General features: G+C 42.3%; 4 protein-coding genes across 5 annotated transcripts in view; 1 reads left to right on the forward strand and 3 right to left on the reverse strand.

Annotated features, from left to right (window-relative positions):
* Positions 1–1322, reverse strand: part of txlnbb (taxilin beta b) — a 20160-nt gene extending 18838 nt beyond the window's left edge. Inside the window, exon 1 of the mRNA XM_061743950.1 lies at positions 1252–1322. The gene's annotated coding sequence lies outside the window, so the exon portion shown is untranslated. The remainder of the gene's footprint in view (positions 1–1251) is intronic.
* A 10073-nt stretch (positions 1323–11395) lies between these two features.
* hivep2b (HIVEP zinc finger 2b) lies at positions 11396–30313 on the reverse strand. Its single transcript, XM_061743870.1, has 7 exons — positions 30090–30313; positions 19680–23521; positions 19011–19168; positions 18692–18867; positions 17576–17674; positions 16730–17490; positions 11396–12335 (listed from the first exon to the last, which is right to left on the reverse strand). The coding sequence occupies exons 2-7, from the start codon at positions 23418–23420 to the stop codon at positions 11973–11975; spliced, it is 5298 nt and encodes a 1765-aa protein (XP_061599854.1). The 5' UTR covers positions 23421–23521; positions 30090–30313; the 3' UTR covers positions 11396–11972.
* Positions 30314–43086: 12773 nt separating this feature from the next.
* Positions 43087–57809, reverse strand: fuca2 (alpha-L-fucosidase 2). The gene is made up of 7 exons (XM_061743871.1): positions 57573–57809; positions 55031–55218; positions 52328–52667; positions 49871–50081; positions 48370–48560; positions 46731–46836; positions 43087–43554 (listed from the first exon to the last, which is right to left on the reverse strand). Exons 1-7 carry the CDS (start codon positions 57758–57760, stop codon positions 43417–43419), a joined length of 1362 nt encoding a protein of 453 aa, XP_061599855.1. The 5' UTR covers positions 57761–57809; the 3' UTR covers positions 43087–43416.
* A 12-nt stretch (positions 57810–57821) lies between these two features.
* On the forward strand, positions 57822–67719 carry LOC133462571 (putative deoxyribonuclease TATDN3). Of its 2 annotated transcripts, none has more exons than XM_061743872.1 (11): positions 57822–57888; positions 58888–59098; positions 59174–59206; positions 59366–59439; positions 61690–61774; positions 63861–63923; positions 64005–64114; positions 65426–65481; positions 65560–65672; positions 67149–67229; positions 67401–67719. In XM_061743872.1, the coding sequence occupies exons 2-11, from the start codon at positions 59018–59020 to the stop codon at positions 67542–67544; spliced, it is 840 nt and encodes a 279-aa protein (XP_061599856.1). In that variant the 5' UTR covers positions 57822–57888; positions 58888–59017; the 3' UTR covers positions 67545–67719. The 2 variants fall into 2 exon arrangements, with proteins under 2 accessions (XP_061599856.1, XP_061599858.1); XM_061743874.1 differs by having other exon boundaries at positions 57826–57888; positions 67152–67229; positions 67401–67716.
* Positions 67720–70983: the final 3264 nt, after the last annotated feature.

Here is a 70983-nt window from a genome sequence, read left to right on the forward strand (position 1 = left end):
TACAGGAGTATTTTTAAACTCTAGTATCTATACTTCTACCTGAGTAATGAATGTGAATACTGAAGACACCTCTGGACAGAAATATCGGTTGTGAGGTTTTAGATCGGAGGAAAGAGATACGGAAAAAAAGCAAGATTTTTCAACCATGTTTTTACAGCTCTGTTCATCCGGAAGTTTGTGCTGCTTCGTAATTCCACCACCGACCACTAGGTGGTGACGTGTGTTCCTTTCTGCACCATTAAAGCTCGCAACGCTTATGTAGCTCAGATATGCAACAACGAAGGAGGAGAAGTAGCGGATAATACGCGTTGATTCGTCGTAACACTTCTAGAGGGACGTGTCTTGGGCAATTGTGAAACTTACGGTGCTGCTACGTTCATACTTCGTAGAAAAAAATAAACTGAGCGTTTAACTGTAGGCCAAATGCAACATGGTCTGAAGGTGGGCGGAGTCAAACATGGTGGATCTGTGATGTCACAACACCCTGTAAATTTGACTCTCAGCGTCAAAGTTTCACAGAAGAGATCCAGATTTTATTTTGAAAATACTCCTGATTATAATTCACTGACGCGGGTTTGTGATGTCACAGAACCTTCTGCATCAGTTCAAACAACATATATGGCACCATTTTCTTTTTCCTGAGATGTAAAGTTAAAGCCCGGCCTGGCTGCGTGGTCGGAGCCTGTTTATGTGCACAGATTTAGCGCAGCCCTCACGCCGCCTGTGCTTTCACAAGCGCAGCATGCAGCACCTGTTCAGGACCAGCTATTTTAAGAACTTCTTAATATGGGCACATTATTTATTTATTTATTTATCCGTCTATAATCCATCCTGGGTGAATGGAGCAAAAGTCCACATTTTCATCACTTAACTGTTCAGACAAATCAGGAAATCAACACAACTGTTACCGACGTTGATTTGGAAAAATGGGAATTAGATAAACAGCATCACATTTTAACGGCAGGCCTGATCCTTCAGAATTAGAGAGGTTTTCTCACTCCGAGCGCTTTTTCTCAACGGGTGACGCGCTCGAGTCTCGCTGCAGTTAACAGCTTCTCATCTTTAGCAGACTTGGCAACCTTGGCAACGCAGCCGTCACATTCAGAGAGGAGCTTGTTAGTATTTAAAGACCCGCAGACGCCTCCAAACTATCCAGGATCAGGAGATCTGGGTCGGTTTGGTTTCTGTTTGTTATTTTCATGTTATTCAAACAAGAGAAGCAGGATTATGACAGAAAAAACAGGGTCTTACCGGGATCGGGGGCCACAGGGGGAAGAGTGTCGAGGGGCTCGAGCAAAAACTGCTGCCACTGATACGACAGCTGAGATAAGACCTCAAAATAAACCCGGGGGGATGTGGGGGGGCCGGGCCGCCACTCTGACCAAAACACTTCACTCTGCTCTGGACTGCACTGCAAAAACTACAAATCTTACCAGGAATGTTTGCCTTATTTCTAGTTAAAATGTCTCATTTTTAGTCAAAAAATCTCATTACACTTAAAACAAGAGTAATTACCAGAAAGATAACTTATTTGACAATTTTCACCTGTTTCAAGTACATTTTCTGCCAGTGGAACAAGGTTTTTTGCTTGTAATGAGAAGATAAATCTTGTCCCACTGGCAGATTTTTCTACTTTTTCTACAACTGAAAATTTACTTGAAACAGGTGAAAATTGTCAAATAAGTTCTTTTTCTGGTAATGACTCTTGTTTTAAGTGTAATGAGATTTTTTGACTAAAAATGAGACATTTTAACTAAAAATAAGACAAATATTCCTGGTAAGATTTTGAGTTTTTGCAGTGTGATCCAGGGACTGATGCCCCGGGCACCCCAAACCCCCCACCTCCGCTACACCTTGTTGATAAACGTCCAAAATGTAATAACTTGAAAATTGTTGATTTTTTCCAGTGATGAATCTTGTTTTAAGTGTAATGAGATTTGACTAAAAATGAGACATTTTAACTAGAAATAAGACAAATATTCTTGTTAAGATTTTGAGTTTTTGCAGTGTAGGCTTGCCACCCGTCCCTTGAATTGTTACGTAATTGGGAATTAAAAGTTGCGTTCCGTATTGAACCAATACCGACATATATTATGCTCTTATTTATTGATGTCATAATATACAGGTGAAGGTTGGAAAATTTGAATATATTGCAAAACGTCATTCGTAGTAAATTTAACTAAAGGTGAAACAAGTATATTATTTCCCACTACATTCAAAGTGAGATATTTCAAGCCTTTATTTGTTATAATGTTGATGATTATGGCTCACAGATTATGAAAACCCCAAGTAAGAAATCTAAAAAATTTGAATATTTTATGAAATCAATAAACAATTAAATCATCACAATTATAACAAATAAAGGCTTAACATATCTTGCTTAGCATGTAATAAGACTAGGTAATATATTAGTTTCACCTTTTAAGTTGAATTATTGAAATAAATTAACTTTTACACCATATTCTAATTTTCTGATCTTCACCTGTATCTATATTCTACGTCTGGGCTGATGTGGACAAACATAGAATAGGAGACTATTTCTGCTGCTATATGGTTGGCTGTCTGTACAGTCATGCAAGTTCAATGCTATTAAAGCACTTTAAACTTTAAAGGGGACCTATTATGGCATCTAATCCCTATTTTAAACAGGCCTTGAATGTCTTAAAAACAAGCTTTTGATTGTTTTTGCTAAATAAATTAGAAATTCAGCCTCTAAACCATGTCTTTATCTTCCCATTCTTTAACCTCATTATCTATGCAGGATTCTGAGTGGGCGGGGCTATGATAATGAGGCACTGTGCTGATTGGCTGCCTGAATGACGCGATACACCGCTACGAAAAAATGGTGGAAGCTCCGGCCGGTGGAGTTATTTACACCGTGTCCTAATAACTGCATGTGATGCAAACGAGCGTCAGCGACAAAATCAATTCCATTGCTTTATTTTCTATTGGACTGTCCTAACTGGCCGTTTTGAGCTGAACATTTGTCGGACGCCCTGCTTCTATTTTCTTCCTGTCACTCGCGTTGAAAGCCGGTTGAAATCGCTGTAGGAAACAGTCATGATGAGGAACGGCTGGTCCATTTATTTGAAATGAGAAGTTATCTCTATGATTCCTCCTCATTTCACTACAAAAACCTCAATAAAGTGGCAGCTGCTGGAGGGAGATGGACAGAGAGACGATGTCACGCAGTGCTACGATAGTCGGACACTCTCATGCAGTTACACGGTGTTTAGTTGTGGCCGTGGTTGGCATTTACGTAACTTTGGGGAGCAGAATCTTATTGGCTCGTAGATCCACATCACACTGGACGGCTCATCCGGGCGGCTGTACAGACACTGCAGAATTTGGTTGCTTTCCTCCTTCTCTGAGTTGGCAGGCTGAGGGGAGACCACTTTATATATGTTAAAGCAAGAAAAAACCTGTTTTTCATAATAGGTCCCCTTTAATGTCGACATTTTGACATTTTTCTCGACATTTTGACTTTTTTCTCGAAATTGTACTTCATTAATTTTGACATTTCAACTTTTTTCTCGACATTTGCACTTTTTTCTCGACATTTCCACTTTTTTCTTCGACATTTCGACCTTTTTTCTCGACATTTCCACTTTTTTTTCTCAAAATTGTACTTCAACATAAATTTCGACATTTCGACTTTTTCCTCAACATTTTGACTTTTTTTTTCTCGACTTTTTTGCTCGACATTTCAACTTTTTTCTTGAAATTTCGACATTTCGACTGGCGGAGTTGTTGTGGTTGTGGAATCTGAACGGCTCGTAGATCCACATCACACTGGACGGCTCATGCCTTCCTGAAACCAAACGCTGAGGAAACGGGCCGGACGAGTCGTCTGAAGTTTGTCTGAACGAGATTAAAAAGGTCTGCAGACCGATAAAAGGCGGTTTCTCACGTTTCACACGTTTCACAAGGTGAGCGCTATTTCTGGAAGCTGGTTGTGACTGCAGTGACCGTCTCTCACCACTAGATGTCGCTGCTCGTGGAACCAGAGGGGCCCGGGGCAGCCAGAGTTATGTAGAAACACAGAAACATACTGCAGAAAAAACTCTTTTGATAGGAACGTTCATTTAAATAATGGTTTTTATTAGGAAATAAAGTAAAACTAACTCAATTTGTTCGTCTCTACTGAGCTCATTCAGCTGTGTGGTTTCAGAAGTAGTAGAAGAAGAAGTAGAAGAAGTACAGTAGAAGTAGAAGTAGAATGAGTAGAAATAGTAGAAGTAGTAGAAGTAGAAGAAGTAGAGGAAGTAGAAATAGAAGTAGAAGAAGAAGTAGAAGTATTAGAAGTAGTAGAAGAAGTAGTAGAAGAAGAAGTAGAATAAGTAGAATAAGTAGAAGTAGTAGAAGTAATTGAAGTACAAATAGTAGAAGAAGAAGTAGAAATAGTAGAAGTAGTAGAAATACAAGTAGTAGTAGAAATAGAAGAAGTGGAGAAATAGTAGAAGAAGAAGTAGTAATAAAATAAGTAGTAGAAGTAGAAGAAGAAGGAGAAAGACAGGACTTCCTGGGGTTCTTTCATCGCTTCGACACGAGCATCAGCCAACCAAGATTCAGGAGCAACCAAGTTTGAAAGAACGTAGCTTTTGATTGGTTGTTTATGGTGTGACGGAGGCCCGTCTGAATCAAAACGAGCCCGTGATGGTGAGGTCGGTCCCAGAACCTGCAGTTCCTTCAACGACCACTAGGTTCCGGCTCCAAAAGGGAGTTGATTTTCTATCGACCACCGCGTTAAAACGTCTAACTCAACCGCTTTAGCTTGTTAGCTCTTTCAGTGAACTTGACATCTGAGATGAGGATGGGGGGGCAGATTGAGTCAGAACAAATGTAAGGTAACATGAGTTAGCATCATAAACTACGTTTACATGCAGTCAAAATTGGGGTTATTGCTAATATTCCGGTTACTGAAACATTCGGAATATTCCGTTTCCATGGTAATTAATCATTTAGGATATCTCGATCAAACCAGCGACGCACGGAGAACGTCATGACGCAATTACCGTCATTTCCACTTCTTCTTCCTGTATCCAAATTCAAAACAAATGCTGCTTCCCGCAATTCTTCACTCACCTTCTTGTAAATCTTCTATCCCGGTACTTTCTACCGTCTACAAATGCAGAAATGTTCATATCCTTCATTACATTTATGAAGTGATTAGTCTCCTCCTGGTCTTGTGTTTCTCTGTGTTTATAAGAACTTCCTGGACTCAAAAGACCAGGATTCCTTGTGAACAGAGCATGTGCAGAAAACAAATTCCTGTTCCGTTTGATGGGGATATTCCGTTTGGCGTTTACATGACCCAATATTCAGGTTTTAAAAGGAGTAACCCAGGGGTCATATTGGGGTTTTTAAAAATCCGAATATGATCAAATTCTGGTTATTCAAAGGAGTTATTGGTGTTTACATGGCCGTGCAAAACTGGATTATTGCTAATATTCAGATTTTAAAAGCAGTCACCGGTTAGCACGAGCTAAGCCAAAGCAGTTAACTTGTGGTGGCTAATTTAAGGTTGGCGTGTCCTAGCCAGCGGCTACTGTGCTACAACACTGGCATCCCCTGCCGGCTTCAGAAACCGGTGTTCTGCCAATTTTTGCTGCTTTGCCAAAAAAAGCTACCTACCCCTTTCTACCTTTGTAGTAGGGGTGGGCAAAAATATCGATATGGCAATATATCGCGATTCTTTTCCAGCTGATTCAATATTGATATTCAAAATTTGAATATCGATTTTTTTTAAATTTATTTATTTTTTTATATATTTTTTATCCCCGATTTTTTTCCCATTATATCACCCATCTCCTACCTAAGTGACAGTCCTGGGCATTGCCACTCTCTACCAACCCTGGGAGGGCCCTGCACTGAGCTCAGGTTTTATTTCACGTTTTATTTCATTTTATAATTTATTTTTTATAAAACACAATTGCCTGTCCTTAAAAAATGAAAAATAATGGACAGAGGTTTATTTATTTATGGATTTATATCTATACTGACTGATCACTGTGCCTGTCCTTGGTTTTAGTACCATCTTTCTTGTGTTTATTATCATTTGCCACATAATTAAAGCAACCTCATAATACATTTAATGTTAATTTCATATGATGTAAATAATATGAAAAACATATACAAATATGTTGTAACTTAAGCTTATATAGTTATAATAAAACATTGTTTTGACTCAGTTTGTCCCATGAATTGTTACTATAATCTGATGAACGTGCAACTCGGATTTTAAGATCCATCACTATCATCTGATGTACATATATACAACTCGGATTTTAAGATCCATAAAGCTTTTTACAGTTTTCAGCAAACTTTATATATTGCAATATCGCAATATATCGCAAAATTTGGATATCGCAATATCGTATCGTATCGTGACTCAGGTATCGTGATGTGTATTGTATCGTAAGGTCCTTGGCAATACCCACCCCTACTTTGTAGAGCTCCAATTTTATTGTTTTACTCCCTAAACCACTTCCTTTCCCCCCAAGTGCTCCTTGTCTCTTGCCAGGCTGTCATTGTAAATAAGAATGTTCTTAATGACCTGCCTGGTTAAATAAAGGCCAATGACTGAATGAATATCAAATAAAGTGCTAGAATTGTTTTTTTTCCCTCTTTATCGTATAATGTTCACAAAGTGTAATGCGATTCATGTCATGAGTAGTGTATTTTTGACGGATCAAATACTCAACATCCCATATTATCAATTTAGCGTGGCAATCAAACTTTAAAAATCGACTGTGCGCATGCGCAGAACCACAAAGTAGCATTTCTCGGCAGGTAGCAGAAATTGTCAGAACACCAGCTTCAAAACGACTCCCCGGAAACCTGTGGATGAAATCACAGAGATGTTGTCCAGCTCTTCTTCAGTCAATCGCAACTTCTTTTTCTTCTTAAATTCAAGAAGTGACAAGTACGCAAGGCACAATACTGAGAAATAAGCGGCAACACAAGAGCTTGGGTTAGAAGTATATTCTTTTAAAACAATTTTGAGTTTAATTTGAAAAAGTAGAGCACCAAACAATAAATTCCTCATAGCATAAAAGAGGCACTCCGTCCTGACTAACCGGTTTTGATGCAAATAGCTCAACAACAGATTGGCTACTGAGGGGCTTTTCCCTCCAAAAAAAAAAAACAACAAAAAATAAACTTATCTAAGAGGTAAAATGATTCGTCCTCTGTGAGTTTTACAGCGAATTTCCATAAACATGAGAGGCACAATGCAGTTCAGCAAATATGAATACACAAATAAAAAAGAAAAGACACAATCTGAGTACGTACCGTACGCAAAAGCGGATAAAAGGCTTCACTTTCCCTTCACATTTTATGAGCGTTCTGCAGCGTTTTCACCACAAGAAAAATGTCACAACCGTGAACTTGAAGTTTAAAACAGTGCACCTTTTTAAAATCTCTTATGTAAACATGAGTGAACGATGTGTTTTTTCTCTTTTTTTCATTTTGAAATCCACTCTCAAACTGATAACCACTTGAAGATGTGAATGCGATTTTTTTTTTTGTTAGTTTTTTTGTTTGTTTTGTTTTAAAGATGAGACACATCAATACTGTGCTATTCGCGCCCTCATCAGACCTCGGCCTTCACATCGACTGCAGACATTTTACCTCTTAAAGAGATAGAAATAATCCACATTAAAAAGTTTTCAGAATTCAACACTGCAAAAATAGTTTAAATCATAAAAATACACATATATTTATATATATATACACAGAAGAAGAAGGAGAAGAAGAAGAAGAAGAAGAAGAAGAAGTGATGCTTTTGGTGAATGGACACTGAAGCGCTGCGACCGTCAACCAACTCATGCACCGTCACTTCAGTGTCACTCGCAGTAAAGTCTCAGCAATTTAGTTCGGTTTAGACATGAAAATGCGCGAATTTTGCCGTCGACTGATCACCGTTTTAGCCCCTTGGATTTGAGAGACGTGAAAAACAACAGGAATGTTTCAAAAAACCACAAGAGAGTAGAACACGTTAAAATCCGTCTTCCCCCCGCTGACCGAGTCGGTCCAAAACATCGAAGGTGAAAGCATGAAAGTGCATCTTTTTTTTTGTTTGTTTTAAACTCATGAAAATGCTTCTGGTCATCTGTATAAGCGAGAAAAAAAGAAAAAAAAAAGCTGTTTTAATCAAAAGCAAAAGACATGAGATCAAAAGCAATGCCGGCGTGGCTCACTGCATAACTGCATTACTGCTGCATAAGTACAGATATACCATATAAATAGTAGTCAAATGTTTACCAGTATCAATAAGTGCTTACGTTCTAATATATAAATACATCTTACAGTATTCATAATTACATAATTACTCCTCTAGTTTTGTGCAAAAGCAAATCCCATGCATTTTTTTTGTTTTTTACCAAGATAAAAACCACAACATTAAGAAAAAAACGCAACGTAAGAAACGTTTTAAGATTCACGTAAATCGAGCTGCATCCGTCCGTCAGCCGAACCGACGGTTCCCAAAACAGAACGAGAGAGAGAAAGAGAAGAAAGAAAGAAACAGAAAAGTGTTTTCCTTTTTGAGTAAAATCTCCGAAAAGCTGAATAAAGATTACCTCGACGACTATTCCCCCTCTTGCTCAACTGCCGATTTTTTTAAAGAAATAAAGCAGGAAAAAATAAAAATAAAAACAAAAAAGGCACAGTACCGCTTGCCGCTTGATCAGAAGCACCAAACAGCACGAGAAGCGTCTACTTAAAATTTGGTCAGACTGTTTTTCATAACACAAACGTACATTTCCCCTTTATAAATAGTCTTTAGTTACCGCACTACTGCATCACACCTCCATAGGATTACAGGAACAACAGTCTACTGTCCAAAGTACACACAGCAAAGTACACTGCTCGTATGCGTCTAAGAAGGAGTATAGGTTTAAGGACATTTTGTACCGGATCCATAAATAGAATTTTATGTGCAATTGTACGCAAACTTACGGAAAAGTATTAATAGGGCCAGGCAGGAGAAAAATAAAAATAATATTTTAGAGGAGGAAGATTTTTTTTTCATTATGCACTTCGAGAAAAAAGTTGAAATGTCGAGAAAAAAGTTGAAATGTCGAGATTAATGTTGAAATACAATTTCGAGAAAAAAGTCGAAATGTATTTCAACTTTATTCACGAAATTTCGACTTTATTCACAAAATTTCGACTTTATTCGCAAAATTTCAACTCTATTCTTGAAATTGTATTTCAACATTAATATCGACATTTTGACTTTTCTCGAAATAGAGGGAATGCACATGACGTCAGAGATGCGACTTCACAGCGGGTTTCGCCCACTGAGTGGTAGAAAGACTGAGAGGAAGCGTAAACTTTCAGTTTGAGCAACTGGAAAACATCTAAAATGGGAAAGAGCTGTTGAGCGATCGACTGTACTCATAGATTTAGCAAGAAATCTGAGTTATCGTTTTACAGACCGCTGAAAAATAAGCTTAAGAGAGACAAATGGATCGCTGCAATTCGCAGAAACAACTGGATTCCAGGCACCGAAACGTGGATTTGCGGTTCCCATTTTGTATCAGGTAATGTTGGATTTTTGGGTAGCTAACGTTAAACGGTCAAATCATAAAGTTCGGTGTCCTCATCACTTTAATTTCTACAACAAATCCTGCCTTGAAGTCGGACCAAGCGTCAAGACTTTTGTATGCCTTCAAGCTTTGCTTCGTGTATTTCCCCGGCGTAGAAATTAAGTACATATAAATATCAGGAAACTGGATTCATGGCCAAATATTAATGTCCATGGACCACTGGTTCTTGGTAACTGTACCAAATATTAATGTCCATGGACCACTGGTTCTTGGTAACTGTACCAAATATTAATGTCCATGGACCACTGGTTCTTGGTAACTGTACCAAATATTAATGTCCATGGACCACTGGTTCTTGGTAACTGTACCAAATATTAATGTCCATGGACCACTGGTTCTTGGTAACTGTACCAAATATTAATGTCCATGGACCACTGGTTCTTGGGGTAACTGTACCAAATATTAATGTCCATGGACCACTGGTTCTTGGTAACTGTACCAAATATTAATGTCCATGGACCACTGGTTCTTGGTAACTGTACCAAATATTAATGTCCATGGACCACTGGTTCTTGGGGTAATTGTACGGGTCACTGTCAAGTCCAACTGACGCTAATTTAAGCTGATAATCGGCTGTTATCCCGTCTTCTCCACTAGTTGCAGACATTTTTACTGATGTTTTGCCACTCAGTGCAGTAAGGGGGCTGGTCCAGTGGGAAAGTGACGTCAATGCATTCCCTCTATTGTATTTCAACATTATTCTCGACATTTCGACTTTTTTCTCTCGACATTTCAACTTTTTTCTCAAAGTGCACAATAAAAAAAAAATCTTCCTCTAAAATATTTTTTCTCCTGCATGGCCTTAATACTCTTCCATAACAACTACTATGTCAGACAAAGGCATATTAGCATAATATCTTCCCATATTGCACCTGCACCCAGTCATGATGCTGCACCTCGGAACACCCTGCTTGTTCCCCCGGGCCGGGCCGGGCCAGGCCGGGCCGGTATCACCTCCAACGGGGCGAGGTGATGGGCCTAAAGGGCCCGGGATGGTTGCAGGTGTGTTGAGCCGCATTTTGTAATAAACGTCCAAAATGTAATAACTTTTTCATTTCATTTTGTAATAAATTGCCGCACTTTGTAATAAACTGCACTAACGCATTTTGTAATAAATTTTACCGCATTATGTAATAAGTTATTACATTTTGAGAAGATTATTACAAAATGCACTTGCAACTTTTTTATTTTCTAGGAAATGTAATAACAATGTTTACGAATGGATTAAATTTTGATACCCAGAGTTTTGTTCTGTATTATAAGAAGCATAATAAGGTTTGTTGGATGTTTATATAACTATTCTTGATGTGGTTTTGGTATGCCTAGCTTTTACATATACTTTAAAATACTTTAAACAAACAAATAAACTATGCTTTATAATTATAATCATAATACACCATGCTATTACATTTTCTAGAGAATAAAAAAGTTGCAAGTGCATTTTGTAATAATCTTCTCCAAATGTAATAACTTATTACATAATGCAGCAAAATTTATTACAAAATGCGTTGGGGTAGTTTATTACACACTGCAAAAACTCAAAATCTTAGAATATTTGTCTTATTTCTAGTTAAAATGTCTCATTTTTAGTAAAAAAAAAAATCTCATTACACTTAAAACAAGACTCATCACTGGAAAAAACTACAATTTTCACCTGTTTCAAGTAGATTTTCACTTAAAATAAGTAGAAAAATCTGCCAGTGGAAAAATATTTTAAGTGTAATCAGATCTTTTGACTAAAAATGACACATTTTAACTAGAAATTAAACAAATATTCCTGGTAAGATTTTGAGTTTTTGCAGTGTGCAAAATGCGGCTTTATTACAAAATGCAATAAAAAAGTTATTACATTTTGGACGTTTATTACAAAATGCACCGTTATTACAAAATGCGGCTCAACAAGGTGTAGCGGAGGTGGGGGGTTTGGGGGGGCCGGGGCATCAGTCCCTGGATCACACTGCAAAAACTCAAAATCTTACCTGGAATATTTGTCTTATTTTTAGATAAAATGTCTCATTTTTAGTCAAAAAATCTCATTACACTTAAAACAAGAGTCATCACCAGATAAATAACTTGTTATTTGACAATTTTTACCAGTTTTAAGTAAATTTTCAGTTGAAATAAGTAGAAAAATCTGCCAGTGGGACAAGATTTATTTTCTCATTACAAGCAAAAAAAACCTATTTTAAGTGAAAATCTACTTGAAACAGGTGAAAATTGTTGTTTTTTTTCCAGTGATGAGTCTTGTTTTAAGTGTAATGAGATTTTTTTCGACTAAAAATTAGACATTTTAACTAGAAATAAGACAAAATTCTGGTTAAGATTTTGAGTTTTTGCAGTGCAGACCGAGGCCTCGTCTCAATGCGGGTCCTCCGTGGTGATCTTCAGCGAGGCGATGGCTTTCAGGCAGGTCTGGACGCTCTCCTCCTGCCCAGTTCCGGGGTCGTGACCCCCAGCGAACCCTCCGCCGTCGTCGGCCCCGAGGACGGAGCCGTCCCGGCTGCTGCTGCTCTGGGCTGGGCTGGGCGGCGGGGGGCTAACGGCGTCGTGCCGGTGGGACGGCGGGGAGGCCGACGGCAGTGCCGGCAGTCCTCCGACGGGGACGACGGGCATCAGACTCACGGCCCGCTGCTGCGAGTGCAGAGGGAGGTGGCTCAGCAGGTTCTGGTGCTGAGAACTGGCCGGACCAACCAGACCCGGCGCCAAGCCGCTCCTTTGATCCTGCAACGACAGAACTGGCAGCGTCAGCGGCAGCTTTCACCTCAGCCAGGAACACATCTCACAGAGAAAATATATTGGTTAGAAATCATGGAGACGTGTCAGAGTTATGTAAAAGAAAGAAGAATTGATGGTGTTAAAGGATTTTAAAGCATCAGGATGTTGATCTCATGAAAGAAAGTGATAGAAAAAGATCTAAAGTGGCAGCCTTTCCATAAAACTTTGGGTTAGATCTGACAAACTGGTCGGTTTTATTTCGACAATACTTCATTTTCGGAGTAAACGGCCAAAAAAAATAACAGATACACTGCAAAAAGTCTTATTTTTTATTGTCTTATTTCTAGTTAAAATGTCTAATTTTTAGTAAAATCTCATTACACTTAAAACAAGAGTCATCACCAGATAAATAATTTGTTATTTGACAATTTTCACCTGTTTTAAGTAAATTTTCACTTGAAATAAGTAGAAAAATCTGCCAGTGGGACAAGATTTATCTTCTCATTACAAGCAAAAAAATCTTGTTCCACTGGCAGATTTTTCTACTTATTTCAAGTGAAAATCTACTTGAAACAGGTGAAAATTGTTGTTTTTCCAGTGATGACTCTTGTTTTAAGTGTAATGAGATTTTTTTTGACTAAAAATGAGACATTTTAACAAGAAGTAAGACAAATATTCTTGTTAAGATTTTGAGTTTTTGCAGTGTGTTAAAGGATTTTAAAGCATCAGGATGTTGATCTCATGAAGAAAGAAAGTGATACAAAAAAAATCTAAAGTGGCAGCCTTTCCATAAAACTTTGGGTTAGATCTGACAAACTGGTCGGTTTTATTTCTGCAATACTTCATTTTCTGAGTAAACGGCCAAAATAATAACAGGTAAGTGTTTTATTCCTTCTTCCAGATGTTTCTGGGCTCTAGAGCTGGGCCTGACTGGGTTCTGGCTTGAGCTTTGACCGAAATGTGTTACAGGTGAGGCCCGGAGGAATCCTTCAGGGTGTCTTTCTCATCTAACCCCATCCTCCTCATCCTCTTCCTTCACACCAACTACCTCCATGGCCTCTTTCACAGGGTCTGGCTATTCAAATGCCCTTGTTGTGCCCCAAGTTAGGGATATTGTGAGAGACTATTTTTATTGTCTAAATTTTTGGGGTAATATTAAACTAATGAAAATGGTGTTTCTTCTCATTCATCATTAGTAATATCAAAGGGAACTTTTACTTATTTCATTAAAATTCAGACCAAATAGGAAAAGCAATCATGTACTGTAAATAATAATATCCCTAACTTATTGTGAGTAGTTTTTTTTATAATAAACTTTATTTAAAGTATTTTCTGATCTGAATTCTGATCTGAATTAACATATCAAAAGTACAAAATTCCTTTGAGGAAACATTTGTTTGCAACTGAAACATACCAAGTTCACAACACACAAGCGAATAAGTATACTTATACATTTTTTCCAAGATAATCTTCTAAGATTAAATAAAAAAAACAAAATAAAATAATCACAAAATAAAATAATCACAGGGGTTTACATTTCAACAAAAGTGTTTAAGCGTAGCAAGATTGTAACTTAGACTGATTTTCTTTTGATAGTACCTTTATAGATGTTATATAATTTTTTATTTCGTTTTTAAAACATATTATGGAGGGTTTGCCTTTTTTTCCATTTATTTTTATATATATAGTTTGTCCAAGTGGTGTTGCCGTATTTTGCTTTCCAAGATGGCCGACGACGTTGGACGCGACTGCGCATGTGTGACTCAAATAGGGTAGGGACTCAAATAAGGTAGTGACAGTCCTTCCTGACGCAAAGCTCTGCGTTCAGGTACCAGCTAGTGTTGTTTCTGTCAGCCTGTTTCAGTTTTAGTTTTAGTCTAGTCTTTGGGTCCAGCTATCATTTTAGTTTTTATTAGTTTTAGTCCCGTTCATTCTCCTTTTAGTCGTGTCAAGTTTCAGTCGACTAAAAGTCTGAGCATTTTAGTCTTATTTTAGTCAGAATTGTCCATTTTAGTCTAGTTTTAGTCAAAGATTGTATTTAGCCAAACCCATTTTACAATTCAAACAAGGTTATCTTATTATTATTATATTGTTACCTTATAGACTCGAGAATACATTCATTCCAGATACAGAAGACTCTAATTTGAGTTTACAACATATTTATTTTTCCTCATTTCTCCCCATCTTTTTCTTTTTCGACGACACTTTGGGTTTTATTTTCCACGTCTATGTAGGAAAGTGGATCCAAAGATTAAACCAGAGGAAACTACTTAAAAAATGGAAATTAAGGATCTTTTTTACAACATTCCATCTCATCTTGTTTTGGTCAACGAAAATGAAAAACGCATTTTAGCAGTTTAGGAGTTTTTATTTTGTAATCTACATTTCCTGTCTGGTATTTATTCCTCTACGATATTGCATTATACAGGACTGTCTCAGAAAATTTGAATATTGTGATAAAGTCCTTTATTTTCTGTAATGCAAAAATGTCATACATTCTGGATTCATTACAAATCAACTGAAATATTGCAAGCATTTTATTATTTTAATATTGCTGATCATGGTTTACAGCTTAAGAAAACTCAAATATCCTATCTCAAAAAATTAGAATATTCTGGGAATCTTAATCTTAAACTGTAAACCATAATCAGCAATATTAAAATAATAAAAGGCTTGCAATATTTCAGTTGATTTGTAATGAATCCAGAATGTATGACATTTTTGTTTTTTTAATTGCATTACAGAAAATAAAGAACTTTATCACAATATTCTAATTTTCTGAGACAGTCCTGTATATTTAATTATCGTCATCGTCACATGACCAGCATTTTCGTTGCGTCTCTTTTTCCTCAGGTGATAAAGGTTCGTTGATGACGATATTTAGTCATAATTTTCGTTGACGAAAGCAACTTTAGTACCAGCTCAAACCCCTAGGCTGCATTTGAGGCCCAAACACCCAATCAAATTGGTTCCTGGTCTAGTTTAGGCAGTCAGACTCAACCTGGGTCAACTTTCTCATTTATCGCCCCTGGATAGCCCAGTGGGTTGAGCGGGCGCCATTTGTAGAGGCTCTAGTCCTCGTGAGGGCAGCGCAGGTTCGAGTCCCGGCCTGTCGCTCTATACTGCAATGTCTCCCCGTTTCCTGTCCTACTTTCTCAATAAAGGCCACTAGTGCCACAAAAACCTTACAACCTTCTCATTTATTGCCAAATTTGAGCAAATTTTGGACTAAACATCCTTTGCAGCTTGTTAGGAAGAATAAAACATCTCTGACATTTTAAAATCCCATATTCTTGATCCTAAAGTCTGGATACTGGGAGATATCAGTTCACTAAATATGACTTATCATAAAAAGTATTTCATTCTGCTTGCAGGCACTGCGGCAAAACATTGTATTCTAAAAAACTGGAAATCAGAAAACCCCCAGCACCCAAACAGTGGATCAATGAACTGGCATCATATAGTACTCCAGAAAAAATACTGTATTCCGTTAGAAAAAAAACTAGAGACTTTGACCTTATTTGGGGACCTTTTTGGGATTTTTTGCCTTTATTGGACTAATGATCTGAATCATCTACTATATTAATGAATGTGTTTACACAGGAATTGATTATTTAATTTATTATTCATTTGTTCCAGTATTGATAGGCATATGTGAAAATAAGTTAAATGATTTTGAATGATGTAATTATTGACCATATGAGGGAGGGAACGGGAGAGGGGTGTGCTGTTGTATTTATTTTTATTTATTTATTTATTTATTTATTTATTTTTTCTCTTATTATTATTATTTATTTATTTTTGTTTGGGGGTGGAAATATTGATAATTATATTGTTATTGTAAATCTTATTTTTTTCTTTTTGTTATTGCCCTCAATAAAGATATCTATACAAAAAAAGGAAGAATAAAATATAAAAATTTGCAGGAAATTGTTCACTGAGTGTAACAGATGCAAGCATTCATTACATGTTAATTTAGTGTTTTCATGCAAAGGGTTTTGATATTTTTATAATGAATTTTATTTGGTTATTTTGTATACTTACCTGTGTTTTAAGCGCAAGCTTTTATTTTGAAACCGGAACATGAGTTGACCCCGCTCTCACTGGCGGGAACGAGCAGCAGCTTCACGAGACGGTTTGGCAAACAAACTCTCGAATTAAGATAATTTATTAAGTATATTCGCAACTTCAAAGACTGTTAAGGACAAGGACTTAAGTCACCAAGGACTTTACTTTCTCTCATTCATGCATGCAGCCAACGAGTTTTCACGGTTTTGGGAGGTTCAAGAAGATGAACCAAAGAATAAACCCGTAAAAGAAAACCTGCGTCTCGTCGTGCTTTGAGAGGAGTAACACTGAGAGTAATTTGCCTTCGACTATTCCCCAAAGGTGCTACGTACCATTTCCATTTCCAAGGCTCCTTGTAGACTCATCTCCAGCTTGGCGTGGTGTCGGCCTTTGTCGCCGCCGCCTTTATGTTGGTGCGACCCCCTGCGCGGCGACACGGCCCTAAGCACCACCCGCTGCCGGCCCCTCACCGACGAGTCCCTCTTCCCCGCCAGCTCCGTCCCCGGAGACAGGGGCCGCTCCATGGAGACCGGGGACGGGTGCTGGATGGATTTGAAGCCGGGCGAGCCGGGCCTCAGCGGCGAGGCGTCCCACCGCGGGTAGGAGCGGCCCCGCGGGGACAGCTCCCTCCTCGGGGACGGGTAGCGCAGGCGCGAGGGCGAGGGCTCCCTGATGGGAGACTCCCAGCCGGGCGACAGCAGGCAGGACGAGTACGGGTCGAACAGAGCGCTGGTCTGCTCCGGAGACAGCATGGTCAGAGAGTCTTCGTCCACGGACTTCTCCCTGTGGTCGGGGACCAGGCGTCTGCTGAGGGACTGCTGCCCGACGTCGGCTTCGGGCAGGGACGCCAGCGAGCAGCTGTGGATGGCGGCCGTGGCCGTGACCGACAGGGACGTCACCCCGACCGCCTGAGGACTCGTGCTTCTCGAACGAAGCTTCGGGGTGGAATCGCCCTCGTATTCGTCGTCCTCGTCGTCGTCTTCGTCGATCTCGTCCGCCTCCTCGTCCATGCCGTCGGAGTCGTCGGCGTCGGAGAACTGGTGCTTGGACGCCGCGGCCGCCCCCGCCTTGGAGTTTCGCTGGATCTCGTCCGCTTTGAACGACAAGCGCACTCGTTTAGTTGGGTTTATTGGACTTCACCACCAAATACGCAGGATGGGAAGTCATCGGCGTCTTACCGTGTTCTTGTATCTCGGCTTCGTCCATCGTCACCGACACTCCCAGCTCAAGACACTTCTTCATGTGCGCCTTTGACTTCATATGTTTCGTCAGGTTTCCTGGAGGCACAAAGAGTCTCAAACGTTAGTAATAGGGCTGGGCGATATATCGAGATTTTAATATATATCGATATATTTTCAATATGGTACGAGATATCGTTTATATCGATTTCATTTTTTTTTAATTTTTTTTTTATAATTTTGATATAGCTTATTTTGTGACAAATTGACTTGAATGTTTTATTTGAGATTTGCACAAATGTTTTGTTATTTGCACAACTGTCAACCTCAGTGGAAAAGTCTGCCTGTTACTGTCTACATTGTATTAATTGCAGTGTATTTTAATTTAATTGTTATGCAGGAAAGGGATATTTGTTTTATTCAAGAAGCATTTTTATTCTATATATGCAAGCAGTTTATTTGTATTTCATTTGTTTTATACATTTTGATATTGTGCAGACCTCTGTTAATAAAGGAACCTGTGTGACATTTGGCACGAGGCTTTGTATTAAAACTGACTGTTTTTTTAAGGGTTTGCCTTGGAAAAAAATGATGCTAACAGAGATGCTAACAGAGATGCTAACAGAGATGCTAACAGAGAAGCTAACAGAGATGCTAACAGAGATGCTATGCTATAATGCTTTGGGGGAAACTCCAATTATGGCACAGAAAAAATATCGATATATATCGAGTATCAACATTCAGCTAGAAAATATCGAGATATGACTTTTGGTCCATATCGCCCAGCCCTAGTTATTAAGTACGTTCACTTGCACTAACAGAAAGTCGAATTGACCCTTTGTCAGCCTTCTGATTGGTCCCTGAATGACCAATCAGAACTGGACTTCTTGTGCATGTATACGAGGGTTTCTGGGAAACTCCAGTTTAATCCTTAGCTGGATTGTTGCCAATAGCTGGATTTAGGGGTGCATGGAACCTCCATGAAATACTAAAAAATAAAAGGAAGAACTTGCTGGTTTTTATTAAACTAGAGGACTTTTGATGGCAGCTGCCAGTTCCATATTACAATTACTATATTAATAATTATAATAATAATAATAATACTACAATTCTCACCTTTAGTTTTGAAAGCGAAGTTGCAAACCCGGCAGATGTACGGTCGCACATCCGTGTGGGTCCGGATGTGTTTCTTCAGCATGCTCGGCTTCTTGCAGCGGATGCCGCACTCCTCACAGATGTACTTCCCCCGGCCTCGACCCCGGACGTACACGTAGTCCTCGTTGGACTTATACCTGCCGGAGAGACGAGGCATTAATCTTGGATAAAAAAAAGCACAGTTTTTACGATGTTAGCAGAGGCTAACGTCTTAAAATACCAGCAGCACTTCCAGTAAGCAGGAATGACGAGTGTTGTGACAGCTCGTGTCTCGACTCACCCTCCCTCGAAGATCTTAATCCGCGTCGGCGCTGCCGGGGTTGCGGAGGCCTCCCGCTCTTTCCACTCCTCCTTGGCAGTTTTCGCTCTGCAGCTGATGTCTTTCACCTTCTTCCCGAAGGTGATGTCCACCTCTTTGGGCTCTGGTTTCCGCTGCAGCTGAATCAGACGAGCATAAGCAGTGTTGACACCTGTTTCTGCAGTGGGCACCACATCGACGCTGTAACGCGATGCGTCCAGTGTTGTGTGTCACACTCAGCCTTACAAGGCATGTTTTGTAAACATGCTTTATGCCGTGCAGCATCCTGGAGTAGAGACTTTATAATCCCTTATTCACCTGAACATATTTCTAGTGTCTGGTATTTTTATCCTTCCTTTTAAATACTCCTTGCAAATGATGAATTAAAGATATATATTTAGCAGCGAGCAATGGCTCTTTGTAGACACTTAACAGAGTTTTCAGTTCGTCAGACTGAAGGTGATAATTTCCTCCATTAAACATATCTTGATGAGATTTTCAGGTGCAACATGAGAACATCATATCTCATCGCTTATACTTCCCCACGAAAAGAGGAAGAGTTATTAAATAAGCCGTGAAATATGCTTTGCACTCAAAAAACCCCAAGTATGTATCTCTCAGCGTCCAAGACAGATGGGCTCGTTTCCTCACCTGTTCCACGGTTTGCCTCCAGAGAATGAGGGACGAGACCAGCTTCCCCGTGCCAGGCTGACACATGGCGGCCATGGTGTAGATAACCTTGTCTCCCCTCTGCCTGGACCGCAGCAGGGCCAGGGCGGTGCTGGTGCTCAGCTCCAGAGGGTTGGGGTTGTGGGAGCTGGCGCCGCGGAGCGCGGCGTACGCCGAGGCGAACGGCGCTCCGCCGCGCGAGCAGCTCGGCTTAGTGTAGTTGAGATAACACCAGCTCACACCTGTCGTCGTGCGAAGGCTTGGAAACTGAGATAAGACCCTCGAATGCTCAGCGTCTGAGATCAGAACGTCTCGACTGGTCACCAGCTGTGCCCCCATATCCATCTGCACTCGCTCCTTCAGTTCGCTGACGGATATCACGGAGCTCGTTTCAAGAGACCCACTTTCCATAGCCATCTCCACGCCGCGCTCGGCCGCCTCCGACGTCTTCTGAAACGCGATGAACGTAGTCCTGTGCAAGTCCCTCTGAGCACAGGGGGTTGATGCTCCGTGCATCTCCAAAGCGAGCACTTTCTTCTCGCTTAAATTGCATTTTCCGAGCTCCACGGCGCTCAGCTCCTCGACGATCTGTCCGAACATCCTCTCTTCCTTCACCCGCTTCTGCTGCCTGACCTCCATGAACAGGTCCAGGCTGCTGGCGGGCGACAGCATCCGCTTGCTCGCACCCCCGCTAGAGGCGTTGGTGGTGGAGATGGTCCTGGAGGTCAGCGATAGAGGGATGCCCGTCTTGAGCTTAGCCGACGACAAATCAAGGGCTTCAGCGTTCAGGGTTTGAGCTGCGGGCGCCTTTGGGTGAGCTAATATGCCGTGGGGCTCGAGATATCCAGACAGGCGGGAAATGTGACTCGGAATAGCGGATGTGGTAGAGCCAACGCCGTCGTAGTCAAAAATCTGCGACACTGAGGTGTAGGTGATGCTGCCGAAGGACGGCACGTTGGTCTGAATCCTGACAGGAACCAACAGGCTGGGGTGCGGCAGCGGGTGAAATGTGTTCCCGGTGGAAAATATTGGCAAAGTCTGCGGCAGGACGGCAGCGAACGGAGGGGAGGTGCTGCCGAGGTACTGTGTAAACGACGGGACGTGTGGCACCTCGGTGTCCATACTCAGCGACTCCTGTCGCACCAGGTTGCCCCTCCTCCTCTCGCTCGCAGCGCTGACGTCCACGTGTCTAACTTTGGAAGTCGGGGAGAGGCTGCCGTAGTCGAATGACACGCTGCGCACCTCTGGGAACTCCTTGCGCAGGTTGCAGGGCGCCTGCTCTGAGGAGGAGCGTCTCATTTCGTGCTGCTGGCGCTGGTTGAGCACGGAGAGGGAGTGCCCGCTCCCTGGCACGGCTAAGAGCTCCAGCGGTTTGCCAAACTCATCTTGCCTTGCTGGAGAGGCCGACTTTATGCTCTCCTCCCTGTCGAAGGAGAAAGTGGAGCTATATGACAGATTGCTGTCCTGGCTCGGGCTGCGGGAGAGACTGGTGCAGGCGGACTCAAAACTAGATTCGCCGGAGGAGTGCTCGATTTCAGCCAAGCGAAGCCGTTTCTTCTTCGGGGGGAGCTTCTCCGGAGGGAATTGTGCTAAAGTTTCACTCCTCTGAGGCCACTGAAACTCGTCCCCGTGCTTCTCCGGCTCCTTCGCCGGCACTTCTGGAGCTTTTTCCGGACTGTCAGGCTCAACGGTGACCCGGATTTCTGGGACTTGTATGTTGGGCTGCCGCACGAGTTTGGGCCCCATTTGAACCGACTGCCTCAGCCTAGCGTCACTTTCCGCCTCGACGGAGTCGCTCATCTCCATCGACTGACAGGAAGATGTATTTTCCAGCCTCTGGCTGTGATATCTGAAAGCGTCTGACTGTTCAGAGTGAGGCCTGTTGATTGAGTTTGTGTGCTGGATAACAGAAATTACATTCCCCATGGTTTTTCGACCCGGTATTTCAGGGCTTACTGACATCTCCATCTCAGACCTGTCCACGTATCCTCTCCCCAAAGCCATGATGCCCATCGCAGCCTGTTTTAAATCGTAGTCCTTGCTCGAGTCAAACATTTCCTCACACTGCTCGCGATGGACTTCGTATTGACCCGGCAAGTCCTCCTCCTCCCTCTTTTCTTTGCGGCGCTTCCGCGTTGCCAGTTCCATCGCATGTTTCTGCTGGCTCATATTTGGAGCCACGGCGGGGTAGCTTTCCATCTCCGGTCCGGAGGGTGAAACGCTACTCTCGCTCATCTTTCCGTGGCTGTCGCTGTCGGTGTGGCCGTCGTGCGCCGATAGTTCGAAGGCAGCCTGCCGCCTGAGTCTCCTCATGCCCCCGGTGCTCGCTCTCTCGTCGAACGAGTGGCTGCCCCGGAGGGACTGAGGCATCGTCAGACACGCTGCCGATGACGTTGGCATGGAGTTGCTTCTCATCAGAGGCCCCAGGTCGCCCCCAGCGTCCAGCAGCAACTCCTTCCCCTCCTCCCTAATTAATGACTTTGTGTTTATTTTGATTGACTCGACTGTGTCTTTTTCTTGGGTGAAAACGCGGGACACGCCCTTCTCCGAGCCTGTGTAGCCGCCCGAGTCGGCGCTGCAAGCCACGAATGCCGTGGCTTGCTTGGGGCTGGGCCGATAGCACTTTCCGAACATGATTTCTTGATAGGATTTGGCGTTGGTGTTCGGAGGACCGACCTGGTGCTCCGAGCTCTCGGAGCGGGAGAAGTAACCGGAGTCCGTGCTGCCCTTGCTCGACTGACTCGGCAGTGACAGGTTGTGCTCGGAGTCGCTGCTTCTCTTTTCGGACAGTCGAAGCGCGAGCCGTTGTTTGATCGTGCAAGATTGGATTGCACGACTGGCCTCGGCCGTGACGGGGGGCGCATTGATTTCCTGGGGTTGGGATGAACCGTCCTGAGCTGTCGTTGTCGTGGCTCCCTTTCTCTGAGCGATGAGATTCAGTACTTTTACAGCAGTGTTATCCGACCCCTCCATCGGAGAGTCGAGCAGCAGCAGCGGGTCGTTAAGAGTGTCCTCGTCTGTGTCCGTGCTCTGCTCGGCGTCGGAGAATAGCTCTCCTTCCCCTTCAAAGGACCCCTGGTCTGCGTTGGTGTTGTAGGAACCCAGATCCATGAATGGCACCGTGCCAGCTTTGACTGAGTGAGCATGGGACTTTCTGTGTTTGTAGAGGTTGCTCTTGGTTTTGAAGGAGAACCCGCAGGGGACGCAGGGATAGGGCCGTTCCCCGGTGTGGGAGCGGATGTGCTTCTTCAGCACGCTCGGCTTGGCGCACGCCCGTCCGCAGTAATCACAAACGTACTTCCCTGGTTTTTGTGCTTTCTGCTCCACCTTGGACGCCTCCGACAGCGGATCCGCTGATCCCGATTGGGAACTCTGTTGCTGGACTTCGGGCAACGTGGGGGCTTTCTGTCTGCCGACGTAAACCGACTTCGCGGACTGCGGTGGATACGAAGACCCTTCGTGCTCCTGATGGCTTGCAGGCGGGACTTGGGGGAGCTGGTCTTCGAGTTGCAGAGATTTCCCTGAGTCAGACATTTCATTGAAACCACACGCGTCTCTGCTCTTCGCCTCCTCGAGTTGTTGGTGCCACGCTTTACTGTCCGGTTCGACCGCTGGTCTCCTCTTAGCCTGTTCGCCCTCAAATGTGCCTTTTTTCTGGGCGGCATTTCCGTCCCGGCCCTCGGTGGAGATGTTCACCTCTGCAGTCGTTTCGAGTGACTCCATGAGTCCGATGTCACTTCCCTTTGCGATTGATTTTCAAAGATGATATCTGCTCCGTTGCTGTGGCGATAGTAACGTGTAGGTGAACTGCGGGGAAGGGTCGTCTGGAAGAAAGAGGGAAAGAAAATGAGAGTTGCAACACGAAACAAACTCCAACCCCAAACATTCACATCGTGGCTGTAAAGATGGAAAAAAATGGCATAAAGTAAAATCTTGAGTCATTCGAAGCTTTTAGCCCAAAAGTTCCCCAAATAAAACTGGTGTGTAAAACTCATAATGAGCTCCATCACAGCAGGAATGGAAAAAAAGTGCAAAGGTAACTCTGGCAGACGCTCCTATGTGTGTGTGTGTTTATTGTGAATATGTGTAAAACTATTTCAGCATTAACTCCTTTATCTAAACCTTTAAAGGATTAACCTTAACATACATTTTTCTTTGCTTGAACGCGTAATATTCAGTCTTTTGAAGCGGCTGTCAGTTCAAAACACTTTTTGTTGGAGGTCAGTTACGTCTTAAAAACAATTCATTCAGAGAGTTGTTGTGTTTCAGCTGGCCACGCCTCCTCACGGAAAAGGGGTGGAGTCGAGTGTCTGGTTCCACCCCCTAAAAACCTCCAGTTTTGATCAGAGTTGTGAAGAAACTAGTGCTGGCCAACGATTAAAATTTTGAATCTTAATTAATCCATGATTTCTGTAATTAACTGCGATTAATCGCATATTAATTGCATATTTATTGCATATTTATTGCATATTTATTCACACATTTTGTGCTGTTCTACATTACCTCAAGGTATTTTTTTTATGTTTTTAAGACCCCGTCCACACGTAGCCGGATATCTGCGGATATCTGCTAAACCGGAGATATTTTCCTACGTTTGGACCTGTCATCCACACGAAAACGCAAATAAACGAAAGTTTAAAAAAACTCCGGGCAAAGTGAAGATTTTTGAATCTTTTCCGTTTATGTAGATGCGTGTAGACACACACAACCGGAGTTTTGCGTTTTCGAACGTCACATTATGCGCCAAAACAACAACAAATCTGCTCTGACGTGCGACTTTTGTTTACTACAGAACTACAGAGGATCCAGCATCTGTTCTCCAAGCTATTTATTAAATAAATGGTCTCTGCTCTTGACACCGTTACACCGACGCAGAGCCTACGCTGTAGGGTACGCGGCGACGCGCACCGTACGGTGTAGCCCCCGCCGAGCCCCCGCCGAGCCCGCAGAGCCGCGCCTCCACGGAGGTGCAGCTTCCCCGGGAGCCGCAGGTGATCTACAGGTTAGAATGCTTATGAATGTGGTCGAAAACGCAGATCTTCGGTTACGTGTGGAAGGGTTTTTTTTAAAAAACGATGTAATGTGGATGCAATTTTTTTTATAAACGGAGGGGGGAAATATTCGTTTTTAAAAATACCCGGCTACGTGTGGACGGGGTCTAATACTGTTAACAACATGAGAAAGGGCAAATATGCTGCTTTATGCCAATGTTTATTCAACTTTCCACAAAAAAAGCTTTTGACCTGAATGTAACATTCCTTCATAAATACAAACACAATGTAGTCCCCAACTTTACACTTGTAAAGACTAACTTAAGATTCCTTGTTTTTTTTTAAGCAGCTCAGTGTAAAACAATGAACCATATGCATCACAAACATTGTACAAGAAGTGCATTGGTCATTAAAATTTTCCCTGTAATTATGTCTAACCTCATATGTAGGAAAATAAAAGGCTCAAAAAATATCCCCTTCTCCTAAGTCTGGGGATACAAAAACTAAATTACAAACAAATAAAGTGCCGTTGTTAACGCGTCAACTTGGACACCCCTAGAAGAAACGGTTAAAAACAGAGCTTTTGAACCGTTTTTGTGTTTTATTTTGACCAAAGCTTGTTGGATATTTCATTAACTTAACTTCAGGAACTTAACAAAATGTCTCTCCTTTAAGGCATTTTATGGTAATCAAGTCCACTACAGAGCCGGTAATACCTATATTTATTCAATGCACAAACTGTTATGAATGTTAAAGTAGAGTTTTTTTGTTGTAAATAGTGACATATTGTATTTTCTATTCAGTTACTCTTCTCTTGTATAAGTTTTTCTGCTTCCTCCTGCGGATCGACGCCCACCAGCTCCTGCTTCCAACAGCTTCATCAGAAACCTCCTCACACACCGATGCTTGGCGTTTAATAATCTAATGGTGTCATATATAATAATACATCAGCGAGACGAGCCAAACCAGTTCTTTTACTATAATTGATTTCAGCTGTGGCGCTTTTACTTAAAAAGATTGGCACACCTTCCCCGGCGCCGTATCGGTATGCCTGCACACATTTTGAGAGATTACTTCAAGCCTTTAACAAGCTATGTTTTGTTTATGTGGGCTTCAAAGGAGACATATTCTGCCCCCTTTTTGCTTTCTTCTCAAAAGCTGATGCTTCCTCTGGCGTTAATGAAGCGTCTTTGATATTCTTTGGTCGAAGCACCACAAGGATAAAGGATGAGAGCTCCGTTTTCAGCCACAACACTAGAGCACGGTTTAAAGCGGACGGTTTTATAGCAGGTGGAGTTACAAGTTGACTGTTTTTGTGTATCGTCGCTCATGCTAAGCTATGATGCTGTCTAAAGCCTGAATTATGGTTCTGCGTTACACCAACGCAGAGCCTACGGCGTTGCCGTGACACCGTCGTCAACCCTTTGGACGTCTTCGTCACTCCATTTCTCCGCGGTGCAAAATCCCCCTAGAGCGCTAGTTGATACTTTGTTTAGCTTCCGGGTTTTTCCGGTCACAGTGAATCGAAGAGATGAGGACAACTATTGTGCAAAAAGTCAAAACACAAAAAAAAAATCACACACACGAAGAAAAGAGCGCTGAAACTTCACTACTGCTTCACAAACCGGAACCGGAAATGCGTTGCTACCAAGCGAACCAATCACAGCCCTCTCGGTCTGCGTTGGGTCTGCGTCGCCTCCACGCGTAGTTAAATTTTTTGGGAGGTGCAGGTCAGGCTACGGCGTAGGTTTAACGCAGAACCATAATTCAGCCTTACGCCCTGAAATAACATCCGAAACTTCTGCGCTAGATTCTTGGACCAATGGTTGTTTGATCAGTTAGCTAGCTCTCGCGGTTTGGACCTCGGTTGGGTCGCCATCATAGTGCAGTTAAGCCTGGATTATCGTTCTGCACTACACCAACGCAGAGCCTACGCCGCTGCCGTGACGCAGCGTGGACCCTCCGGACTTCTCTGTCACTCCATTTCTCCGCGGTGCAATACCCCCCGCGACCGCTAGGGGGTGCGTTCTTTTCCTGAATGGTTTATCCGACTTTTCCGGTCACAGTGAATCAAAGAGATAAGGACAACTATTGTGCAAAAAAACAAACAAAAAAAAAAAAATCACACATACACGAAGAAAAGAGCGCTGAAAGTTCACGACTACTTCAAACCGGAACCGGAAATGCGTTGCTTCCAAGCAAACCAATCACAGCCCTCTCGTCTGCGTTGGTCTGCGACCTCTTGACGCATAGTTATCGTATTTTCCGCACTATAAGGCGCACCTAAAAGCCGGCAGTGCGCCTTATATATGATCATTACGGTAATTTCTGTTACTGTAGTCAGGGGGATTGTGGGTAATGTAGTTGGTGTTGCTGAAGTAACGGTGCTAAAAACGTCAGGAATGGTCACAGACGTTCAAGACAACAGCAGCGACGCTGACTCGCATAATGGAGACTTTGACGAGACGGAGCAAAGCTGGTTTTTATTTTGTTAATAAAGTTTGACATACGGTACTTTTCTCCTTGTTTTTTTGTTGCATTTGCTGTAGGATTTTGTAGCATTTCCTGTAGCGCAGCTCCATCAGGTAGATACGTAACTCAGCCCCAGCCACTATAGTACGGTATTTTACCAGATATTTGGTGCGCCTTATAATGCGGTGCGCCTTATAGTGGGAAAATACGGTACATTTTTTGGGAGGTGCGCGTCTGGCACGGCGTGGCGTGCGCCGTGGGGTGCCGATTGCGGCGCACGCTCGGCGTTGATTTAACGCAGAACCATAATCCAGCCTTTAGTCAACCTGGAAGGGTCTGGACGGGTCTGGATGGCTGCCTACCGACCACGTAGCTGGGCTTAGCTACCAGACCCTTCCAGGCCAACCCAAACCCGGACACATACCCCTTTTCCACCAAACCGGTTCCAGGTCTGGTTCTGGTTCTGGGCCTGAGTTTGGAACCAGGGTTTCTGTTTCCACTGACAAAGAACTGGTTCCGGGCCAGAAAACCCTGTTCCAAGGTAGCAGCATATCTTTGCTGGTCTAGAGGAAAGAACCGCTTACGTAAGCGGAGGGGGGGGAGTTATTAAGACCAACGGCAACAGCAAGACTGGGAGACTGAGACATTTTCAAATAAGAATGAATCTGGATGCAGCAAAGCATCATGGGAGGAGGAGGAGACAACCTGTCTTTTAGAGATGTGTCCACGGAGGAGCTACGTGGACCAAGTCCTGTTAGAGCAGATACCTGGTTGTTGCTGCAACTTTCACACAAAGGCAGAGACGTAACTGACGTTTTTAGCGACGTAATGACGTGGCTCCTCTTAGCACCCGAGCTGTGGAAAAGTAAACCGGTTCTCAGCTGGTTCACAAGTTGTGAACCAGAGCCAGGACTGGAACCGGTTTGGTGGAAAAGGGGACAGGGTGGTCTGTTAGCAAACCTAACAGCATGAACCATTTATCTTTAAATAAATGATTCTGCTCTGTTAGGTCTTTATTCTCGGTGGTTTGACGCTTCGGATCTGTCTCTTAACAAAAAAACTTGTAGCTTTGCATGATTTAGCTTGATATGGTACATAAACCCCCCCGATTCAATTCTAGTCAATACTTTTCTTACCCCATTGGTACTTATTTTTGCTCAAGTTAAGACAGTTTGACTAGATCTAGGAATATTAAGCTTATTTCTATTGCAGTGTAACATTATAACTGATTATTTTGACTGAAACGTGACTCGCGCTTGGACTCGCCCTCTAGTGGTCGTTTGAGGAACTGCTTTTGTGACTTTCGTGGCGGCGGTACTCCTTTTGATCTGGGTCTGTGATGTCAAAATATACAAATCTGAGCAGAAAGACACCTTTCCAAACAGAAAAACAAACCGAGGAGATCATTCTGTATCAGCTTTCGATTTCCCTTCATTCAACTGGACATAAGCGCTCGAGCAAAGACTGTTTCTTAGAATAGATCCTGTTGAAAGGAAAAGCTATCCGTGTAGGAGTTAGCAACATGGGGGCTGTGATGGATTCACAAACACACATTACATTCATAATAATGAAACACCGTTCCTCCTTCCTCTGGAGCTGTTACTCTCATCAGAAACTGGTGTCGTGTCGCGTCCGGCTGGACGACGTTGGCAGCAACCGCATGCCGTCCCGTCTGTAAACACGCCTGACTCGCCTGGCATCATCGCTCCGGCGGTTGGAGTGCAGCGGCTCTCGCCCCGCGCCGACGGGGGATAGGTATCCGAGGACGCGTCGGTGCCATCTTCTCAGTATCAGATGGCCGTGTCCTCCCTAACGAGGTTATGTAAGATTATCTGGTTCAAACCCTCTGAGTTCCCCTTAATTAGGACATCCTCTCGCTCTTCCTCTCTCTACGTCGGCGCAGCTCGCGCCGCTCGCGCTTCGGAGTGGAGGATGAGAGACCAAGGTGACTCTCGAAAGATGCTTTAAAAGCATCGGAGAGGGGGAGTCTTCCACCCCGAACATCCTCTTAGTGACGGCTTTTGTGTGGCTGAGCAGATCTGGAGGAGGATGCAGCAAAAAGATTTTTGAAGGATGTTTTAAGTGGGGATGGAGGATCGAGAGGGGGGGGGGTTGGGGTTGGAGTGATCCACGTTTCAGCGGAGAGGTTGACGGAGGTAAACTCAGTGGGAGGAGTGGAGGAGATGGAGGGGGGGTAATATTCAGAGGCCTGGAAGGGAGCTCCCTTTCAAGGTGACCTCATTGCTTAGTTTCCATCCTCCGAGAGGAGGGAAAGGGGGGGGGGGTGCAGAGTGACAATGAGATAAGACCCTCAGACACAATGCATACCTTTTGAAGTGAGCACGCCGGGGGGAAACGGGGGGTGAGGGGGTAAGGGGGGGGTTAGGGACGGAGTCGACAAGTCAGACTTCTTGTTTTCGCTGCAACAAGCCGCTACAACAATATATGACACAGCAGCGATGACGCGCCGGGAGGCGGGTGGGCGGCGGTAGGTGTGCGCCGGGACGGCCGTGGGCTGACGGAGGTACAGTAGGGGATGGAGGGGACGGCATCTGCCGGGGGATGCTGCTGACGGACCCCACCGACCCCCTGGGGGGGCGACGGGGGACGGGGGGGGGACGGGCAGCATCGTTGCATCGTTACATCATTAGATGTTTCCAAGTTGGCCGTTAAAGGGGAAGCGGGAGTGAGGTCTCACCCCCCAGGCAGCCCGTAAATATCACGAGGAGACGAGCGGCTCTGAGGGAGAAGCCGGACGGCTGGGGGGAAAGCGGCGGCATGCAGAATGAATCAACAGCTCCTCGGCGAGGCGGCCAGGGAGGCGGGAGGACGGACGGACGGACAGAGGGACGGCCGGGCGGGCGGGCGGGCAGGCAGTCGCTCGCGCCGCAGCTGACATTCACATATCAAATATAATCCTCATACAAACCTGACATTTGAATCGTCCCCTGTCCCGTATCCACAGTCACATGTGACATTCCTGCCGCCGCGTACTCCATTCCTCCATTCTCCCCGCGTCCGGACAGAGACAACAATAATGATAATAAAACAAATCAGCGAGTCCCATCAGTCACGGAGCCGCCGGCTCGGCCGGGTGTACATTAGAAGATCTATTGATGCGAGCGAGTCACCAGAGAAAATACCCAACCGTGACGTGCGGACCCAGGCACAAAAATAGCAAAGGGGCCCTGTGAGGGATTACACAACGGCCCACGTTTAAGGGCGCTTTTCCTTCCTCTCCCTCTCTCCCTCTCTCCCTCTCCCTCCCTCTCTCTCGCTGCGTTTGAAAGCTCGGCAGCAGCTGCCTCTCTCTCTGCACACAAAGCAGGGCTGATCCACGCTGCCGGACATCACCGTGCAACCACACATCCCAGCTCATATGCCACTTTTTCCTTTATCTGCTCCACACTGTCACTCCTGTAAAAGCTGTAACAGGAGTCCGCGGCCCGAAGTGTTGGTAGAGTATTCGGACGGCGAGGAAACGCTGCTTCCAGTGATCTTTGTCCGTCCCTGAAGTTAAACAGCCGAGACACCTGGTACCCCAGTTTTCAGAGTGGCTCAAAAGCATTTGGACTAAGTGACGTGAGAATAAATGTGTCCAGGGGGTTTTAACGCCTGGATGAAGTCTGACGTCCACAGAGATCTTCTCCAGACCTCCAGACCTTTCTGCTTTCAGTCTGGTCTTCATTCGTTTACAGAGAAGCAAGCTGAGATCCGTCCGGAGGTTGTGGGGTCGTCCGGTGGGAGTGACGGGCAGAGTTGTGTATCATCTGCATAGCAGTTAATACAATACATGCACTAGGGATGGGCAGTATGGACTAAAACAATTATCACAATCATTTCTGGCATTTATCCCGATAACGATAAAAATGACGATAAAAAAAATACCAATTCAACTCCATCTTTTTAATTATAAATCTATCACCACATTCAGTCTTTGGAGCCAAATCACTGCTCTAAAAGAATATTAAATACTAAACTACACCAATTAAATTGAATTAATAAAAACCAATTAAATGAGTTACACCTGTACTGCAAAACTGTAATGACTCAGATCCGCCATGTTTGTTACACAAAAACCTCATCAACGGGAATTTATCCTTCTTTCTTTCTTTCTTTCTTTCTTTCTTTCTTTCTTTCTTTCTTTCTTTCTTTCTTTCTTTCTTTCTTTCTTTCTTTCTTTCTTTCTTTCTTTCTTTCTTTCTTTCTTTCTTTCTTTCTTTCTTTCTTTCTTTCTTTCTTTTCTTTCCTTCCTTCCTTCCTTCCTTCCTTCCTTCCTTCCTTCCTTCCTTCCTTCCTTCCTTCCTTCCTTCCTTCCTTCCTTCCTTCCTTCCTTCCTTCCTTCCTTCCTTCCTTCCTTCCTTCCTTCCTTCCTTCCCGTACGTTGTGCGTGGATTTAACACAGAACCATAAATCAGTTTTACACAAAAACATCATCAACGGGAATTTATCGTTTTTACCGTGAGATACAAATTCTTACCGTGGGGAATTTTTTTGACGGTTTATCGTGAACGGTAAAATATCGCCCATTCCTAACATGCACTAACAGAAATTCGAATTGTTGCCTTAATCCGACTGATATCGGGTCTGTTTAGACCTTAGCCGGGTTGTCGTCAAACCCAACTGAAGCTCTTGAGATTGAGCTTTTAGTGCCAGATAATCTTTCCTAATTCGAGTTATTCCTGCATGTATACGCAACCAGCGGTTAGCCGCGCTAGGATTGACCCGGCACCCCCCCCCCCCTCCAGAAGTGACAACACTGCGAAAGCCAGAATATCAACACAGTAGGAGAAGAAGAACAACAACAAAGAAGGAACCAAAAGAATGGCAACGCAAAAGTGTGTGTGGCGCCACCTAGCGTCGCAGAGTCGAACGCACCTCACTTAATAATCAATTGTCTTCTCGCACATGTTTACTTGGATTTCTGGGAAACTCCATGATTTAGATGTGCATGGAACCACACTGATACCGCTTTTCCACCAAACCGGTTCCAGAGCTGGTTCTGGTTCACAACTCAATCAACTTGCGAACCAACTGAGAACCGGTTTGCTTCATAGCTCGGGTGCTAAGAGGAGCCACGTCATTACGTCACTGCGTTTGAGTGAAAGTTGCAGCAACAACCAGGTATTTGCTCTAACAGGACTTGGTCCACGTAGCTCCTCCGTGGACACATCTCTAAAAGACAGGTTGTCTCCTCCTCCCTTTGCTGCATCCAGATTCATTCTTATTTGAAAATGTCTCCGTCTCCCAGTCTTGCTGTTGCCGTTGGTCTTAATAACTCCACCCCCTCCGCTTATGTAAGCGGTTCTTTCCTCTAGACCAGCAAAGAGTTGGTGCTACCTTGGAACTGGAGCCAGTTCTTTGTCAGTGGAAACATAAAGACCGGTTTGGTGGAAACCGGGTATGAGTGTCTGAAAAGTGCTTGTTTAGAGTCTTCGTTCCTTTGAAGCTCCGTCCTGCAGGTTTGTGTGAATCTAAGGTTTTAGATGCCTCCACCTTCAGCTTCAACTTCGTACCGCACCGCCGGATCACAGAAGGATTGGGAGATCATTTCCTTCCTTTGGTCTTCCGAGACGCCTCCGCTTGCACCTAGATCTCCTTGGACGTTGTGTTGGTGCCGTCGGCGCGGTAGCTGATATTAATGGATATTAAGCTACGAGGGAGTAGATACGTGAATATTCAGCAGAATTAGGGTCCAAACAGACTTTGGAGACGTTTCCTTGTTGGTGCAGTTCACCTGAACGGGTGCGTACACTCCGTCCTGAACCCTGGTGCACATCAGACCAAAGCCTTGACGTCCACTTCCAAACGGACCGAAGCATCGGTCCAATCACCTTTTTTTCGTTCGGTCCGATGTTTGTGGACCGGCGTGAAGACACTGTTTTCTAGTCTAAGGCCCTGTTTCCATGTAGCAAAAACGTTGGTGTTTTCATGCGTTTTGGCCGTTCGTTTACACGAAAACGAAACTCAAAGTCACCAAAAACCATCATTTCTGAAAGTCCGGCCAAAGTGGAGATTTTTAAAAACCCAGTTTTCACGTTTGCTTGTAAACGGAGGGAAACAGAGATTTAGGCTTCAGAACGTCACATTATGAGACAGAAACGTCACCAGCATCATTTGTGCGACCTGTGTTTACAATTAGTTTGGCCACCGTCAATATTTTCTTGTATTTTACCTGTTTTATTTTCTAAAGTCACACTTAAAAGTAACTCCACTTCTCTGTCACTCCAAATGAAAGGCTCTCGTTCATCTTGGAAGTAACTGGCAGTCAAGGCTGATTTATGGTTCCGCGTTACTACACCAACGCAGAGCCTACGGCGTAGGCTACGCGGCGACGCGCACCGTACGTAGCTACGCCGTCGATTTAACGCGGAACCATAATATTCAGGCTTCACACGTGTCATTTGTTGATGTTTTTTTCAGGATTCTGATTGGCTAGCATGACTTTATCTTCTCGTTACACTGCCCCCTGTAGGTTTGGATGCTCATAGCACCTTAACAGATATTTATGCGGGTTCATGTAAACGAGGGTGTTTTTCAAAACGTAGATGGGGAAATATCCGTTTTTGTAAGTACCCGGCTATGTGGAAACGTGGCCTCAGTTACAATAAATGAAGCAAAGATGCAAAAGCAAAGATAAACCCCGTCCCCTTCGTCCTACGGACTGCTGGGATCGGCTCCAGCAGAACCCCCCGACCCCGGACAGGAAGAAGGATGGACAGATTGGTCCTAGACCACGGTCTCGTAGTCTCGTCTCCTCAAAGACCGGCAGACCGGTAACGATGGCTTGGGGGGGGTTAAAGGTCATATTTATGTATAAAAGTGAGGCTGTTTCAGTACGTTTGTGTCATTTTCTTTTACTTGAACCCTTTGATGTGAGATGTATCACATCTGCCCCCTAAAATAAGGAAATAACTCTAATACAATAAATAGACACATTTAGATATGCAAATAATAAAAGCTTCACATTTAAAATAGGATTTTATGTGTTTTACTTCTCTTTGACATTAGACTTTCTTTTAAAACCAAGATCTACATTTTTTTTTCTTTCGATGCAGACGGCGTGAATCCAGGATATTTCCTGCTTAATCTCGCCATCCCCCCTTTCCATCCCTTATGTCATTTCATCAATGAATGTGGTTTTACTGCTATTTCAACATTTAGAGTCATCACCAGAAAAATAACACCAGAAAAATAACTTATTTGACAATTTTCACCTGTTTCAGGTAAATTTTCACTTGAAATAAGTAGAAAAATCTGCCAGTGGGACAGGATTTATCTTCTCATTACAAGCAAAAAAATCTTGTTCCACTGGCAGATTTCTCTACTTTGTTGTGAAAATTGTTGTTTTTTCCAGTGATGAGTCTTGTTTTAAGTGTAATGAGATTTTTTACTAAAATTAGACATTTTAGCTAGAAATAAGACATATATTCTTGTTAAGATTGTGAGTTTTTGCAGTGATCCATGTTACTTATCCTGTGAAGGACAGAGTCATATTGATAAGTTCAGAAAAGTGTTTTTTATTGTTGTGTTTTGATGTATTTGATGTAAGCCCAGTGGATATTTAAAGCTTACAGAAGGCTGCATTTAACTGCTGCTATGTCATTCCTGCAGTATTTCTGCAGGTGTTTTGGTCACTGCTATTATTTGTAATATATTATATTATTTGTAATCAGCACAAATTATCTGTCCCCATATGATAAAATCCACCATCCCCCCTGATTATTTTTTTACAACTCGAGTACTGCCAACAGGTCCAAGTTGACCTTTTAGCAACAAGTTAAAAAACAAAATAACAACTAATCAACACTTTTACGAGCTTCTTTTACTTGAATCTGAGCTTTTATTTGCTGGTTTGGACCCCGCTCGGCGACGGCCGACTGGTGGGTTCTGGGAAAGGTTTGTGGGAGAATGTGTGATGATGTTAAACTTCACGGGTTCAGGACTCTACAGAAGGCCCGGTCCGTCTGGACCCGGTCCAGACCACCGTGTCTCTTCGATCCGGCCCTGGCGGTGCAACGTTTTTAAGATAAATTAAACCTCTGTGTCATCATTTGTGTGGAAGCTGCTCCAGTTTCCGTCCGTCGTCACGTGAGACGACATCTTCCCTCCGATTTCAGACTAATTTACAATCCTCCGTTCGGCCTCTCGGCACAATGTAATTTACACAACTATAAATAATTCACGCGCTCCGAACCGGCGCTCCTCGGTTTCACTCCCCGGGCCGCCGCTATGAATAGGAGTCCTTGGCGTCTCGGCGTTGGGTTCGCCCCCAGCTCGCCGGCCGCTGCGCTCGCCGTCGCCTCAGACATTTTTAATAGAGAGCGAAATAAAAAACTTATGCAACGTGACTCCCAGCCGAACTCCCCCCTCCACCCCGGAGGTCAACAACCCCCACCCACCCCCCTGCAACGAAAATCTGTAATTTCACCGTTGCGTTTTATCCTCCGGGACGGAAGACAAAGGGAAGGCTGCACGTGCACGGCCGGGGCTATTATTAGACGCAGCTCTGTAACGAGCCGGGGATGAAGTTGGAGCTAACGAACTGCAGTGCAGCTGAGACCCGAGCGCTGCGTTCAGGGCCCACAGCAGCGCCGCTAAAATGGCTGATAGCCGCCGTGCGCTGAAGGTCAAGTCGCTCGCCGCTAAAAATATGATGGTCTGTCCCCCGGGAGGTTCCTCACGCCGCTATCTGACCGCCTGAAACCTGCCACAGTGGAGGGAGGGGGGGGTTATAAGTGGAAGGAATGAGGTCCCCCCCCTGCTGCCTGTGCTGGCAGTCACACGTTTGATTCCCTGGGGGGGGCAGGCCCCCCCTGGAAACATCCAACCTCCTCCTTCATTCAGAAAACAAGCCCCCCTCTCTCTGGATTGATCCTCTCAGCCCCCCCCCCATGGCATCATCGCAGCAGTACCTGAAAATAATCTGAGGAGATGTGTGCGTTTCCGTGGCAACAGTTTCCCGGTTCCTGTCTACATGTATAATTACCGCCGCTGATTGCGGCGCGGAGGAGACGAGAGGCGAGATGAGGCTTCAGCTGCTTCACTCCAACACAGCACTTCCTGTGCCCACGTTTATCAGATAAAATCACAAATGGAAATGTGACTTTTTGTCTTCTTTTGATAGTTGAACACAAAAAATAAAATTTTTCTTTTTCTGTTTTTTTTTAAATAAATCTTAAGGTTATCTTAAACCAGGGGTGTCAAATGTGCGGCCCGAGAGAGGCCCGCAAAGTTTCCAACGCAAAAAACGAAATGTTAATTTACTAAAAAGGAAGGCATAAATAATTGCAGTATATCCGATAATATATTTCTTCTACAAATCCATCGTTATTCCACAAATAGAGCAGTTTTCAAATTTTTTTTTTGTTTTCTAGAATGCATTTGCCGATTTTATTTCTTTGTAGATGGTCGTTTATTTTTATTAACTGACTACTATTATATATTTTCGCAGGAAAAATATCACTGCTAAAAAAGATGATAGAAGATATTTATTCAGAGAATTTCAGTTTTGAATACGAGGATAGTGACAAAGTAAAACAGTTAAAAAATACTTTTTCATCACACTGGCTTAATATCCGCGCCAATTTTTAAAAATAAATACACTTAATTGTACTGGAAAAATCTCTAAATCACAAAGAAACACTCTCGGATGTAATAAAAAAGATTTTGCTTTTAATTAAATTTCCTATAAAAAAGCGAAATATAAAAAAAACACTTGTTTCTGTTTATCTTTGTAAAATGATATCAAAAGTATCTTACATAATTTGAAAAAAAACGAGAAATTTAAAGAAAAGATCCTGAAGAAATATATTTTACATAATTAGAGTGTAAACAAAGTGCATATTTCCTTTAAAATTAACTAAACTGATATTGGATTAGATAACAATAGTAAAAAAAAAAATTGTTCGCACCGTTTTTGTTATTCTGAGCGTGCGGCCCGCGAGAAAAAAATTGGTCAAATCCGGCCCGCCAAGCAAAATGAGTTTGACACCCCTGTCTTAAACCCAGTTTGTGTTGCAGTACCACTCCGGACCACCTGGGGGCAGCACGTTGTGAAAACGTTAAAACTGGTCTCCGGGGGAGGTTTCGGAGCATTAAAGTCAGTTTTATGGCCCGAGTGCGAACAACCCAACGTAATTTTGTTAACGCCACCTCAGGCCCCGTTTACACGTAGCAAAAACATGTGTTTTCATGCGTTTTGGTCGTTCGTTTACACGAAAACAAAGCTCAAAGTCACCAAAAACCATCATTTCTGAAAACCCCGGCCACTCCGGCCATTTTGCTTTGTAAACAGAGGGAAACGGACATTTAGGCCTCAGAACGTCACATTATGCGACAGAAACGTCTCCAGCGTCATGAGTGCGACGTGTGTTTACAATTAGTTTGGCCACCATCAATATTTTCTTGTATTTTACCTGTTTTATATTCTAAAGTCACACTTAAAAGTAACTCCACTTCTCTGTCACTCCAAACGAAAGACTCTCGTTCATCTTGGAAGTAAAGCCTGAATTATGGTCCCGCGTTAAATCAACGCAGACCCTACGCCGTAAGCTCTTCGTTGGTGTAACGCGGAACCATAAATCAGCCTTAACTGGAAGTTACACGTGTCATTTGTTGATGTTTTTTTCCAGGATTCTGATTGGCTAGCATGACTTTATCTTCTCGTTACACTGCCCCCTGTAGGTTTGGCTGCTCATAGCACCTTAACAGCTATTTATGCGGGTTCGTGTAAATGAAGAGATTTTGAAAACGATCTTGTGTAAATGATGGAATTTTTCAAAATGTAGAGGGGGAAATATCCGTTTTTGTAAATACCCGGCTATGTGTAAACGTGGCCTTAACCTCCACCAGAGCTACCACGACTTTTACTCACTAGCCTAGCCTCGGCTCCGCTAGGAGGCTCACGGGGAAAGGGCGACAACAGCGATGTCTGGACTGCGACTGGAACCCGAACCCTTCCGCGTTGGTGTTGAATGGGGCTGAAGCGATGGCCAGCTTTGCCTCGTGCCGCCAACTCTGAACCTGGTCCCAGGCCGGTTGGTCGTCAGCAGTCGGACCTGATTCTGCTCACGCTAGCCGCGACTAGCTCAGTGGCTTTCTCGACCGAAACCCCTCCGAGACCAACCTAGAGTCGATCACAATGGGTACAATTAACAGCATAACGAGGCATATTATCTTTAAAATAAGATTAATTAAACTCTGTTAGATCTTTATTCGCAGTTAAGGAGCCAAATTCACCAAAATTAATGGCTAAAGTTACAAATAGGCATTAAAACCTTGAAATATATTGAGTGTAGCTACGGAAACCAGAACTTTTCTTTAGTCTCTTGTTTACTTTTGCTGTAAAAAAAAAAAAAGCCATTTGAAAAATGAACAAATTGAGGTGAACTAATGCTTTTGAGTCGCCCCCTAGTGGTCATACGATGAACTGCAGTTATCCGTACTTCCACAACGACGGCATCAAATGGACGGCCCCGTCAAAAAAAACAGTGACTGTGTTTCCATGCATCAATAACCTTTTTAAAACCCGAATATTAGCAATAACCCGGTTACACGGCCATGTAAACACCAATAACCCCTTTAATAACCCGAATTTGCTCATATTCCGGTTTTTAAAAACCCCAATATAACCCCTGGGTTACTCCTTTTCTAACCCGAATATTGGGTCATGTAAACACCAAACGGAATATCCCCATCAAACGGAACAGGAATTTGTTTTCTGCGCATGCTCTGTTCACAAGGAATCCTGGTCTTTTGAGTCCAGGAAGTTCTTATAAACACGGAGAAACACAAGACCAGGAGGAGACTAATCACTTCATAAATGTAATGAAGGATATGAACATTTCTGCATTTGTAGACGGTAGAAAGTACCGGGATAGAAGATTTACAAGAAGGTGAGAGAAAAGTTGCGCAAAGCAGCATTTGTTTTGGATTTGGATACAGGAAGAAGAAGCAGAAATGACGGTAATTGCGTCATCACGTTCTCCGTGCGTCGCTTTTTTGATCCAGATATCCAGAATGATTAATTACCATGTAAACAGGGATATCCCTGTTAGCTCACGCATGTCTTTAACAACTTGTGCTTTTTATTATTTTACCTCTTTTCTTATCATTTTATTTCATTTCATTAGGTATTTACTGTTTAATTGTGTCTTGCCGCTTTTAATGTTGATGTAAAGCACTTTGAATTGCCTTGTGTTGAATTGTGCTGCTGTACAAATACACTTGCCTTTCCTTAATCAGGTTATGATGATAAACTCCGAGCTCCAGGGTCTCCAGCTCCGCCGGCTGATGCAGATGTGAAGGTGATCCTGCGTGTCCTGCACGTGACCTGCATCGCTGCAGCAGCACGCCGCGGCGGTGGGGGGGTCTGGTGGGGGGGTCTGGTGGGGGGGTCTGGGGGGCGGGGGGCTAGTGGGGGCTGGGGAAGCCTGGGGGGGGGCAGCATGGACGTGAGAACCCCCCAGAAACCCCCCGTCACCGCGTCATGGAACATTTGCAGAGCAGGGACCTCCCAGCTTAGAGGCAGCGCCGCCGCGCAGACACAACAGTGTGTGTGTGTGTGTGTGTGTGTGTGTGTGTGTGTGTGTGTGTGTGTGTGTGTGTGGCAGACTGCTGCAGAGGTGTCAGATGGACGGCTGCTGCTGCACAGCTGGACGGCATCGATCAGTTTTGACCAGCGGTCGGCAACCCAACATGTTTTAGAGCCGTATTGGACCAAAAACACAAAAAACTAATATGTCTGGAGCCGCAAAAAATTAAGTCTTGTATCAGCCTTAGAATGAAGACAACACATGCTGCATGATTCTATATTAGTTATAACTGGGGGAAGGTTTTCTTTTCATTATGAACTTCGAGAAAAAAGTCGAAATGTCGAGAAAAAAGTCGAAATGTCGAGAAAAAAGTCGAAATGTTGAGAAAAAAGTCGAAATGTCGAGATTAAAAAGGGAAGGAAAAAGGAAGAAAAAAAGAGAAAAAAAGGAAAAAAAGGAAAAAAGAAGGAAAAAAAGAAGAAAAAAAGAGAAAGAAGGGGAAAAAAAGAAGAAAAAACAAAAAAGAAAAAAGAAGAAAAAAAAGAGAAAAAGGAGAAAAAAGAAAAAAGCAAAAAAGAGAAAAAAGGAGAAAAAATAAGAAAAAAACAAAGAAGAAAAAAAAGAGAAAAAAGGAAAAAGAGAAAAAAAGAAGAAAAAAAAACAAAAAAGGAGAAAAAAGGAAAAAAAAGGTCAAACATTTTAGAAAAAGCTCCAGGAGCCACTAGGGCGGCGCTAAAGAGCCGCGGGTTGAGACCCCTGGTTTTGAACAACAAGTTCTGGATCGAAGCCGATGAGGAGGAAAAGCTGCAGTTCCTCATCTGGATCTGGATCCAGGTCCTCTACAGACCACTAGGGTCCAGATCCAGACCTGCAGGTCCTCTACAGACCACTAGGGTCCAGATCCAGACCTGCAGGTCCTCTACAGACCACTAGGGTCCAGATCCAGACCTGCAGGTCCTCTACAGACCACTAGGGTCCAGATCCAGACCTGCAGGTCCTCTACAGACCACTAGGGTCCAGATCCAGACCTGCAGGTCCTCTACAGACCACCAGGGTCCAGATCCAGACCTGCAGGTCCTCTACAGACCACTAGGGTCCAGATCCAGACCTGCAGGTCCTCTACAGACCACTAGGGTCCAGATCCAGACCTGCAGGTCCTCTACAGACCACTAGGGTCCAGATCCAGACCTGCAGGTCCTCTACAGACCACTAGGGTCCAGATCCAGACCTGCAGGTCCTCTACAGACCACTAGGGTCCAGATCCAGACCTGCAGGTCCTCTACAGACCACTAGGGTCCAGATCCAGACCTGCAGGTCCTCTACAGACCACTAGGGTCCAGATCCAGACCTGCAGGTCCTCTACAGACCACTAGGGTCCAGATCCAGACCTGCAGGTCCTCTACAGACCTCTAGGGTCCAGATCCAGACCTGCAGGTCCTCTACAGACCACTAGGGTCCAGATCCAGGTTTTTTGTAGTTTAGTTGGTTATTAATGCTCCGCATCAGGTAAATGTATATAAAGTAATAGATTTATGGATAATTAGTAAGGCTGGGACTTTAGCGCGTTAATTTCGATTAATTAATTACAGAAAAAATAACGCGCTAGAAAAAATAGCGCATTTCAATCGCATTAGTTTTTTCCCCTTGGAACGTTTCTCACGGGACGACTTTCACACGGACGGCGCACCAACCAACGCATACTTCCACCCTAATGATATTTACTGATATTTACTCAAAAGTGTGCAAACTTAAGCATACCTTTTAGTATAGGCCTATACTTTTTAGTATGGCATTTCGGACGCACCGAGAGAATTATGACACTTACGTGGACTCCCATTGTGAGCTCCTTGGCGAGATCAAAGCGTTTTACAACTCTCTCTCTCTCAAGGTTCTGCAACCAACGTGCATTAGTGTTACAGCGAAGTGCGGCCGTCGTCATAACACAAGCTAAGTTGTTTCCACACACGTTCAAGATGAACGAAGTCGGAGACGAAAAGGGTCTCGTTGGTCCCGTAGATGGAAATTTTGTTTTAAAAAATGGATGGATGGAAGCGTGCTCTGTTTTCTAATGTGTTTCCATGTTCTGGAATGAACTTGAAACAGTTGAAAGTATTTTGTTATATTTAAGTGTTTACAGAAGGTCCTTGACTATAGGCTACCTGTCTCATTCAATGTGCATACTGCATATATTTAATTAACTGCACTTTATAGCAAATTGCACTGATTTGTTATTGGTGAAGCACCACCTTGATAAAAATAAATGTTTCATAAATGTTTCATAAATGTTTCATAAATTGAACATATGTTTTCACTAGTCAATCATTCACTCGTATACAAAAATCCATTTGAAACAAACAAAAAACGGAAATCTCATTGTTCTCAGGTCTAAAATTGATATGCGATCAAATTGCGATTCATCAATTACAAAGCCTGTAATTAATTCGATTAATTTTTTTAATCAAGTCCCAGCTCTAATAATTAGTGGTGTGGTTTTTATCGTAGCAACAGGCCCTGTGACCTGGTCCGGGTCGGTCCTGAAGGCTCTGAGAACGGAGCTGCAAACATCAGCTACGTCGCTGCGTTGGCGTGAAAATTGGGCTAACAGGACTTGGTCCACGTAGCTCCTCCGTGGACACATCTCTAAAAGACACGTTGTCTCCTCCTCCCATGATGCTTTGCTGCATCCAGATTCATTCTTATTTGAAAATGTCTCCGTCTCCCAGTCTTGCTATTACCGTTGGTCTTAATAACTCCTCCCCCTCCGCTTACGTAAGTGGTTCTTTCCTCTAGATCAGCAAAGAGTTGGTGCTACCTTGGAACCAGTTCTTCTGCCCGGAGTCAGTTCTTTGTCAGTGGAAACAGAAAACCCAGTTCCAAACTCAGCACTGGCCCAGAACCAGAACCAGAACCAGAACCAGAACCAGAACCAGCCTGGAACCGGTTTGGTGGAAAAGGGATCAGTGACGCTTGAAATTAGGATTTATTTTCTTTTATAGCTTCAATAACAATAATTAAAAGTAAAATTTTAATCTTTCCTTTTGGACCACGGCGAGGTAAAAGGCACCATCTTTTTATCGGGGTGAGGCGGAGATGGTACGAATATCAACACTCTTCTAATTCTACACTAATTCTAAGTGATCTGTTTTTTTATTGGATCTGTTTTTATCTTGGTGTTGAATGCATGCATGAAAAGCGCACTGATGCTGCTGCTTTAACACCTTAATTTCCTGCAATGGATCAATAAAGTATCTTCTCTTACTCTTATTAGAATAGTTAGTTATTGATGATGCTTTAGTCAAACATGTTATAATCTGCTCTTGGCCGCCCCCCGGTGGTCATGCGTGTAGTTTGCTTACAGCTGTGTAAAAAGATCAAAACAGTTTAGATTAATTAATTAATTTAGCTGATTTTATTTAATAATTCACACACAGATCACAGCTGCCTCCATAAAAAACCATAAGTACAAGATAAAAGTGGAAAAAATCTGCACAAAAATGAATATATGAAACTTCTTCTTCATCAAAAAGCCCCACCGATCAGTAAAAAACAAACATGAAAATTACTTTTTATAAAATGCATAATGATTCCCTGAATGATAAATATAAGAAGAAAAAAAAAGCTTTTTCTGTCCTACGAAGTGCAAATCACAGTTATCGCTATATGCTTCCCTTTTTCGTTTTTAAATCCCCAGAAGTTCCCACAGTTCCCCGCCGGCGCCGGTCAGGCGGCGCCCGTCAGCTTCAGCGTCCAGGCCCACTGGCACGGCATCTGGTTGATGGAGAGCTGAGGCAGGAAGACCTGCAGCCCGCCGGGCTTCGCCGGCGTCCACTTCAGAGGCCCGACGCCGAGCAGCTCCACCTTTAACCGGGGAGACAAAGACGTTCATGAAGAAATGGAAATAAAGATCTTAGCAGGAAGATGAACATCAACCCAGTGCTGTAGAACATTGACTACATTTACATGCAGTCAAAATTCGGGTTATTGCTAATATTCCGGTTACTGAAACATTCGGAATATTCAGTTTCCATGCATGAGCAAACAGGGTTATCCCCGTATACATGGTAATTAATCATTCGGGATATCCCGATCAAACCAGCGACGCGCGGAGAACGTGATGACGCAATTCCCGTCATTTCCGCTTCTTCTTCCTGTATCCAAATTCAAAACAAATGCTGCTTCGCGCAACTTTTCTCTCAACTTCATGTAAATCTCGCTATCCCGGTACTTTCTACCGTCTACAAATGCAGAAATGTTCAAAAAGGGCTGGATGGATGAACGGGTGATGATCAGTGGCTGAGGCAGGTGTATGTTTGCGGCGACCCGGTGGTATTTTCCACACATCACCATCGCTGCTGATCTGCGACTCTATGCGCCCATCTCACAGACAGTGTAAAAAAAGAAGTGAAAAATATGAACGCTGTGCTTGCTGTTATTCCGGGAGGTCTGACAAAGGAACTCCAACCGCTGGACGTCGGTGTGAACCGGCCGTTCAAAGTGAAGCCTTATGGTTCCGCGATAAAATAAATCGACGCAGAGCCCACGCCGGAGCCTACGCCGGAGGTTACGTAACCTACGGCATAGGCTCTGCGTCGGTTTAACGCGGGACCATAAATCAGCCTTAAGGCTGCACCGGCGTGGGAGAGATGGATGACTGAGGGGGAACAGTTTCTCCAGGAGTGGAAAGCAGCGCCAGGCAAGTTATGCCACAGTTTGCAGATGGATTGTTGATCCGTGGGCTAAGGTGTCTGCTGGGACTATTTTGCGAGCTTTTGCAAAAGCATTTCGAGGCGCCGCGCGGCACGGAAAGAGACTCTGACAGCGAGGAATCCGGACTGGCACAGCTGATTTAGCGCAGCTCTTTAATGCAGACACAGAGGATGAGACTTCGATGGGGTTGATTAATGTAAAAACTGAAATAAAGTAAATCAAACTAAGTTTTGCTCCGGCTCTATTTTTAAAAACGCACACTTACGTGCTTGTGTGTGTGTTCCGCGGCGCGTGTGTAGACGGCGCGCCGTGTGTGTGTGTTTTAAATACACAAATGACACAAAAATGAGGGTATGCCTTTCCACACAGCACGCCGAATGGTCGTGAAAATACGGTATTTATATATGAAATGTCAGAATAGGTCATTTTTTGACGACACACCAGGGTGCCGCGACACCCCGGTCGAGAAAGGCTGGTTAGAAGAACTTCCTGGACTCAAAAGACCAGGATTCCTTGCGAACTGAGCATGCGCAGAAAACAAATTCCTGTTCCGTTTGGTCGGGATATTCCATTTGGCGTTTATATGACTGAATATTCGGGTTTTAAAAGGAGTAACCCAGGGGTAATATTCGGGTTTTTAAAAACCGGAATATGAGCAAATTCGGGTTATTTAAAGTGTTTACATGGCCGTACAAATTCGGGTTATTGCCAATATTCGGGTTTTAAAAGGGTTAATGAGTGCATGTAAACGTAGTCACTGTCTTCCCCTGGGGGGGCACCTGAGATCTCTGGGGAGGCGCAAAACTTTGTCTGCTTTGAGGATATGCAGTTGTACAAATTATATTTGCGCATGTTAAATAAATAAAAAATCATAATAACACACCTAATGGAATACTGTAATCCAAGTCTGTATACACGCACTTACCGGTAGTATTTTAAAATGACCAAAATATATTTCTAAATTATTTAGCAGGATAAAAACTTAAAAACGTATTATTATATCGTTATTCAACATTTAATCATACTACTGCTACTCCGACAGGTTGTTAAAGGAAAAATGTTAAAAGATTTTTGCTCTCATATTAAGAGACATTTTTCAGAAATTATTTTATGTACTTGCAATTATTTTTTGTGCGTATTTTATACATTGGTGACACAAAATGAAGGTGAGAAAAACAAAGTCATATGTATAGAGGGTAAACCAAAGAGAAGTGTATCAAAAAAACATAATTAATGTTCATTTTTTCAATTTAAGACTATTTTGGTGCTAGTACGTAAGGGTCGGGGGGCCCGGCTGGTCTTAGACACAAGTAGTGGGGGAACAAGGAAAAAAGGTTGGGAACCACTGCTGTAGAAGAAGCCAAAGCTGCATTTTCTTTTCTTATTTGCATTTAAATTATATATTTTTTTTAATTTATTTTATTTTATGATATCTTTTTGACAAAAATCTAAGTTACAAGATTCATCTTTGTAAGTTTTTAACCATTTTCAGGCTCCATTTTGAGTTAGTTTCTGCATAAAAATGCGTTTTGATTACATTTCTAGCGAGAAATATATATTTTACTTTCATAATATTCACTCAGTGAATGTACATAATCACTAGTTTGCCCATTTGCCGAAGATCACGCCAGAATAAAGACTGATTTATGGTTCCGCGTTACACCAACGCAGAGCCTACGGCGTAGGTTACGCGGCGACGCAAGCCGTACGCCGTACCCTACGCCGTAGGGTCTGTGTCGATTTAACGCGGAACCATAAATCAGCTCTGGAGCCGGCAGGCAGAAATCTCGAAATGTTCGGAGCAAATTTCTTAACAGGCGTAGCTAAAACTGTTAGATTTCATCTATTAAACCAACATTTATCTTCCTAAATGATTTATTTCAGCCAGCGGTAATTCTCCACAGAGCTGCAGGTTTCTCCCCGGGACGACGGCGCAGGTTGACCTGGCGATCACGTCTGTACGTGAGATGCTGCTGCTCCGAGCCGGGGGCTCTTCTCCGAAAACATCAGATCAAATTTCGTAACAGGCGTTATTTGGATAAACTGAGCCCAGGTTGGGGATCTTAACGGTTACTTTTACGCCTGAAAAAATATTAAAACTTAATAAAGTGGCATATTAACAGCGCAATGAAATTAAAACAGCTTTTGGCTCTCAGCTTCCTGATTTTAGGGGTGGTGCTGAAAGTAGGAGTAGTGGGAGTATTGGGACAGACCTGGGAAGATTTCAAGTGCCCTAGAATCTGTCCCTTGTTTTTTAGGTGTAGTGAAAGAAAGTAGGGATAATGAAAGAAAGTAGGGGGAGTATTGGGCGTGGGCCTTAGTCTCACCTGGGTCAGTCCTTGCGTGACCGGTTCTCCCAGAATCACCGATCCTTCATCCGGCCACTGCAGCAAGAAGGCAAAGACGGCCTTCTCCTGGGGTTTGGAGGTGAACCTGTGGGGGACAGAGATCGCTGCTGAACCGGGAGGACGCACTCAAATCACACATCAACAAGAGAAACGCAGCCGCTACGTAGTAATACCAGCTCCGGCCACATGGGGGCAGACTGGTCTGCTGAGTGGGGGACAGCCCGGCGTGTGCGGTAGCACTCTGTCCCGATAGACCAGGGGTCGGCAACCCAAAATGTTTTAGAGCCATATTGGACCAAAAACACAAAAAACAAATATGTCTGGAGCCACAGAAAATGAAAAGTCTTGTATCAGCCTTAGAAGGAGGGCAAATGGCGAAAGTCAAAATGTCGAGAAAAAAGTCACAATTTCGAGAAAAAAATCGAAATGTTGAGAAAAAAGTCTAAATGTCGAGAAAAAAGTTGAAATGTCGAGATTAATGTTGAAGTACAATCTCAAGAAAAAAGTCGAAATGTCGAGAAAAAAGTCGAAATGTCGAGAAAAAAGTTGAAATATTGAGATTAATGTTGAAGTACAATTTCGAGAAAAAAGTCGAAATGTTGAGAAAAAAGTCGAAATGTTGAGAAAAAAGTCAAAATGTTGAGAAAAAAGTTGAAATATTGAGATTAATGTTGAAGTACAATTTCGAGAAAAAAGTCGAAATGTTGAGATTAAAAAGGAAAGGAAAAAGGAAGAAAAAAAAGAAAAAAAGGAAAAAAAAGGTCAAACATTTTTGAAAAAGCTCCAGGAGCCACTAGGCTCTAAAGAGCCGCGTGCGGCTCTAGACGCCGGATGTTGACCAAGAGGGAATATCTGGTTCTCGTGAGAACTGCAGTTCCCCCACCGACCACCGGGGGGCCGAGTAAGATTTCCAAATTTGCAGCAGAAAAAACATTAATATCCTGGTTAAGTAGGAAAAACTAAACTTAGCGGTTTCGATCTACATAGCTACTCTTTTGATTGACAGCTTTGTTGTAACATTCTAGCTACTTGGCACCGCCTTGTCCCGACTTCAGACCGTTGCTGGTTGAATAAAATGAACAAGAATCTCCGTCAGAGTCTCTTTCTCTGATTTTCTCCTCCTGACTCAGACGTCTGACTCCAACCCCCCGACCAATCGGTGGACTGGAGTGTGATGATGTCAGATACAGCCGACTCAGCCGCTTAGAACCTTGGCATCTAGTATCTAGTCGGCACATTAGACCCCTAGTGGGAAAGCGCCAAACCAAGTGGAGGCGAGTCGATCTGAGTAGGTACTAGTGGAAAAGTGCCATTATTGAATTTATGGCTTCAATAGCACTCTTACGAAACCTAATCTAATGTTCCTCTAACGGTCTCGTGCGAAAACACACCAACTGCTGTGTGCTATGCTGCCCCCGTGTGGTCAGATATAGTATTACAGCACAGTAACTTCACGTGAAGAAGGCATGAAGTCTACTTTTTCTCTTTGCTCATCAACACACCTTCCTCCCGTCAGACTCCGTAATCAACGGCCTAAATGAGGCCTAAAGGAAAAGCTGAACGGTAAGAGGTCCAGATTCTGCACCAGCTACCGGTTCAGAGTCAGACGAGGACCCACCAGACGTGCGGCGTGACGCTGTCGTTCTGCGCCCGCCACGCTGTCGTGTTGAAGATGCCGTCTCCGTTCACCTTCAGCCACTCGCCCATGTCCCTCAGGCGCTCGGCGAAGATGGGCGAGATGGTCCCGTCGTGGGCGGGGCCGATGTTCATCAGCAGGTTTCCTCCGCAGGACACCGTCTCCACCAGCGTCTGAGCAGAGGAGTCGCATCCTTACAGGCTCGTTTTAACACACAAATACGGTTAATAAACATCTCGGTTTACGTATTTCATCTCGTGTGTCTGTACTAACAAGACGCAGGCTTCTGGGGTCCCCCAAGGCTCCATCCTCGGACCACTTCTTTTCCTGCTGTATTTGCTGCCACTCGGGTCAATTTGCAAGGTACATTATATCTCTTTTCACTGTTATGCTGATGACGTGCAGGTTTATATGCAATCGACACCAAAAGCCGGTGACTTTATAAAGACTTTTATTTGATGAAAGGCTAAAATTTGATCGGCAAGCCAGCGTTTTTATCATTTAAGGATTTTATCAAAAGTAAAAGGATATTTGGAGACTGATATCCAAGCTTTTGTTAACACCAGACTGGATTACTGCAACTCTCTTTATTTTGGTCGGGACCACTAACTAGACCCCATGTCCCCGGTCCTAACTGCGCTGCACTGGCCTCCTGTTGCTTTTAGAATAGATTTAAAAAAAATGTTATTGGTTGTTCTTAGTGGACGAGCCCCCGATTATCTGACTGAACTCCTCAATACCCACAACCCTGCGGTTTTTATATCAGCTTCAATGGCAGATGGAACTAAAAAAAAAACAAGTTGTTTTCAGTAGGAATCATTTTCCGTTGGCACTTTAGCTTCAGCTAACCGATAAAAAAAACAAAAAAAACATTTTTTATGCCAGCAAACGGAGTTATGACCAAAAAACATCAAATGTAAGAGCTGATACAGACCATAATCTGATCATGCAACGTTCGATTTTACAATTATTTTGCTTATTATATTTTTCAATTATTATTGTCCCGCCCACGAGAGAAAAGGGGGAGAGGCTCCACTTCAGATGCTCCAACATGCTGGTCTGGTATCAACTCCAAAAGGTGTTTGGGACTAAATTTAAAGTATTCACAGACTTCAGTTTCAGTCTCCATTTTGGTTGTTTCGGTGACCCATGTGTGCGTGGCGATGTGTCAATAACATCAACGATATTTTGAAGTCGATGTCATCGACGCATCGCTGCAGGTACTCATCTTATTCTATTTCTTTTATCTTTGTAATTTAGCTGTTTTTAAACTGGTTTGGTCAACCTCGGATGTTTTAAACTGCTCTATAAATAAAGTTTGAGTTGAGTTGAGTTAATGAGCAACGCGGCGACGCAGCGAGCGCCTTCAGGTGCATCGAGAACCGGATTGGCCACCAAGTTCTGGACCGTCTATGAGCGGCTTTGAGAATATGTAAAGAAGCCGTCCCCCAACCCCCCCCAAGGTACAAAGGTTCAGACTCACCTCCACCAGGTTCTTGGTGGGGATGTAGTCGCTCAGCGGGGCGTTGCGTCGGTATCCCCAGGAATGTTTGTCGATGGTCATGCAGTTCTCCCACTTGCGTTTGAGCAGGTGTCCCGGCTGGTAGCGGTCGGTGCAGGTGTAGAAGCCGCCGTGTTTGCAGATGCAGCCCTTCCCCCAGCGGTCGTTGGTCACCACCGTGTCCTTCACCGGACTGTCGGGGCGGACGACATCGGTCAGTTCTAGTGATGCACCGGATGTTCGGTAACCGAAATTCTTTGGCCGAAAATAGCAAAAAAAAACACTTTCGGTGTTTGGTGGAATAAGTGGGGAAAGAACCAAACAATTAATAACGGCGTGTTTAGATGACGCAATCAAACAGAGAACAGCGTGGAGTGAGGGGGCGAGTGGTGTTAAATGCAGCAAACATGTCAGCATGTCAGATCATTACTTGGATGTGGGAAAAAGCAGAGGACACGAGAAATGATCCAGAGTTGGATTTGGGAAACCGCTTTGTGATGGGGACGGTTACGGGACACACAGCAGAGAAAAGGTCGTACTACTGATGCGGTGGAGAACCCTCACTGTCTGATATGACGAGATCCTCCAAGAAAATACACAAGTACACAATATGCAAGGCTTCAAATTGCGGAGATCAGCCCCACCACGACCCGATTAACTGGATTTGAACGGGAGAAAATGAAAAAGGATTATGAGAAAAAATACAGTAAGACAAATTGCCAAGGACTCTCTAGGTATGAGCACTGGGTGATGAAATGGGTAAAAAAATCGGGGATAAAAAAATATTAAAAAAAAAAAAAAAAAAAAAAAAAAGACAAATTGTGACTGCCGGGTTTTTCACTGCACATTTATTTGATTTATGCAATGGTGAACAAATTGGCAAAATAAATGAAAAACTGCAAAGAACCATTGTTCGGTATTATTCGGTATCCGGCCAAGTGTTTATTATTATTTTCAGTTTCGGCCACAAATTTTCATTTCGGTGCATCACTAGCAGTGTTGTGCTAGTTACTGAAAAATGTTGTATGGATTTGCATTATGCATCGTGTTCTGCATTCTGATTGGCTGAGAACGGCCAATGAGCTTCAGCAGCAGCTCAGGAACGAGACTCTTTGATGAATCGGTCATTACAGTCTCAGATATAATCCATGGTGACATGTCGGTTTATAAGAATCTTTTTACCCAGAAGAAAAAAGAGCGACAACAACGACCCATAACTATTTTCTTCTCTGGTAAAAACACACCTGCACCGCGGCTTTAGGAGAAAAAGACGCTACAGAGTCGGGATGCAGCGGCATCAGAAGAGCAGTGGAATACGTGCTGTTTTTTAATCAATTCAGAATACTACTTAAAAAATATCTGTCCAAGTAATGGTTTCGGTATGGAATAGTTGTGTATGTAATATGATTGTTTTAGTACATGAGATATAATGGTATTATTGCATAGTAGTGTTATATTATATATATATGTTATATTCTATTATTATAGAATAGATATATATGAGTGTGTGTATACATATGTAGGTATGTATGTGTGGATGTGTATGGGTATATGTGTATATATATATATATATATATATATATATATATATATATGTATATATATATATATATATATATATGTCTGTGTGAATATAATATAGAATTTGACTTGGAATGTTGAATATGATAGAGTATTATATGATGGGTATATGTATGTATGTGTGTGTATGTGTATGTGTGTATGTATATATGTATATATATATGTATATATGAGGTATATATTAGGTATATGTGGGGAGGATATAGTTGACTTGGTTTCTGTTCTTGTCTTGATTCTTAAGATATCTTGATTTTGTATACATATTTTTTTTTTTTTTTTTTCTTCTTGCTCTTTCTGTGTTTTTATTTTTTTAAGTTTTTTTCCATGTTGTTTTCTTTTGTATTGCATTTTCTTGTTAAGACCCCAGGAAGAATAGCTGCAGTTTCTGCTGCAGCTAATGGGGATCTCAATAAATAAACAAATAAACAAATAAACAAATCTCCGCAATTTGAAGCCTTCTATAATAATTGTAAAAAGAATTTCACTCATCACGGGTTTTTTTTTTTTTTTGGAACGTAACCCCTGCGAAAACGAGGGATTACTGTAATGACAATATCTCCACGTTGTGAAACTCTCCTTCTCTTGGCTCATGACCGTCATGTTTTTGAAAGCACACACACATCCACACTACGTTTCCTTTGGCCTCCGCGTGTGGGGAAAAAAAGCTTCACTGTAGCCAGAAATAACGGAGTAATGCACCGTTTGGTAACGGTAATTGCGTTACTGAATTTAAAAAGTAATGCGTTAGAGTATTAGTTACCGCAAAACTAACAGCGTTACTGTAACGCGTTACTAAATAGTCCCAACACTGATCACTAGTCAGGTCTGCCGCTGCTGAACGTCGGAGACGACGCCTACCTGTCGTTGTACAGCCAGGCCAGGAAGCCCGTGCTGTTCCAGTAGGTGTCGGGTGCGTTGCCGTCTCCGTCGGACCACAGCAGCTCCGGCTTGTACCGGGACACCAGCTCGTACAGCTCCGGCAGGGACTTGCTGTTGGGGAAGTATGCGGTGGAGAACTGGTTGGCCTTGTCCTCATCGAAGAGCGGGTTGAACCACTCGAAGAGCGAGTGGTAGAGTCCCAGGCGCAGGTCTGGACGGCCGCGCACCGCCGTCGCCAGCTCTTCCACCAGGTCTCGCTTCGGCCCCACGTCCACCGCGTTCCAGTTCCAGGAGGTTTTGGAGCCCCAGAGCGTGAAACCTGAGACGTAAACGACCAGCTCAGAGCAGCTTCACTCCGGCATACCTTTGTGGTGTTTAGCTTTCTTAGCCCCCGTAGCTACCATAGCTCTCTTTAGCTCCGGTAGCTCCTTTAGCTTCCGTAGCTCCCTTAGTTCCCTTAGCTACCTTAGCTCTCTTAGGCTACATCCGAAATCCCATACTTCCACCCTAATGAGTAGCAAAAACAGTATGTGAGATTTTTTAGTGCGTCCGAAACATTAGTACGTACTCAATAGTATGTACTATCCATACTCATTCCGGAGAAATGTATTAGTGTGGATTGATGGACACTAGCTAAGCAGAAACTTCCCACAATGCAATAGTGTTTTTATGTGAGAGGAGAAGACGAAGACGAACAGGACGGAAAGTGAAAAGGAAGAAATAAGAAGAGCGAGGAATAAGAAAAAAGGAATAAGAAAAACAACTTATTTTCTCGTTCGTTGTTCTTCTTATTCCTCGCTCTTCTTATTTCTTCCTTTTCACTTACGTCCTCTTCGTCTTCTTCTTCTCCTCTCACGTAGAAAACACTGGTGCATCAGCAAAAATAGTCCCCGGTAATTCACTTCCGTTGTGGCTTTTTTATTTGCGTCGTTTCTTTTTTATTTGCAGCAGCGTTTATTTTATTTGCAGCGGGGTTTCTTTATATTTGCAGCGGCGTTTGTTTTTATTTGCAGCGTTTATTTTATATGCAAAGCATTTATTTTATTTGTAGCAGCGTTTCTTTTTATTTGCAGCGTTTCTTTAATTTGCAGCGGCATTTGTTTCTGTTTGGAGCGTTACTTTTATTTTCAGCAATGGCGGGTCTCGGCCACCGTATATATGCCATAAGTATAATATTAAAGGGGACCTATTATGGCATTTAATATCTATTTTAAACAGGCCTTGAATGTCTTCATTCAGCCTCTAAACCATGTCTTTATCTTTACTGTTTCTAACCTCATTATCTATGCAGGATTCTGAGTGGGCGGGGGTATGATGATGAGGCTCTGTGCTGACTGCCTGAATGACGTGTAGCAGGGGAGGGAACAAAGCCTTGCTCCGGGCAGAAGAGCAGCCGGTTGCGTACACTATTAAGGATGATTTATGGTTCCGCGTTACACCAACGCAGAGCCTACGCCGTACCCTGCGGTGTAGGCTCTGCGTTGGTGTAACGCAGAACCATAATTCAGGCTTTAAACCGTGTCCCATGCGATGTGAGCGAGCGTCAGCGACAAAATCAATTACATTGCTTTATTTTCTATTGGACTGTCCTAACTGGCCGCAGCGCGACACGGAAACAGTCATGATGAGGAACGGCTGATCCAGTTAGTTGAAATGAGAAGTTATCTCTATGATTCCAACTCATTTCACAACAAAAACCTCAATAAAGTGGCAGCTGCTGGAGGGTGGTTTGCATTTTGGTTACGTAACCAAAATGCGCCGAATCTGAACGGCTCGTAGATCCACATCACACTGGACGGCTCATCCGGGCGGCTGTACAGACACTGCAGAATTTGGTTGCTTTCCTCTTTCTCTGAGTTGCTGAGGGGAGACCACTTTATATATGTTAAAGCAAGAAAAAACCTGTTTTTCATAATAGGTCTCCTTTAAGTATAATAATATTATTATTATATAATATTAATATTATAATATTCGTATATAATAATATTATATAATGTCTTGTTTGGGCCAGGATAAATGGGAAAGAGCGGAGCGGTGCTGCTACTGCTGCTGTGACAGGAGTTGTTACCATGGTAACAACTCCCCCTCCCAACGGCAGGAAGTGACGTGTGCGCTCTGAGTAGTACGTCCCAATTAATGCACACTATTGATATTTACTCAAAAGTGTGCCGAACTTAAGTATACTTTTTGAGTATACAGGACTGTCTCAGAAAATATTGTGATTTTCTGTAATGCAATTACAAAAACAAAAATGTCATACATTCTGGATTCATTACAAATCAACTGAAATATTGCAAGCCTTTTATTATTTTAATATTGCTGATCATGGCTTACATCTTAAGAAAACTCAAATATCCTATCTCAAAAAATTTGAATATTCTGGGAATCTTAATCTTAAACTGTAAACCATAATCAGCAATATTAAAATAATAAAAGGCTTGCAATATTTCAGTTAATTTGTAATGAATCCAGAATGTATGACATTTTTGTTGTTTTTAATTGCATTACAGAAAATAAAGAACTTTATCACAATATTCTAATTTTCTGAGACAGTCCTGTATACTGTTTAGTATGGCATTTCGGACACACCACTAGTTCCCTTAATCCCCTTAGCTCCCTTAAAACATAAACAACAAAACGACGCCGGTGGAGTCTCGTGTTGCGGCTCCGAGCAGCTTTTACCTTCGTGGTGTTTGGTTGTCAGGACGATGTACTTGGCCCCCGAGGAGGCGAAGATGTCGGTCCACTCTTTGGCGTTGAAGAACTCGGCGGTGAACTGCGGCGCAAAGTCCGAATACTTGAAGTCCGGAGGGTAATTCCTCTGCATGAAGTCGACGTAGGGCTTCAGCTTCTGCCCCCGCCAGTACCACCTGCAACACAAACCAAAAGGTAAGGAAGGTGACGGAGGATGAGGGCCGCGGCGCCTCCACGAGAACTCTGGGAAATCCAAAAAGAGCTGCAGCCAATTAGACTCATACTTTTACTTCCAGGAGGCGGTTCCACGTTCAGGAAAACCAATCCGTGTATCATTCATTCATTCGTATTTCAAAATAAAACCAAAAGTGAGACAACGAAAAAACAACACATTTTTTTTCTTTTACTAATTTATAAAACTTGTACCGAGATCGATTAATTTTAGCAATCGTTTCTGTTTTGGCTGAGTTAACGTAACGTTAAATAATAATAATAAAAAAATAAATAAAGAAAAAAATACCTGGAAAATTACACTTATTTTCTCCTCAGAGTGACTCTTATCAGAGTAGAAAAGCACATAAATATCCATTTTCCACCTTTGCTAAATAATCTCCTGGTAAAGTTTGCTTTTGCGTTAGGCTACTTGCAGCTCACTGAACCTGCTTCAGATCAAAAATGGAAACGGATGGAATGGAACAGGAAATGGTTATCTGTTTTTTTTCTCCTATTTTTCATTTGAGCATAAAATCGAAAAACTGAAAAAAATTAGTCGTTATCTATTTTTTTTCATTTTAGTTAGTTTTCTTTATTTTTGTATTATTATTATTTAACAGAAACGATTGCTAAAATTAATCAATCAAAAAAAAATACAAGTTTTACAAATTAATAAAAGAGAAAAAATATTTTTTTCATTTTAGTTAGGAAACAAATACTGAGAAAATGTGTTGTTTTTTTCGTTTTCGTCCACTTCTCTGTGTTATTGAGCTGCAGTTGAAAACAAGCTCATATGAAAACTAGAACCACGATGATGGAATACAATCACGCAGGATCGGGACATTATTAGGTTTGGTCTCGGTCTGAGCTAGTCTTGGTCTTGATTCTCTCTGGTCCTGATCTCGGTTTTGGTAGTTTTGATTACAAGTTTACTTCTCACAGGTAACCCGAGTCCTTCTGACAGGTGACTCGTAGTTCAGGTTCCACAACCAGGAGGAAGTAGATTTTCTGAACCTTGTGATCTCCCAGGTGTGTTTTGTAACTAACCTGGTTGGACCAGTATTCATCTGTAGTCAGCTGATTTAAATAATAACGCTTTTTCTTCTTTTATCATTCTGCTTTCATACAATTTCCCTTGGGAGATGAACAAAGTTTAACTTTGAACTGCTGATCACCTTGGTGTGAAACGGCATCTCAGTTATAATAGTATAATTACTGTTTACTGAAGCATGCTCCTAAATTAAATACTTAAATACCGTGAATGAGATGTGTACCTGCGGTACTCTACTGCCCTTATTTTTTAAGAACTTGTGCTTTTTATTATTTTACCTCTTTTCTTATCATTTTATTTCATTTTATCATTTTGAGAGTACGCTAATTTCATTTAAGCATACTCTTAAATTAAATACTTTCTGAAAACCGCGAATGAGATGTGTACCTGCTGTTCTCTACTGCCCTTAGTTTTCAGCAACTTGTGCTTTTTATTATTTTACCTTCTTTTCTCATAATTTTATTTCATTTTATTTGTTATTTTCTGTCTAATTATGTCTTGCTGCTTTTAATGTTGATGTAAAGCACTTTGAATTACCTTGTGTTGAATTGTACTGTATAAATAAACTTGCCTTGCCTTTCTCTTGTTCTCCCAGGTGTGTTTTGTAACTCACCTGGTTGGACCAGTATTCATCTGTAGTCCTCAGCTGATTTAAATAATAACGCTTTATCTTCTTTTATAATAATAATAATAATACTAATAATAATAATACATTTATTTCTAGTGCACTTTTCCTTAAAAATAAATCTCAAAGTGCTACAAGTTAAAATCAACCATGAATAAAATCAATAGGAAAAGGCTTTTTTTTTTTAAAGGTGTTTTTAGACCACGTTTAAAAGCGTCCACAGTCTGCAATGCCCTTTTATCATGCTGCTTTCATACAATTTCCCTTCGGAAATGAACAAAGTCAAACTTTATTTTGAATTTATTTGAGTTTACTCTACTATCCGGCACTTTAAAACCTCATATTGTACATTTCTGTTTATACATTTTATTTTATCTCTTATATATTTGTTTGTTTTTATATTTGTATTGTATTGCACCAATCACCACAACAAATTCCTTGTGTGTGTTAACAAACTTGGCAATAAACCCTTTTTCTGATTCTGATTCTGATTCTGAAAGAGCCACATCCTGCATTTGTTGCCATGTTTGTGCAGAAACCTCGTGACTTTCCCGGAAGTCGGCTGAAACAACTGTGTAATAACACAGTTATAATCAATAATAATAACAATCAATACACAGTATTGGAGACTGAATGCTCACCAGAACCACTCGCTGCCGAAGCTCGGCACTGAGAAAACCCCCCAGTGGATGAAGATGCCGAACTTGGCCTGGTCGTACCAGCCGGGCAGCGGCCGGGAGTCCAGGGACGCCCAGGTGGGCTCGTAGCGGGCCGAGCCGGAGCCCAGGCCGGCCAGGAGCAGCACACACGCCGCGGTCAGCGCTGCCATGTCGGGCTGCAGTAAGGGGCTGCAGGAGACTGGAGGATCCGGACGGACCGGTCACGTGATCCCCGCGGTCACGTGATCACCGCGGTCAAACACAATCACGTGGTTCGACTGGAGAGTCAAAACAACAGGTTTGCTTTCCGATTTTAATGCAAAATATAACACTATTTGCTCGATTGTACGGAAGAGTATTAGAGCCAGGCAGGAGAAAAAATATTTGAGAGGGGAAGATTTTTTTTATTATTGTGCACTTCGAGAAAAAAGTCGAAATGTCGAGAAAAAAGTCGACATTTCGCCTTTTTTCTCAACATTTCAACTTTATTCACGAAATTTTGACTTTTTTTTTCCAACATTTCGACTTTTTTCTCGAAATTGAACTTCAACATTTATCTCGACATTTCGACTTTTTTCTTGACATTTCGATTTTTTTCTCGAAATTGTACTTCAACATTAATCTCGACATTTCGATTTTTTTCTCGACATTTTGTCTTTTTTCTCGACCTTTAGACTTTTTTTCTCGAAGTACATAATGAAAAAAAAATCTTCCTCCTCTAAAATATTATTTTTATTTTTCTCCTGCCTCCACCACAATACCATTGAGATCTAGCACCTGTTTTTTTGGATGTGAGATCATTCAAGATCCATGATTTAATATTATCCAGCTTCATCGACATAGATTTCTGCTCTTTTAAAAACATTAAAGTTGGTGTAATTCTTAAGAATAAAAAAAAAAATTTTTAGTGAATAATTTGATCATTCTTACAAAATACTATATTCACAAGTATGAATTCACTTCATTGACTGCTCTTAAAAATGAAATCTCTTTATTTCAACAGTTACTAAAATACATAAATACTCTAATTACAACTGTCAATTTATCCTGAACCCCTTGTACTTGACAATATGATTTTCCTTCCTTATTTATTATTTAACTACTAATTTTTCATTCATTCGCTTATTTATTTATTTTCCCTATTTTTTTTAAATTAATTAATTTATTTATTTTTATATTTATTTATTTTCTTCATTTCCCCTTATGCAATCTTAATTTAATAGGTGTGATTGTTTTCTCAATTTGATGTACTTATGTTTACATCTGAGTTTGTCATTGTTCTTGTTAAAACAAACAGGTGTGCTTTCCTGGATATGATTGATTTATAAACACCGAGGCGCCGCTGGAGTTCAATTCATTCTAACGGAGAAGACACCGCCCCTCCGGGCTGCGCCGTGTTAGCATATGAGCGCGAGTCGTCTTCGCGCATGCGCTGTCCCCCCTACCACGGCAGCATGGGAGGCTACGTGGATTGTCACTGTCACATCTCTGCTCGGGATTTTGACGAAGTAAGAGAGAATTTAACTCAAAGTTGTCGATTTTAACGCTCTGATCTGTGACTTTTTTCTCTCCTCTCTTTCCAGGACATAGAAGAGGTGATTGAGAGGTCAAAAAAGGTGCGAAAGTCTGATTTTAACGTTGTTGTTGTACACTTCATGCATTTCTCATGTTGTTATTTTAAACTTCATGCATTTCTCATGCTGTTGTTTTAAACTTCATGCATTTTTCATGTTGTTGTTTTAAACTTCATGCATGTTTAATGTTTTTGTTTGAAGGCTGGGCTACTGGCTCTGCTGGCTGTGGCTGAACATGCTGGGGAGTTTGACAGGATTATCCAGCTGTCACAGAGGTCAGTTTGCCATCGCTTTGTTTATTTCACTACATTGAGTAGAAAATGTCTTGCTGCAAACACTGGCAGACCTAAACTGATTGATCGGGGTGTTAAAAATATCGATACAGTGATTTATCGCAATACTTTGCCACTAGGGATGGCCGGTATGGACTAAAAAAATTATCACGATAATTTCTGGCATTTATCCAGATAACGATAAAAATGACGATAAAAAAAATACCAATTAAACTCCACCTTTTTAACTATAAATCTATCACCACATTCAGTCTTTGGAGCCCCCAAAACACTGCTGTAAAACAATACTAAATGCTACTAAACTACACCAATTAAATTGAATTGATAAAAACCAATTAAATTAGTCCACTTGTACTGCAAAACTGGAATGACTCAGATCCACCATGTTTGTTACACAAAAACCTCATCAACGGGAATTTATTCTTTCTTTCTTTCTTTCTTTCTTTCTTTCTTTCTTTCTTTCTTTCTTTCTTTCTTTCTTTCTTTCTTTCTTTCTTTCTTTCTTTCTTTCTTTCTTTCTTTCCTTCACGTACATTGTGCGTGGATTTAACACAGAACCATAAATCAGCTTTACACAAAAACGTCAACGGGAATTTATCGTTTTTACCGTGAGATGATATTGATTTGTCATATTCTAATAACTTTATTAGGAAAAACATATTCCACGTTCTTGTGTGTAACAAAGCTCCTTATTTTAGATATCCTGTGTTCAGTGACACATTTGGGAACCAATTCCAGTGTCTACATTCTTTATTTTTCACTTTTATTTTCTCCATATTCTTCACCTCAGTGTGTTCAGCAAGTGCCGTGTCGCACTTATGACATATATTTGCAAATTTTTTTGTTTTTTTTACTTGATCTAAAAACCACTTATGCAATGTACTTAAATAAAATGGTGCAGTTGTTTAAAAACAAAATTTTGACAAAGCTAGTCCTCTGATCAGTTTACTCCGGTATAAATGTACAGCAACCCGTGTTATTGTTAAGTTAAGAAAGTAAAATAGTTTGATGTATCACAATGTTACAATAGATATTGTACTGTCATACATGTATCGTGATATATATCGTAAGGAATGGGTGATATTTTACCGTTCACGATAAACCGTCCCCACGGTAAGTATTTGTATCTCACGGTAAAAATGATAAATTCCGGTTGATGACGTTTTTGTGTAAAGCTGATTTATGGTTCTGTGTTAAATCCATGCACAACGTACGTGAAGGAAGGAAGGAAGGAAGGAAGGAAGGAAGGAAGGAAGGAAGGAAGGAAGGAAGGAAGGAAGGAAGGAAGGAAGGAAGGAAGGAAGGAAGGAAGGAAGGAAGGAAGGAAGGAAGGAAGGAAGGAAGGAAGGAAGGAAGGAAGGAAGGAAGGAGCCTGAAAGAAAGAGAGAGAAAGAAAGAAAGAAAGAAAGAAAGAAAGAAAGAAAGAAATGAGCCAGAAAGAAAGAAAGAAAGAAAGAAAGAAAGAAAGAAAGAAAGAAAGAAAGAAATGAGCCTGAAAGAAAGAAAGAAATGAGCCTGAAAGAAAGAAAGAAAGAAAGAAAGAAAGAAAGAAAGAAAGGAAGAAAGAGAAAAAAGGATAAATTCCCGTTGATACGTTTTTGTGTAACAAACATGGGGGATCTGAGAGCGAGATAGATTTATAGTTAAAAATGTGGAATTGAGAATTATCGTGATAAATTTTTTAGTTCCCTACATATCATATCTGGATACGTATTGTAATACTTTTTTAATGTTTTTCGGGTTATGCAAAAAAAAATAAAAGAATATACGGACTGCACGAGGTCGTGGAAATCACAATGTGCTCATTTATTATGAAAAACAAACAGAAATGGTGACTTCAACTGTTGTCTTCTGTGTCACACATGACAGTAAGCTCCAAACAAACCAAAAAACGGCGTTACTGAAGAAAAAAAAAAAGAGAATAAGGCACAAAAGTAAACCGCTCTCACAAAAATGCTGCTCCGTTGCGCGTGATCCAGATATAAGAGTGGGAGCTACGCGGCAGGCGCTGCCTGATGGCATCACTCAGTTACACACCCCTAAGAATGTTGGGTTTATCGGGTTTAAAAGAGAAAGTGCACACCCAGCCTGTGGTGGCAGTATCATGGTGAGGGGCTGCTGGTTCTTACTCTCCAAAACAAGGTCAGCTGAATACTGGAACAAGCTGAAGCCTTAGCTGACGGCCCAGACTCTCAGGAGTCTCTTTATTCACGACTTTCTCTCTCTTTCCAGGTTTCCAGGTTTCATTTTCCCGTGTTTAGGAGTTCATCCTGTCCAGGAAGTTTCTCCAGAGCAACAGAGAGGTGCTTCTCTCTCGGTAGGAACGCTGCAATTCAATACTCGCTTCCCCCAAAACCAGTTTTATTTAAAAACCACCCCACAAACAATGTTTAATACAGATAAAGAAACAAAAAAGACCACGAGGGTTTAAATCTCAGTTTCTTTCTTCACCGTTTATCTTATTCTGATGATTTAATGATTTAAAAGACTTATTTTGATACTTGATCAAACTTTACTCCTCGTAGCATTACCGCGTCCGACCACATGGGGGCAGCATGTCGGGGGAAAGTGCTCAAATACAGGACGGAGCAGCCCGGGTGCAAGTTCCTGGTTTAATGTTCGTGTGCTGCACCTCTAGTGGGATCAGGTGGTATTACAAGTCACGCTGGACCGACTCATCGCTCAGTACCGACACGGCAGATAGTTAGTTATAGTTAATATTTATTTCGGTCAATCCCAAACATAAAAATCAACAAACAAGATAACACAGGTTTTTCCCTGGTCAACATTGTGATTATTTTGACTGAAAAGGTCTGGGCTTGAAGCATAAAGCTTATCTTACCCACCTTTTAACAGAATAGAATATACAAAAAGAACAAATGAAGTATCATGAGGCTACACAAAATAATAATAGTAATAATAATAATAATCATAATAACAATAATGACGATGATGATAATAATAGTAGTAATAATAATAATAGCTTAAATAACTGTAATAATGGTAATAGTAATAATAATGATGATAATAATAATAATGATAGCATTGAAAACAGAAAGATCTGCACACGTGCAAGCTTTAAACTGACAACATTTATAAATAATATTAAAGTCAGACTTTAGTTTTGAATTCTGGTTCAACAGAATAAAAAAAAATCTAACAAAATATTTAGTTTTACCACATTTTCAGGTGATCGCTTCAATAAATCCATATCTGCACCTGTTGGTGGGACGTGTCCACCTGTAGACAGATGTCCTAGTCCTTTTCAATCACTTTCCTATATTTTGATATATTTTAATTTAAACAACGAGAAACAAACTCTAAATTAAAGGTATTATCCATAATTTTGGAGAGCTAGCAAGATTTGAAAGTGGCACCTCCTCTAAGCCCCGCCCCCTCGTCCCCCCTCCCAGCTTAAATCATGTAAAAACTCTAACCAATCCGTTTCATTCGGTCCGAATGAAACGGATTGGTCCAGGACCAGAGGCTTGGCAGGGGGGGAAAGAACCAATCAGATGCCTTCATGCCGCCCACGCCCCCCAATCCCCCCCCTGTCCCATGCGCGCACTCGCTTCCAGCCCCCGTGTCCACTTCCCACGGATCGTCTTGGGCTCACAGTGTCCCAGTGTAACCCCCCTCCCTCCCCTCTGCCACGGACCCCAGTATGTAGTTATTTATTATGTAGTTATTTCCAGAGCGGCTCGGTCGCCGCTGTGTGTGAGAGCGGGGAGCAGAGCCGTCGGTCCAGGCTGCTGCTGCAGGACTCTCCGCCCAGCAGCAGCAGCCCGCTGGGATAGGTGCAGCCGCAATGAAGTTCCGCAGCAGCTCCGGCTCGGAAGCAGTATGGGGGTCCGTGGGGATGGAGGCGTCTCCATCACGGCGAGAGAGCGGAGAGCGCCGGTGCGGCTGGCGGAGCGCTGCGGTGCTGTGCAGGCTCTGTTGCCGTAGCCTACGCCGTAGCCTACGCCGTAGCCTACGCCGTAGCCTACGCCGTGGCTCTAGAGCCTGCAGCGCAGCGCCAGCCGCTCTCCGCTCTCTGCTCTCCACTCTCGCCGGGATGGAGACACCGGTGGGCAGGTTGCACGTTTGGGTGGGCACACCCCCCCCCCCTGCCCCCCCCCAAAACCGGCCTCGCTTACAGGTGAATGAGACATGGGGTAGTTTAGTTGAAAATGTGCTGTCCAAAATGTCCTGGAAAACTTGACTCCTGCAAGTGCGCGTTCCCCAAAGTTTGTGGGGGCGTGGCTTTGGACGGAGCGCTGACGGGAAGGGGAGGAGGGGGCGGGGCTTAGAGGAGGTGCCACTTTCAAATCTTGCTAGCTCTCAAAAATCATGGATAATACCTTTAACTAATTAAAAGTTTGTGCAGCCGGAGTGAAGACGTGTTTGTGTCTCCCCTGCAGGACCTGGATGCAGCTCTGCCGCTCATAGAGCAGTACAAAGATCACCTGGTGGCCATCGGAGAGGTAAAGGTGTCTGTTCTGAGAGTTAGCTCCGTCCACAGCTCGGACTAACGCCTCTGATTGGTCGTGGTTTTCCGTCCGTAGGTCGGCCTGGACTTCACGCCCCGGTTCGTCCGCGGGGAGACGGATAAGGACGAGCAGAGACGGGTCCTGGTCCGCCAGGCCCAGATCGCCAAGACGCTGGACCTGCCGCTGTGAGTTCACTGGAATTTAAACAACAACATGTACCTTAGTGCTTAAACAAGTAGAATATGACCAACTCTTCTGAATAGTTTGCTATTTAAGGGGTTTTATACCTTTACTGACACACTGCAGATGACATATCAATGATTTAATTTGATTCCTTTACTTAAAGAAAGCTGTTATGGTTCTTGATAGAAAACAGAGGAGGGAGGAGGGGGGGGATCTCTCTGCTGTGATTGGCTGGATTAGTTGGCGTCTGTTACTACACCTGATAATATCTCGGTTAAAGTTAAAAACACTGGCCTGCAGCTCCCTCTGGTGGTGAGAGGCGGTACCACATGCTGGTCCTGCTGCTGAGGATAGAAACACGGCTGTTACAGAATATAACCTATCTTTAATGATTTAAATGTCTTAAATGTCCAAAAGTTTCTTAAAATAAGTCAGTTTTTCTCTGTTTTAAAAAAAAATATTTCACCGAAAGAGAATCTTACAATCTTTATCTCTTATTTGAAGCCCCCCTCCCACCCCCCCTCCCCTCCCACACACACACCCTCACACCTCCCCATCCCAAATGTATCACAGGCACAAAATAACCATATAACAACACGTCATTTAACTTGAGACACTTTATTATTAATAACAAATGTGCTCTAAGTATAGATACAGTAGTTTGACTGTATGAGTCGAATAAAAAAAAAATTCAACCTAAAATAAATAAAAAAATATTAAATAAAAAAACTTCAACCTGAAATAAATAAAAAAATATTAAATTAAAAACTTCAATCTGAAATAAATAAATATTAAATTAAAAAGATTCAACCTGAAATGAATAAAAAAAATATTAAATAAAAAAATTCAACCTGAAATAATAAATAAATATGAAATAAAACACTTACAAATGAAATGAATAAACAAATCCGACCCAAAAATAGCCATCAATTACTCATCAAAAGAAAGTTACTTCTACCACCTTAATCCCCCACAAAAAGGCCTTTTACAGATGCACGTCTCTTTTTTCTATTTTAGTCTCTATTAAGTCATCAATGAGGTCAAAAACTTCAACAACATTGATATAAAACTATAGTCAATATGTTATATATTGGCTAAATTTATCAGCTTGCTGATTTAGAAAAACGCACAATTGTAAATGGTCAAACATCGTCGTTTTATGGTTTGAAGATGAGTTGTGTTTTCTCCCTCGCTGGTTGTCCGTCCTGCGTCGACTCCAGTTTGCTGCGTTCAGCTTCACATCTGGTGGGTTTTCTGGTTGAAGTGAGACGATGTAAGACACATAAGCCGTTATATTTGTGTTTTCCCCTCAGAAATGTCCACTCGAGGTCTGCAGGGAGACCCACCATCCAGCTTCTGAAGGAGCAAGGTGAGAATCCACGTCTCTCTAGTGAGTTTAGTCGGCTGAACGAGTCGCTGACCTGCAGTTCCTCCGTTCTGCCACCAGGTGTCGACAAAGCTCTTCTCCACGCGTTCGACGGGAAACCGTCTGTTGCCATGGAGGGAGTGAAGGCGGGATATTTCTTCTCCATCCCTCCATCCATAATCCGGAGTGAACAGGTACAACCCCCCCTTCACCTCGGGTGTCCTTTGTCAGAGCAAACGTCGGGTTGAGCGAGGTAAAAATGGTTTTAAATGGCCACTGATAATCCTGTATCAATCGTTCGTATTTCAAAATAAAACCAAGAGTAAGAAACCGAAAAAAAAAAAAATTTCCTCAGTATTCGTTACCTAACTAAAATGAAAGAACGGATGATTTTTTTTCCTCATTTATTAATTTGTAAAACTTGTACCGAGATTGATTCATTTTAGCAATCGTTTCTGTTTTGACTGAGTTGTTTTTAATAATAATTATTATTCTAATAATAATAATAATAATTCATTTTATTTAGAGGCGCCTTTCAGGTCACCTTACAGGTGATACAAACACATATTATATAAAATACAACACACATTATATTGTGAAATACAAATACAATTAACGTAACATTAAATTATAATAATCATAATAATAATATAAAAATAAATAGAGAAAAACATACCTGGAAAATGACACTTATTTCTCCTCTGATAAGAGTATTTCTTCTACTCTTATCAGAGTAGAAAAGCACATAAATATCCATTTTCCACCTTTGCTAAATAGTCTTCTGGTAAAGTTAGCTTTTACGCTAGGCGACTTGCGGTTCACTGAACTTGCTTCAGATCAAAAATGGATCAAACGGAAATGGTCGTTATCCGTTTTTTTTCCATTATTCTTTGAACATAAAATTGAAAAACTGAAAAAACGAGCCGTTATCTGTTTCTTCATTTTAGTTAGGAAACAAATACTGAGAAAATGTGTTGTTTTTTTTCGTTTTCAACAAATGATACACGGATTAAAACCGCCTACTTTTTTTTTATTTACAAATGTGCATTTGATATGATACAATAAAGTCCAGATCTCATTGCTATCGAGTACCAGGATGTAACAACGAAGATTGACTCACTTTTCTCAGTGTTTTTCTCCGTCGTCGTTTTTCTCAGTATTCTTTTTCCGACTAAAATGGAAAAAAAAGGATAACGACCATTTACGGTTTTTATCCATTTATGATTGAAAATGAGTTGTTTTTTCCTTTGTTGTTACTTTTGGTTTTATTTTGAAAAACAAATGAATGAATGATACACGGATTAAAACCTCATACTTATTTATTTATATAAGAGCACTTGATGTGGTATAATAAAGTTCAGCCCGGTCCAGATCTCATGGCTGTGGAGAACCAGGATGTAACTGGCGGATGAAGATCGACTCACGTTTCTCAGTATTTTTTCTCAGTCTTCGTTTTTCTCAGTATATATTTTGTCTCAGTCTTCGTTTTTCTCAGTATTCGTTTCCTAACTAACATGGAAAAGAACGATAACAACGGTTTTGCCATTTTATCAATTTTTGATTGAAAATGAGTACCGTAGTTTTTTTTTGTTTTCTTACATTTGGTTTTATTTTGAAAAACAAAAGATACATGGATTCCTGATTTAATATTTTGCTTGTTTTCCACCAAGAAGCAGAAGCTTGTGAAACAGCTGCCGCTGGAGCACATCTGTCTGGAGACCGACTCCCCTGCCCTCGGCCCAGAAAAACAGGTAATAACTGGTTTGCGTCTGTTTAACACAATGCCAAAGAGGAAAGACATCAGCACGATCCGGACCTAAGATGCGTTGCAGTTCCTCTTCCGGCCGCTAGAGGCGCCGGCTCGGACCTCGGACCGAGCCGAAACCCCGAACTAACGTCCGTCCACCTGCTTCTGTCTGCAGGTGAGAAATGAGCCGAGCAACATCCACGTCTCGGCCGAGTTCATCAGCAAGATCAAAGGTGTGTCGCTGGAGACGGTGATGGAGGCGACGACGCTCAACGCCCTGCGACTCTTCCCCAGGCTGAAGTCTGCCGTCCGACCCTGACGTTGATCTGATTGATAAAGGACTGTGATCCGTTATTTTAAATTAACTTAATGCCTCATTGAACCAGAAAAAGTGTAAATAAGTAAAAGTTAATGTATTAAAATCTTAAAAGTGTATTGGATCTATCTGAACTTGACTCATCTCAGATGACGAAGCCTTAAAGGAGGAAAAGTTGAAGCTCTTTAATGTGTTTTTAATTTTTTCGCGCACTAAAAAATCTCACGTACTGTTTTTGCTACTCATTAGGGTGGAAGTATGGAATTTCGGACGCAGCTTATGTGAGATTTTTTAGTGCGTCCGAAACATTAGTACGTACACAATAGTATGCGCTATTCATACTTATTCTGGAGAAATTTATTATGGATTGATGGACACTAGCTAAGCCCAAAACTTCCCACAATGCCATGTAGCGGTGTTTGGTTGCTAAGTGCTGCGCAGATACGTATATGTCATAAGTATAATAATATTATTATATAATATTAATATAATAATATTCGTATATAATAATCTTATATAATGTCATCTTGTTTCGACCAGGATAAACGGTAAAGAGCGGAGCAGTGCGGCTGATGCTGCTGTGACGGCAGGAAGTGCCGTGTGGCTCTGAGTAGCACGTCCGAATTAGAATTAGAATTAGAATTAGAATGTCTGCCTGCTCACTCCTCAGGTTAAGGAGGAGACCTGAGCTCAGTGCAGGGCCCTCCCGGGGTTGGTAGAGAGTGGCAATGCCCAGGACTGTTACTTAGATAGGAGCACTGGGTGATAAAATGGGAAAAACCGGGATAAAAAAAAAAAAAAAAAAGAATTAGAATGTCTTTATTGTCATTTGTACAGGTACAACGAAATTGGAATTAATGCATACTACTGATACTTACTCAAAAGTGTGCCGACCTTAAAGAGCATATTGCAGGTTAGAATTTTTTCAAAAATGATACCTGACCTTATGTGAAAATGACTATGTGAGAAGTTAATGTAGGATTTAATATGTTTTACAAGACATAAGGGCACGTATTCAGAGGAAAAAGTGGCTGATTTTAGCCAAGCTCCTACAAACGCTTTTTTTTTTTTCGAACACCGCGTCATATGACGTAGCACTGGGGAGACGTCTCCACAGCTGCCCCATCTGACTGTGCAGACCTCGTACACACGTAGCCGGGTATCTGCTAAACCGAAGATATTTTCCTACGTTTGGACCTGTCATCCACGTGAAAACGCAAATAAACGAATGTTTAAAAAAAACTCCGGGCAAAGTGAAGATTTTTGAAAACTCTGTTTATGTAGATGTGTGTAGACCTGGTGCAGACAGAGACAACCGGAGTTTTGCGTTTTCGAACGTCACATTATGCTCCAAAACAACAACAAATCTGCTCCGAGTCTGACGTCTAACGTGCGACCCAGAACTACAGATGATCCACCATCTGTCCTCCAAGCTATTTATTAAATAAATGGTCTCTGCTCTGGACACCGTTACACCGACGCGGAGCCTACGCCGTAGGGTACGCAGCGATGCGGAGCAGGGCTGCAGCCCGGCTGCATCGATTTAACGCGGCAGCTAAGTAGCGGGACACGGGGAGACTGGAGCTCGTTATCCGAGGAGGAGACGCCGCTCCCGGGGAAGCGGCGCAGCAGAGGCGGCCCGGAGGCTGGAAGACCAGATGATCTACAGGTTTGGAATGCTTATGAATGTGGTCGAAAACGCATATCTTCGGTTCTGTGGAAGGTTTTTTTTTTTTTTTTAACAACGATGTAATGTGGATACAAAATATTAAATTCGGTTTTAAAAATACTTGGCTATTTCGGATGCATTTAATCAGAAAAAAGAGAAGATAATAAGCCAGTTTTCTGTTTAGAAAGTACAAACGTAGACAGATTACAAGTACTCATCCATTTTTAAGGAGTTTCAGAGTTTTCTTTCAGGAGCACGGGCGGGTGCTGCAGTGAATAAAGGCGGATTTATGGTTCCGCGTAAAATCGACGGCGTAGCCTACGGTGTAGGGTACGCGGCGCACGCAGCGTTCTGTGCGTCGCTGCGTAACCTACGCCGTAGGGCTGCGTTGGTGCAACGCGGACCCATAAATCAGCCTTTTAAAAAGCGAGTTTCAGCTGTCAATCAAAAGAACGTGGGGGGACTAACGGGTTCGTAATTATAAGGCTGTGGCCCGGCATATTGGTGTGAATACACATTCACAACCTCTTCAGTGTCACAACTAACATTAAGATCCATTATTTTTCCTATTGTTGAAATTCACCGCGCTCCCTCCCGCTGCGTCACTTCCGGTTCAACTTTTTCAGATGCGGAAGTAAAATACTCTCACAAAAACAACTCCGGAGGTCACTGTAGTATATATTTATGCGTATTTCAATGAAAATTCAGTTCCTACATTATTTTCCTACACATTGATTCACAGGGGTCTCCAACATGCAATATGCTCTTTAAGTATTGTCTTTGAGTATATACTGTTTAGTATGGCATTTCGGACGCACCGCAGTTTCTGGGGATCAAAACGTTTTTTTTTTTGTTTATTATTCTCGCCCCCTGGTGGTCAGCCGAGGAACTGGCTTGCATTATTTGCAAGACCTGATAGTGCCTTATGTTCCTGGCAGAGCTCTCCGCTCTCAGACTGCAGGTTTACTCGTAGTTCCTAGACTATCCAAATGTAGATTTGGAGGGCGGGCGTTCTGCTATCAGGCACCACTACTATGGAACCAACTTCCAATCTGGGTTATGGAGGCTGACACCACCTCCACCTTTAAAACTAAACTTAAAACCTTTCTGTTTAGTAAAGCCTATAGTTAGTGTTTTGTAAACCTCTAGCTGGTGAATTGAATTGAATTGAACTTCAGCCTCGCTGAAAACACGCCGACTGAAGTCGCCATCTCCGTCTGCTGAAGCCAATAAATGTTGTTTTTATCTAATTCTTTCCGTTGGGTGATCATGAGGGTGAACCGGAGCCATGGACGTGTCACAGGAACATTTATTAATTGTTTTACACACATTTTATGGTCAAAACTTAAAAAGTATGACATTTTTCAGTGTCAAAATGTAGTAAGTGCAGGTTTTCTCGTATTTAAGGATTAAACGTTTTTACGTCCCGCGTGACTCCCGTCTTCAGGTCGATGGTTTGACGAGATAAAGTTGAGAGGAAACTTCAGAAACTGCTGCTGGACTTTGTCTCCAGCAGATTAGACGCCTGAGACGGACTTTATTCAGGTCTCACTGACCAAAACACCGAGAAATCTGTGTTTCCTCCAAACTGAACAAACTCTGAAGCTGCGTCACGAGAACTGATTTAAACATTAGTTGATTATTTATCTAAATTACTCCCCACTATCTTTTATTGCCTTTGAGTTTTTTTGTGGTTTGTGTGAAGTTAGATTTCCTCTTTATCTTAAAGCTGCTTTAAACGCATCACGTGATCGACGTGATTGAATCAATTCG

Source organism: Cololabis saira, chromosome 16 (genome assembly GCF_033807715.1).
Source record: "Cololabis saira isolate AMF1-May2022 chromosome 16, fColSai1.1, whole genome shotgun sequence".
Classification (NCBI taxonomy): domain Eukaryota; kingdom Metazoa; phylum Chordata; class Actinopteri; order Beloniformes; family Belonidae; genus Cololabis; species Cololabis saira.

Bases quoted from the DNA above. Each gene is read 5' to 3' on its own strand.
- fuca2 (XM_061743871.1), bottom strand. From the start codon at position 57,760: ATGGCAGCGCTGACCGCGGCGTGTGTGCTGCTCCTGGCCGGCCTGGGC. The intron at 52,668-55,030 runs GTAAAAGCTGCT...TTTACGTCTCAG, and splicing joins GACAACCAAACACCACGAAG to GTTTCACGCTCTGGGGCTCC. The intron at 46,837-48,369 runs GTGGGTCCTCGT...TGTCCCCCACAG, and splicing joins AGCGTCACGCCGCACGTCTG to GTTCACCTCCAAACCCCAGG.
- hivep2b (XM_061743870.1), bottom strand. From the start codon at position 23,420: ATGGAGTCACTCGAAACGACTGCAGAGGTGAACATCTCCACCGAGGGC. The intron at 17,675-18,691 runs GTGAGAATTGTA...TTGTGCCTCCAG, and splicing joins CTTCGCTTTCAAAACTAAAG to GAAACCTGACGAAACATATG. The intron at 17,491-17,575 runs GTAAGACGCCGA...TGTCGTTCAAAG, and splicing joins AGCCGAGATACAAGAACACG to CGGACGAGATCCAGCGAAAC.
- LOC133462571 (XM_061743872.1), top strand. From the start codon at position 59,018: ATGCGCTGTCCCCCCTACCACGGCAGCATGGGAGGCTACGTGGATTGT. The intron at 59,207-59,365 runs GTGCGAAAGTCT...TTTTGTTTGAAG, and splicing joins TGATTGAGAGGTCAAAAAAG to GCTGGGCTACTGGCTCTGCT. The intron at 64,115-65,425 runs GTGAGTTCACTG...TTTTCCCCTCAG, and splicing joins AAGACGCTGGACCTGCCGCT to AAATGTCCACTCGAGGTCTG.